At 49.2% G+C, this 71,710-nt stretch overlaps 2 protein-coding genes across 2 annotated transcripts in view; both read left to right on the top strand.

Annotated features, from left to right (window-relative positions):
* Positions 1-7,710, top strand: part of LOC144499488 (vitamin K-dependent protein S-like) — a 41,493-nt gene extending 33,783 nt beyond the window's left edge. Inside the window, exons 12-15 of the mRNA XM_078221479.1 lie at positions 1,465-1,633; positions 2,664-2,824; positions 4,161-4,392; positions 7,326-7,710. Of these exons, the coding sequence (XP_078077605.1) occupies positions 1,465-1,633; positions 2,664-2,824; positions 4,161-4,392; positions 7,326-7,477 (714 nt within the window). The 3' untranslated portion in view covers positions 7,478-7,710. The remainder of the gene's footprint in view (positions 1-1,464; positions 1,634-2,663; positions 2,825-4,160; positions 4,393-7,325) is intronic.
* A 14,571-nt stretch (positions 7,711-22,281) lies between these two features.
* LOC144499487 (growth arrest-specific protein 6-like) lies at positions 22,282-70,887 on the top strand. Its single transcript, XM_078221478.1, has 15 exons — positions 22,282-22,402; positions 23,258-23,415; positions 27,598-27,622; positions 36,125-36,187; positions 40,453-40,575; positions 45,999-46,121; positions 47,456-47,581; positions 51,925-52,046; positions 53,719-53,837; positions 56,910-57,105; positions 57,571-57,732; positions 58,645-58,813; positions 64,154-64,305; positions 66,391-66,622; positions 69,999-70,887. The coding sequence occupies exons 1-15, from the start codon at positions 22,351-22,353 to the stop codon at positions 70,148-70,150; spliced, it is 1,974 nt and encodes a 657-aa protein (XP_078077604.1). The 5' UTR covers positions 22,282-22,350; the 3' UTR covers positions 70,151-70,887.
* Positions 70,888-71,710: the final 823 nt, after the last annotated feature.

Here is a 71,710-nt window from a genome sequence, read left to right as displayed (position 1 = left end):
CCGAAAACGGGCGCGACGCAATGGTAAAATCGGGCCCCAAGTGTGTTCCACCAAGAGGTTCAGTGTAAAGTTCTGCGCTCTGTTAGATATGAACTTTATTTGAAAATATTTCTCTGAACACTGGCCCCACTCAGTGTGGGAGAGAGATTTCAGATTCTAATTAAACAATGAGTGACTTCAGACACAGTGCCGTCAGTGAATAGAGAACTCAGATTCACATTTTCACAATAAAAATCCAGCCACATGAATTTCAAGAATCCCAGATGTGTAACAAACTCTGAAAGATGGCAGAGAGACAGGAAGCAACTGGTTGAATTCTTCCAGACAGAAATGTGATAAATAGAACGATGTGTCCTATTGATGTTCTTCCTGACAGCGACTGTGGAAGATCAGGCCCGTTAAGCCGCACAGATTGTGGATATGGAGACAAAATCCTGTAGTTGTGAATCTCCCCTCCATTCTGCCCACCAGCAAATCGATCCCGCTGCCTCACTGCTCTCGGGAATGACCTCTTTCATAAAAAGCAATTAGTGCTTCTATTTCCCAACACAATCTTTTCCCTCTGTCAATGTGCTTAGTCAGGATCCGTCACCACGGATACGGTATGACTGAGGCATTTAACGTGAATCTTATGCTCCAGTGCCGTAGCGAGGGAGTGCCGCACTGTCAGAGGGTCAGTACTGAGGGAGTGCCGCACTGTTAGAGGGTCAGTGCTGAGGGAGTGCCGCACTGTCAGAGGGTCAGTACTGAGGGAGTGCCGCACTGTCAGAGGGTCAGTACTGAGGGAGTGCCGCACTGTCAGAGGGTCAGTACTGAGGGAGTGCCGCACTGTCAGAGGGTCAGTACTGAGGGAGTGCCTCACTGTCAGAGGGTCAGTACTGAGGGAGTGCCTCACTGTCAGAGGGTCAGTACTGAGGGAGTGCCGCACTGTCAGAGGGTCAGTACTGAGGGGGTGCTGCACTGTCAGAGGGTCAGTACTGAGGGAGTGCCGCACTGTCAGAGGGTCAGTACTGAGGGAGTGCCGCACTGTCAGAGGATCAGGAGTGAGGATGTCAAGGGTCCTCTAACAGTGAACACTCTGAGAGTAAGGACGATTTTGATTGAAATCTCCTTCTCCAAGATGTTGACATTCCACATTTTTGGAAATTAATTTTGGGTTATTGACCAGTGAAGTATCTGTACACAGCTGCGGTTCATCACCGAGGGAGGTTGTTGAGAAATACTGGAACTTGTGCAAGAAAATAAATTGCTTTGAAATATTTGCTCAGGATCGGGCCCAGTGGGTTCAGAGCATTTTCGGAAATGGTTGTGGAGCTTGTTTAGATGAAGATAAAATCAGCTGGGAAGCTTTATCAGGTCACACCATAAATTGCACCACGTTGTGTGAGAGGAAACTGTGCTTTCTCCCTGTTTTTAACTTTATTAACCCCTGAAACTCTGGACTAAACCTTCCTCTCTCTCTAGATGAACCCTCGGTTAGATGGATGCATGCGGAAATGGAGCTGGATGAATCAAGGTTCTGCTGGAATTGAGGATGTAATTCAGAATATAAAAACCAAACAGTGTTATCAGAACGTGGTGAAGGGCTCCTACTTCCCGGGAAGGGGATACGCCATGTTTCCATTCAATTACAGTAAGTGTTGCGACCTTTTAGACATTTGAATGAGCGGATGATCAAGAAAGAATTCCAATTCTCCAAACTGGGATCCATTGATCGGAATCTCTGAAAATTTGCTACGAAACCATTTTTCTTCAAATTGATTGAATGTTAAAGGAGATAGTTTGATGGGTTAAGCAAGGAGAAACTGTTTCCACTGGCAGGAGGCTTGGTCCGGTGGGTGGGACAACTCTCACCCACCTGACGAAGGGACAGCCTGTTCCGAAAGCTAGTGGCTTTTGCTACCAAATAAACCTGTTGGACTTTAACCTGGTGCTGTGAGACTTCTTACTGTGTTTACCCCAGTCTAACGCTGGTATCTCCACATCAGGAGGCTTGGTAACCAGAGGGACACAGATTGAAAGCCATTGGTAACAGTTCCAGGGGGCGAATGAGGAGAATTATTTTACACAATGAATTCTTTTCATCTGGGTCTGAAAGTGTGGCAGATTGATTGTAATTTTCAAAAGGGAGTTGAATTGGGGTGGCATGGTGGCACAGTGGTTAGCACTGCTGCCTCACAGCGACATGGTGGCACAGTGGTTAGCACTGCTGCCTCACAGCGACATGGTGGCACAGTGGTTGGCACTGCTGCCTCACAGCGACATGGTGGCACAGTGGTTAGCACTGCTGCCTCACAGCGACATGGTGGCACAGTGGTTGGCACTGCTGCCTCTCAGCGCCAGGAACCCGGGTTCAATTCCTGGCTTGGGTCACTGTCTGTGCGGAGTTTGCACATTCTCCCTGTGTCTGCGTGGGTTTCCTCCAGGTGTTCCGGTTTCCTCCCACAATCTGAAAGACGCGCTGGTTAGGATGCATTGACCCGAACAGGCGCTGAACTGTGGCGACTAGGGGAATTTCACAGTAACTTCATTGCAGTGTTAATGTAAGCTTACTCTACTTGTGACTAATAAATAAATTAACGTTAAAGTTTGCAAAAGCCATGATATCAATCCAAATGCGTTCTTGTTTTAAACTCCCGCCTCTTTGTTCCCGACTCTCTCAGATCTGACAGAAGATGCTGTTGGAAGTTGGAAGATTAAATTAAATCTCCATTTTCGTCCATCAAAGGATACGGGTGTGATGTTTGCATTGGTCGCTGGAGTGAAGGTTCCTTTCTCACTTTCCCTGACTGACTCCAATTCAACACCAACAGTCAAGAAGCAGGTAACGTATTTTAGTCAATCCGGGACTGGCTGGTCGCAACCTGATAATCTGAATTTAACTTTTACATATCCAGAAATGAAGCTTTACCAATGTCATTTTACAGAAGTAAATCTGCCATTCGGAACTCGTTCGGGGCCCCGATAGTGATTGAATATTAGGAATTATTAATATGTCGGGATATGGGGTAGGGCCTGGGTGGGATCTTGGTCGGTGCAGACTCGATGGGCCGAATGGCCTCTTTCTGCACTGTAGGGTTTCTATGATTTCTATGAATATTAGTAAAGTGGTGATGAAGGGTTAGGGCAGTGAAGAAGGCATTTGGCATGCTTGGTTTCATGAGTCAGAATATTGAAAAGAGGAGTTGGGACGTCTTGTTGAAGTTGTATAAGACATTGGTAAGGCCACACTTGGAATACTGTGCAATTCTGGTCACCCTATTATAGAAAGAATATTATTAAACTAGAAAGAATGCAGAAAAGATTTACTAGGATGCGACCAGGACTTGATAGTTTGAGTTATAAGGAGAGGCTGGATAGACTGGGACTTTTTTCTCTGGAGCATGGGAGGCTGAGGGGTGATCTTATAGAGGTCTTTAAAATAATGAGGGGCACAGATCAACTAGATAGTCAATATCTTTTCCCAAAGGTAGGGAATCTAAAACTAGAGGGCATAGGTTTAAGGTGAGAGGGGAGAGATACAAAAAGTCCAGAGGGGCAACTTTTTCACTCAGAGAGTGATGAGTGTCTGGAACAAGCTGCCAGAGGTAGTAGTAGAGGCGGGTACAATTTTGTCTTTTAAAAAGCGTTTAGACAGTTACATGGGTAAGATGGGTATAGAGGGATATGGGCCAAATACAGGTAATTGGGACTAGCTTAGAGGTTTGAAAAAAAGGGCGGCATGGACAAGTTGGGCCGAAGGGCCTGTTTCCATGCTGTAAACCTCTATGACTCTAAATCCTGTCATTGGAAAGAGTCTGAATCAGGTCTTTAATCGGGATTATAGATATGGCAGGTTCTAATCCCATAACCATTTACACCCTGTATCCCACTGTCAATCCCAATATAATCCTGCATACAGTAACAACTTTATGGTGTTGGTGCTTTCTGCTTTCATGATCTCCTCGCCCCTCTCTTTACTCTACCCCTCCTCACTCTTTCCTCTAACACTGGGTCACTCCTCACTCTCTAATCGAACCTCTTCTGCTCAATCCCTCATTCTCCAGCCTCTGATTCATGGGCCCCTCATTATCAGTGGAACTCACAAGCTCCCTGTGTAACTTAGACCAAGAGAGGTGACATTTCCTAACCTTTGAATCTGTATTTTTATTCTTGACCAGGATCTAATTCTGGCATTGGGGAATCAGACTGTGTCTCGAACTGACGGGCTATATCTGTGCGATGGAGAGCGTCACTCAGTACATCTCACTGTAACAGCTAAAGACATTGTGTGGAAAGTGGATGGAGTCACTTGTGGGAACCACGTGAACAGCTCGGAATTGAGAAATCAACTGGCCATGTTGGAGCAGGCAATGCAAGAAGCAGTCAACACAACACTGGGAGGGGTGCCAGGTAACAGAGTGGCAGCAAAATGGAACGTGCTCCGAATAGGAGCCAGGGAACACATTTCCCTCATAGCCCCGTTTCCGATGGGGCCTCACATACAATAAAACAGAAACAAGTTTGTTCCTCTGGCAGGGAATCTAGAACACGGGCTCACAGTCTCAGGATAAGGGGTCAGCCATTTTGAAATGAGTTGAGGAGAAATTTCTTCACTCAGAAGGTTGTGAATCTTTGGAATTCTCTACCCTGGAGGTTTAAGGATATTCAATTGTTGAGTATATTCAAAGCTAAGACTGACAGGTGTTTGGGCCCTCAGGGAATCGACGGACAGAGGCAGAAAAGTGATGTTGAGGCGGGAGGTCCAGCATGATTCAACTGAATCGTAGAACAGCTTTGAGGGGCTGGAATTTAGAAGAATGAGAGGTGATCCCATTGAAACATTGAGGATTCTGAAGGGGTTTGACAGGGTAAATGCTGAGAGGATGTTTCCCCTCATGGGAGAGTCTCGGACCAGAGGGCAGAGTCTCAGAATAAAGGGGCACCAATTGAGGAGTTTCTTCTCTCAGAGGGTGAGAGTCTTTGGAACTCCTTGCCACAGAGAGCTGGGGGGGCAGAGTCCTCGTGTATATTTAAGGCTGTGATAGATTTTTGATCAGTTAGGGAATCAAGGGTTACGGGGAAAGGGCAGGAAAGTGGACGTGAGGAATGTCGGATCAGCCATGATCCTATTGACTGGAGGAGCAGGCTCAAGGGGCCGAATGGCCTACTCCTGTTCCTGTTGCTGGACAGGAGGACTGGAACAGAGTGCCACCGACAGTGCGGTGATCCACACAGCTCTGAGCAGAGCCTAACCTTTGACACGAGGTCTAAGTCAATGCTCAGTCCAGGTGTCCCGACACTTAGTGAATTCAGTGCTCTGGGTGATTACCCTTTCATTGGGTGGAACTTGTTTTCTATTCATTCATGGGATGTGGGTGTCGATGACAAGGCCACAAACTGGAGGAACAACACCTCATCTTCCGATTGGGCACCTTACAACCTTCCGGACTGAGCATTGAGTTCAACAACTCCAGACCTGAACTCTCCCCTCCACCTTCATCCCACCTCCATTCATTTTATTTAATTTAATCTCATTCTCCATTTGATCGCTCTCCTTCTCTCCACACGCCACCCCGCCCCCCCCCCCCCCCCACCCCCACTTCTGCCACATTCCTCAGGCAGTCCTTTACCAAAGCTCTATCTTTGCTTTGCCATTCACACATTCTGATCACTGAATGGACCTTTCAGCATCTTCTGCTCATTTACATTCCCTTTGTCCAATTCCACCACCCCTCCCCCACCCTCATAGTGTAAATCTCTGCTGACTCTCTTTCCTCTCAGCTCTGTCCAAGGGTCATCCAGACTCAAAACATTGGCTCTATTCTCTCTGTGAGAAGTCTCACAACACCAGGTTAAAGCCCAACAGGTTTATTTGGTAGCAGATACCATAAGCTTTCGGAGCGCTGCCCCTTCGTCAGATGGAGTGGTTATCTGTTCTCAAACAGTGCACAGAGACACAGCTCCACAGATGCTGTCAGACCTGCTGAGATTTTCCAGCGTTTTTGTGTTTTTGTTTCCGATTCCAGTATCCACAGTATTTTGTGGTTACCCCTGCATTTATATTTCCATTTCTAATTGTCCTTAAGAAGGTGGTGGTGAGCTATTGTGTTGAAGCGTTGCTATCTGTGTGGTGTTGGTACATCAAGAGTGCTGTTAGGGAGGGAATTCCAGGATTTTGACCCAGTGACAGTGAAGGAACAGCGATATATTTCCAAGTCAGGATGGCGGGTGATTTGGAGGGGAACTTACAGGTGATGGTGTTCCCATGCAACTGCTGTTCTTGCCCTTCTAGCTGGTAGAGGTTGCAGGTTTGGAAGGAGCCTTGGTGAGTGACCCTGGCAGAACCCAAACTTAGTGTCAATGAGCAGGTTATTATTGAGTTCACAGCACTGTCATCAACACCTTCCATCATTTTAGTGATGATTGAGAGTAGACTGATGGGGTGGTAATTGTCTGGGTTGGATTTATCCTGTTTCTTATCTATAGGACATACCCGGGCAATTTTCCACATTGTTGGGTAGATGCCAGTGTTGTAACTGTACTGGAAGAGCTTGGCTAGGGGAGCGGCAAGTTCTGGAGCACAAGTCTTCAGTACTATTGCTGGAATGTTATCAGGGCCCATTGCCTTTGCAGTATCCAGTGCCTCCAACCATTTCTTGATATCACGTGGAGTGAATCGAATTGGTTGGAGACTGGCATCTGAGATGCTGGGGACCACTGGAGGAGGCTGAGATGGATCATCCACTCGGCACTTTTGTCTGAAGATTGCTGCGAATACTTCAGCCTTATCTTTTACACTGATGTGGTGGGTTCCTCCAGCACTGGGGATGGGGATATTTGTGGAGCCTCCTTCTAAAATCTCTACAGTGCAGAAGGAAGCCATTTGGCCCATTGAGACTGCACCGACAACAATCCCATCTAGGACCTTAACCCTACATATTTACCCCGCTAATCCCTTGACACTAAGGGGCAATTTAGCATGGTCAGTCAACCCAACCCACATATCTTTGGAGTGTGGGAGGAAACCAGAGCACCCGGAGGAAACCCATACAGACACGGGGAGACCGTGCAGACTCCACACAGGCAGTGACCCAAGCCGGGAATTGAACCCGGGTCCCTGGCGCTGTGAGGCAGCAGTGCTAACCCACTGTGCCACCGTGCCTCCCAGTGAGCTGTTTAATTGTCCACCACCGTGCGAATTCACTGAGGATTTATCACTTTGTGAATGGACGATTGTAACATTCAAAACCCGCACGTGTTTCAACAGATGAATATTGCAGCAAACCGCCTTTATTTAGAAATTATTTGTTGCTAACGACACTGTCACATTTTTGTGTTTGCAGCTGTTCCATTTACATCCACGCCAATCACGGCATCTTTTACCGGCTGCCTGGATCTCAAACTTAACGATGAGGTTATTGACCTGGATGAAGCCAGTCACAAGGACCCCAATATCCAGTCACACTCGTGTCCGTCAGTGAGGAGAGAAGATTAGACTCTGTCAGACACACTGGCAACGTAGTCAATATTTTCATGTTGCTTCTCAGTGTGCGCTGTGGAGATTGTTTTAGAATTCACAGCCAGCAAACTGCACATTGCGAAAGACGTCTGGAAGAATGTAGAATTTAACAATGTTTGTGCTATGCTCAAAGATAACAATTAGTTTAAATTCTGAGACTTTTTAAAAACTGCTTGTCAATATATGTGATTAAACTGAAGGTCGATTGAGCTGTGTGTGATATGTAGTTTGGAAAAGGAACGCCGAAACTATGGTTCAAAACTATGATTCACTACTTGCTAATCATTTGTCTGGATGTCAGCCATTGCGCAGTGAGTAACTCACACAGGCACAAGCTGCAAACCTCCCTCCAAACACTCCAAATCCAGGCTGACCCTCCCAGTGCAGCACTGGGAGTGCTGCAGCGTTGGAGGTGCGGCGTTATCCTGCCTTACCTGATAGATGGCAGTAAGAAGATTCCATGGTCGTTATTTGAAGGCAGCCTTCCATCCTGGCCAATATTCATCCCTCAGTCAAGACCACATCAGAAAATGGAGGAGCTGGCCATTATCCCATCACGGTTTGTGGGATCTTGTTGTGCACAAATTGGCTCCCTACATTACACTGTCCGTTTTGATTTGATTTATTATTGTCACAGGTATTAGCATACAGTGAAAAATATTGTTTCTTGCGCGCTATACAGATAAAGCATACCGTTCATAGAGAAGGAAACGAGAGAGTATAAAATGTAGTGTTACAGTCATAGCGAGGGTGTAGAGAAAGATCAACTTAATGCGAGGTAGGTCTGTTCAAAAGTCTGACAGCAGCAGGGAAGAAGCTGTTCTTGAGTTGGTTGGTACGTGACCTCAGACTTTTGTATCTTTTTCCTGATGGAAGTGGAAGAGAGAATGTCCGGGGTACGTGGGGTCCTTGATTATGCTGGCTGCTTTTCCCGAGGCAGCAGGAAGTGTAGACAGAGTCAATGGATGGGAGGCTGGTTTGTGTGATGGATTGGGCTACATTCATGACCCTTTGTAGTTTTTTTACGGTCTTGGGCAGAGCAGGAGCCACACCAAACTGTGATACAACCAGAAAGAATGCTTTCTATGGTGCATCTGTAAAAGTTGGTGAGAGTCGTGGCTGACATGCCAAATTTCCTTAGCCTTCTGAGAAAGTAGAGGGTAGAAAGTAGAGACTAGTATCCCATGAGGTCATGCCGCACAAATGCAAGGTTTTAATGTCTCCATTTTCCTTCCCATTCTCTCGGATGATCACCTGCACACTGACATCATGAAATCTTCATGAATATTTAAAGATAATTTTTCTAAAAGCTGCCACAAATTGTTTCCACAAATCTCTGGTTATTTTTTAATGTTATTGTGAATGATGTTTGTTTAAAGAATATTGGGACACGGTCACCTTTCTGTCTCCCTTACGGACACATTCCGACTCCTGGTACAACTTGCATTTGTACAGCACGACCTGAGCGAGGGGTTTCTAAAAATAATGTTTAATAATTTAGAAATTGAGTTGTGAAATGGAGATTGTGTGTGTGTGTGTGAGAGAGAGTGTGTGTGTCTGTGTGTGTGTCTGTGTGTGTGTGAGTGTGTGTGAGAGAGTGTGTGTGTGTGTGTGTCTGTGTGTGTGAGTGTGTGTGAGAGAGTGTGTGTGTGTGTCTGTGTGAGTGTGTGTGTCTGTGTGTGTGTGTGTGTGTCTGTGTGTGTGTGTGTGTGAGTGTGTGTGTGTGTCTGTGTATGTGTGTCTGTGTGTGTGTGTGTGAGAGAGTGTGTGTCTGTGTGCGTGTGTGTGTGTGTGTGAGAGAGTGTGTGTGTCTGTGTGTGTGTGTCTGTGTGTGTGTGTGAGAGTGTGTGTGTGTGTCTGTGTGCGTGTGTGTGTGTGAGAGAGTGTGTGAGAGAGTGTGTGTGAGTGTGTGTGTGTGTGACAGAGTGTGTGTGTGTGTCTGTGTGCGTGTGTGTGTGTGAGAGAGAGTGTGTGTGTGTCTGTGTGCGTGTGTGTGTGTGAGAGAGTGTGTGTGTGTCTGTGTGTGAATGTGTGTGAGAGTGTGTGTGTCTGTGTGTGTGTGTGTGAGTGTGTGTGAGAGTGTGTCTGTGTGTGTGTGAATGTGTGAGAGAGTGTGTGTGTGTCTGTGTGTGTGAGTGTGTGTGTGAGGGAGTGTGTGTGTGTCTGTGTGTGTGTGAATGTGTGTGTGTGTGAGAGAGTGTGTGTGAGTGTGTGCGTGAGAGTGTGTGTGTCTGTGTGTGTGAATGTGTGTGTGTGTGTGAGAGTGTGTCTGTGTGTGTGTGAATGTGTGAGAGTGTGTGTGTGTCTGTGTGTGTGAGTGTGTGTGTGAGGGAGTGTGTGTGTGTCTGTGTGTGTGTGAATGTGTGTGTGTGTGTGTGTGCGTGAGAGTGTGTGTGTCTGTGTGTGTGTGTGTGAGAGAGAGAGAGTGTGTGTGTGTGTCTGTGTGTGTGTGAATGTGTGTGAGAGTGTGTGTGCGTGTGTGCTTGTGTGTGTGTGCACGTGTGTCTGTGTGGATGTGTGTGTGCGCGTGTGTGTGTCTGTATGTGTGCAGAGTGGAGCTATCAGAGTGAAGTGTGGGATCAGTGTTCACCCTCTCTGACCTGAGTTTCCCCCTATCGTGATGAAGATTACCAGCTGACTCTGTCTTCTTCAAATCTGTGCCCTGGTTTCCTGCAATGGTGTCAATTGTTCACACACCATCCTTGCTAATCTCAGACATTCCCTTCTGTCAGGCAGACAGTGTGAAACAACGGTTCCATCCACAGCAGCTTGCATTTGTGAAATGGCTTTAATATAGTCACAGATTTTGAAAAATATTCTGCTTTTCTATTCGTGCGACCAAAGTGAATAATGTCACACTTTCCCACATTACACCCCATCTGCCATCTCCTTCCCCACTCAGCAAACTTAGATACGTTACTCCCTATCGCGTCATCTGAGTCATTAATATTGTAAATAGCTGAGGCCCCAGCACTGATCCTTGCGGCATTTCACTGTTTACTCTCTACCAATTTGTAAAGGCCCTGTTTGTGCCCTCTCTCTGTTTTGTATCTGTCAATCAATCCTCTATCCATGCTAATATATTGCCCCAAACTCTCTGAGACCTTATCTTGTCAATTAACCTTTAGTACAACAACTTGTCGAATGCCTTTTGGAAATCTATGTATATTACATCTACTGGTTCCCCTCTATCTACCCAGCCAGTTACATATTCAAAATCATCTTCATAAATTTGTCAAACAGGATTTCCCTTTAGTAAAACGATTGACGAGTTCTAATTGTACTCTGTTTTTCTAAGTGCATTGTTAAGACTTCCTTAAAAATAAATGATTCCAGCATTTTCCCAAAAACTGATGTTCGGATAACCAGCCTGCAATTCAAGGTTTTCTCTCTCCTTCCTTTCTTGAGAAGGGGTTTGACATTAACCAATTTCTAATCCAGTGGAATTGCTCCTGAATCTAAGGATCTTTGGAAAATCGTAGCTATCACTTCTACTGTCTCTGCAGCTGTCTCTTTTAGAACAGTAGGGTGTAACTATCAGGTCCAGAGGATTGTCAGATTTTAATCTCTCAAATTTCTTCAATACTTTTTTTCTGTTGATATTAACCTCCTTAGTTTCCTAGGTTACCGGCTATGGGAATATGGCAGGGCGTGTGGGCTTGGGTAAGATGCTCTTTCTGAGAGTCGGTGTAGACTCGATGGGCCAAATGGCCTTCTTCTGCGCTGTAGGGATTATATGATTACACAATACTAGCTTTATCTCTATTCGATTCCATAATGTATTGTTCCAGAAAACTGTCATGAAATCATTCTACAAACACCTCCTCTAAATTAGTCTTTGCTAATTTGATTGCTTCAGTCTATATGAAGATTTAAGACCCCTCAATTATTACACTGCCTTTCATACAAGCTTCAATAATCTCTTGTTTAATGCTCTATCTAACGGTATAGCTACTATTCGGGAGTCTATAAACCACTCCAGTGTTTTCTGATTCTTGCTATTTCTAATTTCCAACACAAACTGGTCCAGTTCCTGATGCTCCAAGGCCAGACTCTGTATCACTAATGCCCACATCATCCTTTACTGTAAGGACTATCCCTCCTCCATTGTCATTCTGTCTCTGTCTGAAATATTGCTGGAATATTTCCTAACCGAGTCAGTTTGTGAGCATGTTTGTGTAATGGTGATGCATTTACCTCTATTTGTGCTGCTGATTCATTTATCTTACTGCAGGTGCTTTGGGCATCAAATAAAGAACTTTTAATTTATTTTTTTAAACAGCATGTGCCTGTAAAAAGGAAGGATAGGAAAGGTAGGATTCGAGAGCCGTGGATAACCAGGGAAATTGAGGATCTGATCAAAAAGAAAAGAGAGGCGTACGTTAGGTCCAGGTAACTGAAAACAGATGGAGCTCTGGAGGAATACAGAGAGAGTAGGAAAGAACTCAAATGGGGAGTTAGAAAGGCAAAAAGAGGTCATGAAATGTTCTTGGCAGATAGGATTAAGGAGAATCCTAAGGCATTTTATTCATATGTTAGGAACAAAAGAGTTAAGAACATAAGAAATAGGAGCAGGAGTAGGCCATCTAGCCCCTCGAGCCTGCCCCGCCATTCAATAAGATCATGGCTGATCTGAAGTGGATCAGTTCCACTTACCCGCCTGATCCCTATAACCCCTAATTCCCTTACCGATCAGGAATCCATCTATCCGTGATTTAAACATATTCAACGAGACAGCCTCCACCACCTCAGTGGGCAGAGAATTCCAGAGATTCACCACCCTCTGAGAGAAGAAGTTCCTCCTCAACTCTGTCCTAAACTGACCCCCCTTTATTTTGAGGCTGTGCCCTCTAGTTCTAGCTTCCTTTCTAAGTGGAAAGAATCTCTCCACCTCTACCCTATCCAGCCCCTTCATTATCTTATAGGTCTCTATAAGATCCCCCCTCAGCCTTCTAAATTCCAACGAATACAAACCCAATCTGCTCAATCTCTCCTCATAATCAACACCCCTCATCTCTGGTATCAACCTGGTGAACCTTCTCTGCACTCCCTCCAAGGCCAATGTATCCTTCCGCAAATAAGGGGACCAATACTGCACACAGTATTCCAGTTGCGGCCTCACCAATGCCCTGTACAGATGCAGCAAGACATCTCTGCTTTTATATTCTATTCCCCTTGCGAGTCAGGGAAAAAGTGGGACCTCTCAGGGACAAAGGAGGGGAATTATGCTTAGAACCCAAGGGAATAGGGGAGATCCTAAATGAATACTTTGCATCGGTATTCACAAAGGAGAGGGACTTGTTGACTGGGAGTGTCTCAGAGGGAGGTGTTGACCTGTTAGAGAGCATCTCTATTACAAGGGAGGAAATGGTAGGTTTTTTAGGTAACATTAAAACTGACAAATCCCCAGGGCCTGATGGCATCTATCCTAGACTCCTCAGGGAGACGAGAGATGAAATTGCTGGACCTCTGACGGAAATCTTTGTCTCTTCATTGGACACAGGTGAGGTCCCTGAGGATTGGAGGATAGCGAATGTGGTACCGTTATTTAAGAAGGGTAGCAGGGATAACCCGGGTAATTATAGGCCAGTAAGCTTGACGTCCATGGTAGGGAAGTTGTTGGAGAGGATTCTTAGAGACAGGATGTATGTGCATTTAGAACGGAACAATCTCATTAGTGACAGACAGCATGGTTTTGTAAGAGGGTGGTCGTGCCTTACAAATTTGGTGGAGGTTTTTGAGGAAGTGACAAAAACGGTTGATGAAGGAAGGGCCGTGGATGTCGTCTATATGGATTTCAGTAAGGCATTTGACAAAGTCCCTCATGGCAGGTTGGTTAAGAAGGTTAAGGCTCATGGGATACAAGGAGAGGTGGCTAGATGGGTAGAGAACTGGCTTGGCCACAGGCGACAGAGGGTAACAGTCGAAGGGTCTTTTTCCGGCTGGAGGTCTGTGACCAGTGGTGTTCCGCAGGGCTCTGTACTGGGACCTCTGCTATTTGTGATATGTATAAATTATTTGGAAGAAGGTGTAACTGGTGTTATCAGCAAGTTTGCGGATGACATGAAGATGGCTGGACTTGCGGATAGCGATGAACATTGTCGGACAATACAGCAGGATACAGATAGGCTGGAAAATTGGGCGGAGAAATGGCAGATGGAATTTAATCCAGATAAATGCGAAGTGACGCATTTTGGTAGAACTAATGTAGGGGGGAGTTATACAATAAATGGCAGAGCCATCAAGAGTATAGAAACACAGAGGGACCTGGGTGTGCAAGTCCACAAATCCTTGAAGGTGGCAGCACAGGTGGAGAAGGTGGTGAAGAAGGCATATGGTATGCTTGCCTTTATGGGACAGGGTATGGAGTATAAAAGTTGGAGTCTGATGTTGCAGCTGTATAGAACGCTGGTTAGGCCACATTTGGAGTACTGCGTCCAGTTCTGGTCGCCGCACTACCAAAAGGACGTGGAGGCTTTGGAGAGAGTGCAGAGAAGGTTTACCAGGTTGCCTGGTATGGAGGGTCTTAGCTATGAGGAGAGATTGGGTAAACTGGGCTTGTTCTCTCTGGAAAGACGGAGAATGAGGGGAGACATAATAGAGGTGTATAAAATTATGAAGGGTGTAGATAGGGTGAACAGTGGGAAGCTTTTTCCCAGGTTGGAGGTGACGATCACGAGGGGTCACGGGCTCAAGGTGGGAGGGGCGAGGTATAACTCAGATATCAGAGGGACGTTTTTTACACAGAGAGTGGTGGGGGCCTGGAATGCGCTGCCAAGTAGGGTGGTGGAGGCAGACACGCTGACATCGTTTAAGATTTACCTGGATAGTCACATGAGCAGTCTGGGAATGGAGGGATACAAACGAATAATCTAGTTGGACCAATGAGCGGCACAGGCTTGGAGGGCCGAAGGGCCTGTTTCCTGTGCTGTACTGTTCTTTGTTCTTTGTTCTATTCCCAACAATGACCTTCTTTGCTGATCAGCAAGCTTAGATAACTCTCTGACTCATCCTGCCCCACTCTGCTTGTCTTTACCCTGCCGCTATACCTTGACCTTTCTCTGTCCACCCCAGACAGCATCTCCCTGGCCCTGCACTCAACCCTGGAACACCTAGATAACAAGGACACCTATGTCAGACTCCTATTTATTGACTACAGCTCAGCCTTCAACACCATTATTCCCACAAAACTCATCTCCAAACTCCATGGCCTGGGCCTCGGCACCTCCCTCTGCGACTGGATCCTGAACTTCCTAACTCACAGACCACAATCAATAAGGATGGGCAACAACACCTCCTCCACGATCATCCTCAACACCGGTGCCCCACAAGGCTGTGTTCTCAGCCCCCTACTATACTCCTTATACACCTATGACTGTGTGGCCAAATTCCCCTCCAATTCGATTTTCACGTTTGCTGATGACACCACCGTAGTGGGTCAGATCTCAAACAATGACGTACAGGAAACAGATATAGAATCTGGTGAACTGGTGCGGCAACAATAATCTCTCCCTCAATGTCAACAAAACGAAGGAGATTGTCATCGACTTCAGGAAGCGTAAAGGAGAATATGCCCGTGTCTACATCAATAGGGACGAAGTGGAAATGGTCAAGAGGTTCAAGTTTCTAGGTGTCCAGATCACCAACAACCTGTCCTGGTCCCCCCCCATGCTGACACTATAGTTAAGAAAGCTCACCAACGAGGCTAAGTAAATTTGGCATGTCCACTACGACTCTCACCAACTTTTACAGATGTACCATAGAAAGCATTCTTTCTGGTTGTATCACAGCTTGGTATGGGCTCCTGGTCTGCCCAAGACCACAAGAAACTACAAAGGGCCATGAATGAATCCCAGTCCATCACTCAAACCAGCCTCTCATCCATTGACTCTGTCTACACTTCCTGCTGCCTCAGAAAGGCAGCGAGCATAATTAAGGATCCCACGCACCCCGGACATTCTCTCTTCCACCTTCTTCCGTCAGGAAAAATAAACAAAAGCCTGAGGACACGTACCAACCGACTCAAGAACAGCTTCTTCCCTGCTGCCATCAGACTTTTGAATGGACCTACCTCGCATTAAGTTGATCTTTCTCTACATCTTAGCTATGACTGTAACACTACATTCTGCACTCTCTTGTTTCCTTCCCTATGAACGGTATGCTTTGTATAGCGCGCAAGAAACAATACTTTTCACTGTATGTTAATACATGTGACAATAATAAATCAAATCAGTTTAAATCCCTGCCCACAGCCCTGGTTATATACTTGGCCAGGACACTGGCCCCAGCTTAGTTTAAGTGGAGCTCATCCCAGTGGAATAGCTCGCTCTTCCCTGAGTACTGATAGCAATGCCCCAAGAATCGAAACCCCTTCTTCCCACATCACTCCTTGAGCCTCGCATTTAATTCTCTAATCTGCTTGACTCAATCCAATTGTCACTGGCTCAGGCCACAATGCAGAGGTAATTAACTTTGATGTTCTGACTGCAGAGAACTGTATCTATCCCCCTGACTATACTGTCCCCTATCACTACCACACTCTTCTTCACCATTGTGCCATGGCCAGTTTGTGCTTCCACCTTTGTAGTTCTTCTCACCCACACAGGTAGCAAGCACCTTATACCTGCTAGACAAAGTCATGAGTTGAAGTTCCTCCATCACTCCATGCTGATTACTCTTAGCTGCTTGACTCTCGATCACATCCTCCTGTCCCTGACCATTAACCAACTCTGAAGACTTGCCGAACCTAAGGGGAGTGATGTCGCATGGAACAAAATGTCCAGGTGCAAAAACAGAAAATGCTGGAAAATCTCAGCAGGTCTGACAGCATCTGTGGGGAGAGAATAGAGCCGATGTTTCGAGTCTGGATGACCCTCTGTTAGAGCTCTGACTATTCACTGGAGGCTGAAAAAGGTAGAAAAAGGAACATGTCTTTGCCCCTTGACAAATTCCTAATGGCATCTTGCAGGAATTTTACCGCCTCGCCCGCCCGAGGCTCGTAAGATCCTGCCCGAGGCCAATGGAAAATGTTGTTCTATGAGCCTCGCCTGCCCCGATTCTGGGACGGGCAAGACGATAAAATTGTGGCCTCTCTGTCTATGTCTCACTCCAGTTGGCCTCTATCCGAGCGTCCCTTTACTCTGTCAACAACATTTACCTTTGGCACAGTCACATTGGCGATAAGGATTAAAAAGTCGAAAGAACCCTGGATGGCACGGATATACAGGATTGGATAAGAGAAAAAGGGAGGTTTATGATAAATTCAGGGGGCTGTAAACAGTGGATGCCTGAGAGGAGAATAGAAAGTGCTGGAAGGTACTTCAAAAATAACTCAGGAGAGCAAAGAGGGGGCACGAAAAAACACTGGTGGTAAAGTCAAGGAAAATCCCAAGGTGTTTCTGAAGGGTAACCAGGAAAAGAGTCGGACCTATTAGGTACCAAAGTGGCAAATCTATGTGTGAAGCTAGAAGACATGGGTGAGGTTTTAAATGAATACTTTGCATCAGTTCACGATGGAGAAGGATGATCGAGGTACAGAGAGCAGTGGGGGGACTGTGATCTAAGTGAACACATTAGCATTGAGAGGACAGAGGTGTTAGCGGCTTTAGTGGACATAACCCCCCAGGACCAGATGTGATGTTTCCCAGGCTGCTGTGGGAGGCAAGGGAGGAGATTGCAGGGGCTCTGACACTAGTGTTTAAATCTTTGGTCACAGGAGAGGTGCCAGAGGACTGGGAAACAGCGAATGTGTTACCATTCTTCAAGAAGGGGAAGGAGGGAAAAAACAGGTAATTACAGGCCAGTGAGTCCAACATCAATGGTAGGGAAATTATTGGAAAAACATTTTGAGGGACAGAATTAATCTCCACTTGGTGAGGTAGGGATTAATCAATGGGGAGATCTGCCTATCAAATCGGATTGTATTTTCTGAGGAGCTGACTGTGTAGATGAGCCACGATGTGGAGATGCCGGCGTTGGACTGGGGTAAACACAGTAGGAAGTCTCACAACACCAAGTTAAAGTCCAACAGGTTTATTTGGCAGCACAAGCCACTAGCTTTTGGAGCGCTGCTCCACTTACCTGATGAAGGAGCAGCGCTCCGAAAGCTAGTGGCTTGTGCTGCCAAATAAACCTGTTGGACTTTAGCCTGTTGGATTTTAACCTGGTGTTGTGAGACTTCTTACTGTGTAGATGAGGGCAGTTGATGTAGAATCATATAATCCTACTGTGCAGAAGGAGGCCATTCAGCCCATCGAGCCTGCATTGACAACAATCCCACCCAGGTCCTATCCCCACAACCCCATGCATTTACCCTGCTAATCCCCTTGACACTAAGGGGCAATTTAGCACGGCCAATCCACCAAACCTGCACATCTTTGGAGTGTGGGAGGAAACCAGAGCACTCGGAGGAAACCCACGCAGACATGGGGAGAATGTGCAAACTCCACACAGACAGTGACCCAAGGTTGGAATTGAACACGGGACCCTGGTGCTGAGAGGCAGCAGTGCTAACCACCGTGCCACCCATGAAGCCTAAATACAATTCAGCAAGGATTTTAACAAGGTCCTACATGGGAGACTGATCATGAAGGTAAAAGCCCGTGGAGTCAAGGGCAATTTGGCAAATTGGATGCAGAATTGGCTTTGTGGCTGGAGACAGAAGGTGATGGTGGAAGGTTGCTTTGTAATGGGAAGCCTGTGTCCAGTGGTGTTCCGCAGGGATCGGTGCAGGGATCCCTTGCTGTTTGTAGCGTACATTAATAATCTAGATGTGAATGTGAGGGTGTGATCAGTAAGTTCACAGATGGCACAGAAATTGGTGGTGTGGTAAATAGTGAGGAGGAAAGTCTTAGCTTACAGGATGGAATAAACGGGAGGGTCAGACGGGCAGAACAGCGGCAAATGGAATTTAACCCTGAAACGTGTGAGGTGATGCATTTTGGGAGGGAATGGACAATGAACATTAGAAAGTACAGAGGACCAGGGAGGCCTTGGGGTGCATGGACCAGGGAGGCCTTGGGGTTCATGGACCAGGGAGGCCTTGGGGTTCATGGACCAGGGAGGCCTTGGGGTTCATGGACCAGGGAGGCCTTGGGGTTCATGGACCAGGGAGACCTTGGGGTTCATGTCCACAGATCCCTGAAGGCAGCAGGACAGGGGGATGAGGTGGTTAAGAAGGAATATGGGATACTTTCCTTTATTAAACGAGGCAGTGACTATAAGAGCAGGGAGGTTATGATGGAGCTGTATAAAACACTGTTAGGCCACAGCTGGAGCACTGTGTGCAGTTCGAGTCACCACTCTGTGGGAAGGATGTGATTGCAATGGGGAGGGTGTGGAGGAGATTCACCAGGATGCTGCCTGGGCTGGAGCGGTTCAGCTATGAGTAGAGATCGGATAGGCTGGGGCTGTTTTCCTTGGAGCAGAGAAGGCTGAGGGGGACCTGATTGAGGCGTACAAAATGATGGGAAACACAGATAGGGCGGATAGGAAGGAAATTTTACCTTAATAGAACAGCCAAAAACCAGGGGGCAGAGGATTTAGAGGGGATTTGAGGAAAATCTTTTTCACCCAGAGGGTGTTGGGAATCTGGAACTCGCTGCCTGGAAGAGTGGGAGAGGCGGGAACCTGCACAACATTTAAGAAGCGTTTAGATGAGCGCTTGAAAGGCCACAGCACACAAGGCTGGCAAATGGGATTAGACTGGATAGCTATTTGGTGGCTGGCGCTGACACTTTGGGCTGAAGGGCCTTTTTCTGTGCTGTAAAACTCTATGACTCTATGGGTGAGATTTGACGGCCTCGCTTATCCCAAAACCAGCCTGAGGTCAACGGACCTTTCCATGGCAGGCAGGACAGTGGCAGGGGCAGCAACCTGATTGGAACACAGGAAATAGGAGCAGCAAGAGGCCATTCTGCCCCTCTCGCCCAGTCTGCCATTCAACTCAATCATGGCTGACCTTCTACATCAACACTATTTCCCTGCACTATCCCCACATCCTTGGAGTCTTTCAGTCTCTGGATATCTATCAATCTCTCATTCACAATGGCTGAGCTTCCACAGCCATCAGGGGTAGAGAATTCCAAAGATTCACCAACATCTGAGTGAAGAAATTCCTCCTCATCTCAGTCCTAAATGGCCTACCCCTTATTCTGCACTTCAAGCCTGCCCTGCCATTCATTCAATACCATCATAGTTGATCTATATTGGCCTCAATCCCTTTTCTGTGCCATTTCCCCATTGCCCTCTATTCCTCGATCTATCAAATATTTACCCACCTCCACTTTGAATACTTCTGATGATCCAGCCTCCACCACCCTCTGGGCAGAAAACTCCAGAGATTCACCGCCCTCTCCGAGAAGAAATTTCTACGCATCCCAGTTTTAAATGACCCACTCTTTATCTTGTATCCATGTCCCCTTGTTCAAGACTCTCCCGCGAGTGAAAACATCCCACCATCTACCCTGTCAATCTCCCTCAGGATCATATGTGTTTAAATAAGATCACCCCTCACTCTTCTAAACTCCAAGGAATACAGACACAGACTATTTAGCTCTCTTGATAGGACAACCCTCTCATCCCAGGAATTAGCCTGATGAATCTCCATTGGACTGCCTCCAATGTTACGATATTCTTTTTTTAGGTAAGGGGATCAAAACTATATGTAGTATTCCAGGTGTGGCCTCACCAACAGCCTGTACGTTTGCAACAAAACCTCCCTATTTTTAAACTCCAACCCCTCTGCAATAAAGACCAAAATACCATTTGCCTTCTTAACTACTTGTTGGACCTGCCTGCTAGCTTTCTGTGATTCATGCACTAGAACACCCAGATCCCTCTGCACTTCACTCACCTGCAGTTTCTCTCCATCCAGATAATCTGCCATTTGATTCCTCCTCCCAAAGTGCATGACCTCACACTTCCCCACGTTAAACTCCATTTGCCAGGTTTTCGCCCAGTCACCCAATCTATCCGTATCCCATTGCAGAATCACAATATCCTCATCACAGCCAGCCCTTCCACCGAACTTCATATCATCGGCAAATTTGGAAACCTTTCATTCTGTTCCTTCCTCCAGGTCATTAATGTAAATCGTGAACAATTATGGACAAGAACTGATCCCTGCGGTACTCCACTCATTACATCTTTCCACTCTGACACATCAGAAACAAATGTACCGATTCCAGATACTGGAGCACAGAATCCCAACAGACACACGCAGTGCAGTACTGAGGGAGTGCCGCACTGTCAGAGGGTCAGTACTGAGGGAGTGCCGCACTGTCAGAGGGTCAGTACTGAGGGAGTGCCGCACTGTCAGAGGGTCAGTGCTGAGGGAGTGCCGCACTGTCAGAGGGTCAGTACTGAGGGAGTGCTGCACTGTCAGAGGGTCAGTACTGAGGGAGTGCCGCACTGTCAGAGGGTCAGTGCTGAGGGAGTGCCGCACTGTCAGAGGGTCAGTGCTGAGGGAGTGCCGCACTGTCAGAGGGTCAGTACTGAGGGAGTGCCGCACTGTCAGAGGGTCAGTGCTGAGGGAGTGCCGCACTGTCAGAGGGTCAGTACTGAGGGAGTGCCGCACTGTCAGAGGGTCGGTACTGAGGGAGTGCCGCACTGTCAGAGGGTCAGTACTGAGGGAGTGCCGCACTGTCAGAGGGTCAGTGCTGAGGGAGTGCCGCACTGTCAGAGGGTCAGTACTGAGGGAGTGCCGCACTGTCAGAGGGTCAGTGCTGAGGGAGTGCCGCACTGTCAAAGGGTCAGTACTGAGGGAGTGCCGCACTGTCAGAGGGTCAGTACTGAGGGAGTGCCGCGCTGTCAGAGGGTCAGTACTGAGGGAGTGCCGCACTGTCAGAGGGTCAGTACTGAGGGAGTGCTGCACTGTCAGAGAGTCAGTACTGAGGGAGGGCTGCACTGTCAGAGGGTCAGTACTGAGGGAGTGCTGCACTGTCAGAGGGTCAGTACTGAGGGAGTGCCGCACTGTCAGAGGGTCAGTGCTGAGGGAGTGCCGCACTGTCAGAGGGTCAGTACTGAGGTAGTGCTGCACTGTCAGAGGGTCAGTGCTGAGGGAGTGCCGCACTGTCAGAGGGTCAGTACTGAGGGAGTGCCGCGCTGTCAGAGGGTCAGTTCTGAGGGAGTGCTGCACTGCCCGAGGGTCAGTACTGTGGGAGTGCTGCACTGTCAGAGGGTCAGTACTGAGGGAGTGCTGCACTGTCAGAGGGTCAGTACTGAGGGAGTGCCGCACTGTCAGAGAGTCAGTACTGAGGGAGTGCCGCACTGTCAGAGGGTCAGTACTGAGGGAGTGCCGCACTGTCAGAGGGTCAGTACTGAGGGAGTGCCGCACTGTCAGAGGGTCAGTACTGAGGGAGTGCTGCACTGTCAGAGGGTCAGTACTGAGGGAGTGCCGCACTGTCAGAGGGTCAGTACTGAGGGAGTGCCGCACTGTCAGAGGGTCAGTACTGAGGGAGTGCCATGCTATTGATGGAGAAGGTGGGGGTGTTGGGGTGGGCTGTGTGTGTGGGACGGTGGGGAGGGGGCTGGGTGGCCTGGCTGTGCCCAGGTTGAAGAATGCTGTGTATTTGAGGACACCGGGAGCAGTGCTGGGGCCTGCAGGAAAGGCAGAACAATCTGCTCCCTAATCTCCTGATCTCTATCTCACAGACTGATTGTCCCAGAGATGCTGCCAGTTGGTGTAAACACTGGCTCAGCCGGTTGCTGGAATCTCCCAGTGGGGGAAGAGTTAAGGAGGAGATGGATTTGAATGTTGTAATGTTTATTCTGCTCTCACTCTTTCTGCTAATTGGTGCAGACTGAGAGAGAGCAAAGCCTGAACTGGCTGGGAATCTGAGCAACACAAGATGCTGCGCTCCCTGTTCCTGCTGCTGCTCGTTAGCCCACAGTCCTGGCAGTGTAAGCGAGATCTTAGACTGAGACTGTCTGTCCCTCTCCCTCACTGACTGTCCGTCCCTCTCTCTCTGTCTCTCACTGTCTGTCCGTCCCTCTCTCACTCTCTCTCTCACTGACTGTGTCTCTTTATCTCTCTCTCTCTCTCTTACTCTGTTTCTCTCTCACTCTCTCTCTCACTGACTGTGTCTCTTTATCTCTCTCTCTCTCTCTTACTCTGTTTCTCTCTCTCTCTCTCTCTCTCTCTCACTGACTGTGTCTCTTTATCACTCTCTCACTGACTCTGTCTCTCACTCTCTCTCTCACACTGACTCTGTCTCTCTCTCTCTCTCACTGACTGTGTCTCTTTATCTCTCTCTCACTGACTCTGTGTCTCACTCTCTCTCACTGACTCTGTCTCTCTCTCTCACTGACTCTGTCTCTCACTGACTCTCTCTCCGACTCTGTCTCTCTCTCTCTCTCACACTGACTCTGTCTCTCTCTCTCTCTCTATCTATCTCTCTCTCACTATCTCTCTCTCTCTCACTATCTCTCTCACTGACTCTGTCTCTCTCTCTTTCACTGACTGTCTCTCTCTCTTTCACTGACTCTGTCTCTCTCTCTCTCTATCTCTCTCACTATCTCTCTCTCTCTCTCACTGACTCTGTCTCTCTCTCTCTCTCTCTCACTGACTCTGTCTCTCTCTCTCTCTATCTATCTCTCTCTCTCTATCTCTCTTTCTCTCTCTCACTATCTCTCTCTCACTGACTCTGTCTATCTCTCTTTCACTGACTCTGTCTCTGTCTCTCTCTCTCTCTATCTCTCTCTCTCACTATCTCTCTCTCTGTCTCTCTCTCTCACTCACTTCTTCTTTGTCTACAGTTGTGTCTCACAGAACTGCTTCCAGTTTCCTCAGCCGGATCAGACGGGCTAACCATGTCTTTGAGGAGACCAAACAGGGGCACTTGGAGCGAGAATGTGTGGAGGAATCCTGCAGCAGGGAAGAGGCCAGAGAGGTTTTTGAAAACGACCCAGAAACGGTAAAGAATCTCCCCACCCCCGATTCCTAAAGCCAAGGGGTGGAGTTTCTCTCAAACTGATGTCCCTAACCCTGTGATGTGTGTGTAAGAGTGTGTCGGTGTATGTGTGTAAGAGTGTGTCTGTGTGTGTAAAAGTGTGTGTCTGTGTGTGTGTCTGCGTGTGTGTGTCTCTGTGTGTGTGTGTGTCTCTCTATGTATGAGAGAGTGTGATGTGTGTGTTTGATGTGTGTGTAAGAGAGTGTGTCTCTGTGTGTGTGTGTGTGAGAGTGTGTGTGTCTGTGTCTGTGAGAGTGTGTGTCTGTGTGTGTGTGTGTGAGAGTGTGTGTGTCTGTGTGTGTGAGAGTGTGTGTCTGTGTGTGTGTGAGAGTGTGTGTGTCTGTGTGTGTGAGAGTGTGTGTCTGTGTGTGTGTGAGAGTGTGTGTGATGTGTGTATATTTATAAAGTGATGTTCTCCCAGAGATGTGAGACACTCACTAACAGTCCAGCCTTTCAGCCTGGTTTACATAATCTGGGAAAGTTAAAACAACACAAATTCTTTACTTTCACATTTAAACTAAGAGCAAACTGCTGGGTTTGTGCCCAGGAGAATATTAGTAACTCTCCGGCCCCTGTGAGGCTGGGCTCCTGTGTGGGACATAAGGCTTCTTTATTTCCAATCTTGCCTTATATTCCAGGCTGTCTGTGGATTTGTAATTTTTTTGTTGTATAAAATGACCACCTTGGTGATCATTGTGAAATTCACTGAAGGCTGTTACCTTTCAGCGTTTAGTGCGATAGGAGTCACTGTTCCCAGAGACAAGGCCACAAAATAAAGCATCCTTTAAATAAATACCAAGGATAAGTTGACAGGGCGATTTCCCAGAAATTTCATTATTTTATCTGAATGTTTTTGCTTCTTGTTTGTGGTTGTGTCAGCACTTTCAGTGGAAGAATGTCTGATTAAATCCCAGCTAAATCTCTGCCTCTTTATAGCAAATTGTAGCTATCTGTGTTAGACAAACTATAATTTACACAGAGAATAAGGTCACTGAGAGGGAAAGGGCATAGAATTCACTCACTAACATCAGCTCTCAACTCCAAGAGACAACTTTTGAACTTGTTTTCTTTTTAATTCAAATTCTTGATGCTGTTTCATTAACCCAAAGCAGATTTAGCAGAGATGTTGGAAGGGAAGGACAGGAGGAGGCCATTCAGCCCTTTTAGTCTGTTCTGCTCTTCTTCACTGAGATCATGGTTGTATCTCAAACTCCATCGAGCTATAATGCTCTACTGTGGTCTCTTCAGAATCTTATATAAAAGAATTCTCCTGTATAACTCACACCATTCCTATGTGGCTTTCTTCTTCATCCTTGGGACATGGACGTCACTGGCTAGGTCAGCATTTATTGCCCATCCCTAGTTGCCCCTTGAGAAGGTGGTGGTGAGCTGCCTTCTTGAACCGCTGCAGTCCATGTGATGTAGGCACACCCACATTGCTGTTAGGGAGGGAATTCCAGTATTTTGACCCAGTGATAGTGAAGGAACAGCAACACAGAGGGTACAGAGGAGGTTCACCAGGATGTTGCCTGGGATGGACACAGTAAGAAGTCTCACAACACCAGGTTAAAGTCCAAAAGGTTTATTTGGCAGCACGAGCTTTTGGAGCGCTGCCCCTTCATTAGGTGAATGAAGAGTTCAATTCACAAACAGGGTATATATAGACACAAACTCAATTACAAGATAATGATTGGAATGCGAGTCTTAACAGGTAATCAATCAAGTCATAGAGTCACAGAGGTTTACAGCATGGAAACAGGCCCTTCGGCCCAACTTGTCCATGCCACCCTTTTTTTTAAACCCCTAAGCTAATCCCAATTGCCCGCATTTGTCCCATATCCCTCTATACCCATCGTACCCATGTAACTATCTAAATGCTTTTTAAAAGATAAAATTGTACCCGCCTCTACTACTAATCCTGGCAGCTTGTTCCAGACACTCACCACCCTCTGTGTGAAAAAATTGCCCCTCTGGACACTTTTGTATCTCTCCCCTCTCACCTTAAACCTGTGCCCTCTAGTTTTAGACTCCCCTACCTTTGGGAAAAGATATTGACTATCTACCTTGTCTATGCCCCTCATTATTTTATAGACCTCCTTAAGATCACCCCTCAGCCTCCTACGTTCCAGAGAGAAAAGTCCCAGTCTATTCAGCCTCGCCTTATAACTCAATCCATCAAGTCCCGGTAGCATCCTAGTAAATCTTTTCTACACTCTTTCTAGTTTAATAATATCCTTTCTATAATAGGGTGACCAGAATTGCACACAGTATTCCAAGTGTGGCCTTTCCAATGTCTTGTATAACTTCAACAAGACGTCCCAACTCCTGTATTCAATGTTCTGACCGATGAAACCAAGCATGCCGAATGCCTTCTTCACCATTCTGTCCACCTGTGACTCCACTTTCAAGGAACTATGAACATGTACCCCTAGATCTCTTTGTTCTGTAACTCTCCCCAGCGCCCTACCATTAATTGAGTAAGTCCTGCCCTGGTTCAATCTACCAAAATGCATCACCTTGCATTTGTCTAAATTAAACTCCATCTGCCATTCATCAGCCCACTGGCCCAATTGATCAAGATTCTGTTGCAATCGGAGATAACTTTCTTCACTGTCCACTATGCCACCAATCTTGGTGTCATCTGCAAACTTACTAACCATGCCTCCTATATTCTCATCCAAATCATTGATATAAATGACAAATAACAGTGGGCCCAGCACTGATCCCTGAGGCACACCGCTGGTCACAGGCCTCCAGTTTGAAAAACAACCCTCTACAACCACCCTCTGGCTTCTGTCAAGAAGCCAATTTTGTATCCATTTAGATACCTCACTCTGGATCCCGTGAGATTTGACTTTATGCAACAACCTACCATGCGGTACCTTGTCAAAGGCCTTGCTAAAGTCCATGAAGACAACATCAACTGCACTGCCCTCATCTACCTTCTTGGTTACCCCTTCAAAAAATTCAATTAAATTTGTGAGACATGATCTTTACAGGTGCAGACAATGTGAGTGGAGAGAGGGTTAAGCACAGGTTAAAGAGATGTGAATTGTCTCCAGCCAGGACAGTTAGTGAGAGTTTGCAAGCCCAGGCAAGTTGTGGGGGTTACAGATAGTGTGACATGAACCCAAGATCCCGGTTGAGGCCGTCCTCATGTGTGTGGAACTTGGTGCAGACTCGATGGGCTGAATGGCCTTTTCTGCACTGTATGACTATGACTCCATATTTCCAAGTCAGGATGGTGAGTGACTTGGAGGGGAATCTCCAGGTGGAGGTGTTCCCAGGTATCTGCACTTGCCCTTAGGTGTTGGTGAGTTTGGAAGGTGCTGTTGAAACAGGATTAGCGGGTTATTTATTGACCTATCGTTTCTATAATTTATAATTATTATCCTAGCCATATCCTTGCATTATCTGTCTATACCTGGGTGTCCCATCGGAATATTTGACATTGTTTGACTCTATCAATTCTCTGGCAGAATCTATTTTGATTCAAGCTTTCAAACCACAAGGATCTCTAAAGCATTGTGAGACGGTATTAGATGAGAAAAGATTCGTCTCATGTCGGCTATTTAGAAACCTTGATGCCCGTCACTGCTAACAGCACTGTGGGTGGACCTACACCACACAGGGACTGCAGCGGGTTCAAGAAGGCAGCTCACCACCGCCTTCTCAAGGGGCAATTAGGGACGGGCAATAAATACTGCTCTAGCCAATGACACCCACATCCATTGAAATATAAAAGCCCACTTTAGAAGTAATTGCTTAATTGGAAAGTGCCTTGGGAGGTTGTGTAAGGCACTACATAAATGCAGGTTATTTTTGTTTTTTGTACATGGTGAGCTGTGAATGAGAGTGAATGAATCTGTAGAAGGTTGTAGCGTGAGTAATCTCACTGGTTATCCATTATGTGCTGCCCACCACGGGAATCGTCGCGGGTGGGACACCGCGTGCACAGGTCCATTCATCTCGGGTGAGGTTTTCTGGTCTTGAGGCGAGTGTGGTGAGAAAATCCCATTCAGTGTCTTGTGATTCCGGGAATGGATTTATTGGAAAGATCTCATTCTCTTATTGAACTGTTCACATTGTCGAATATTTGATCATCATCCTCGCCACATTTAATGTGATGCCTTTTCTCTCCCACAGAATTACTTTTATCCAAAATACATGGGTAAGTTTACTCTCTATATCAAATAAAGTCTTTGAGAATGTTTCATAAACCCAGTGATTTTTAAGCTGCTGTCAGAGTCTCAAATATTCTCGGAATAACTTCCCACTTTACCTTTACTGAGATTAGTGTTGTGTCTTTCCTATAATCAGCGATCCACATCACTCAGTGTGGAGAGTTACAACTCCTGACCCAAAATTGGAAACATTACCCCATAACAAATGATCAGATCAACTGTAACAGAGTTCGTACAGCACAGAACAGGCCATTCAACCCAACTGCTCTGTGTTAGTGTTCCATACGAGCTTCCTGCCAGCCCTCTCCATCTCACCCTATCAGCATCTCCTTCAATTCCTGCCTCACTCATGTGTTTATCCAGCTTCACCCAAAACGTCTCAATACTATTCACCTCAACCACTCCCTGTGGGAGTCAGTCCCACATTCTCCCCACTCCCTGTGGGAGCGAGTCCCACATTCTCCCCACTCACTGTGGGAGCGAGTCCCACATTCTGCCCACTCTCTGTGGGAGCGAGTTCCACATTCTCCCCACTCCCTGTGGGAGCGAGTTCCACATTCTCCCCACTCCCTGTGGGAATGAGTTCCACATTCTCCCCACTCCCTGTGGGAGCGAGTTCCACATTCTCCCCACTCCCTGTGGGAGCGAGTTCCACATTCTCCCCACTCCCTGTGGGAGCAAGTCCCACATTCTCCCCATTCTCTGGGTAAAGAAATTTCCCTGGATTATTGAGGATTGCGAAGTGATCTGACTGAAAGATGTCAAACCTTGGGGGGACTTGACAGGGTGAACTCTGAGAGCAAGTTTCCCCTGTTGGAGAGACTAGAACCAGGGGACACAGTTCAGAATAATCTAATTTAAGACAGACACCATAAGACACAGGAACAGAAGTAGGCCATTCGGCCCAGCAAGTCTGCTCCACTATTCAATGAGACCGTGACTGATCTGATATAATCCTCAACTCCACTTTCCCGCCTTATCCCCATAACCTCGATTCCCTTACTGAATAAAAATCTGTCTATCTCAGCCTTGAACATACTTAATGACCCAGCCTCTACAGCCCTCTGGGATAAAGATTTCCACCGGTTCACTAACCTCTGAGAGAAGAAATTCCTCCTCACCTGTCTCCAATGGGGAACCCCTTTCTCTGAGAATATGCCCTCTGGTTCTAGACTCTCTCACAAGGGGAAACATCCTCTCAGCGTCGACCCTGTCAATCCCCCTGAGGGGATTTATTGACGTCTCAATAAAGTCACTTCTCATTCTTCTAAACTCCAGATGAGAAGAGGTTTTTTTCTCTCAGAGGGTCATGAGTCTTTGTATCTCTCTTCCCCAGAGAGCGGTGGAGGCAGACTCATTGAATATTTTTAAGGCAGCGATAGATAGATTCTCAACTAACAAGGGGGTTAAAGGTTAACGGGGAGGATGAAATGTGGAGTTGAGGCCACAATCAGATCAGCCATGATCTTATTCAATGGCAGAACAGGCTTGAGGGGCTGAATGGCCTACCCTGCTCCTAAACCCTTTGCTCAAATGTTCATGTCACTAGCTTTGGATTCCCACAAGTTTGAACATCATCTCCACATTGACCCCATCAAACCGGTTTATAAAGATCTCGATCGGGTCCCTCACTCTGATTTCTAAAGAGTCTCAGTCTCTTCAGCCTTTCCCAATTGACAATTCCTTTGGCTCCATTGAGATTTTTCCGTTTACCATTTGGTGTAAAAGCGAAATGAGCCGTAAGGATTGGGAATTTGACGAGTGTGCAGACCGGGTGTCACGTCTCAAACAGAGCTTCATCCAGGGGGTCATTATAGAGCGGTGAGGAAGGATCAGATTCACAATGGAATGTGACCGTGTGGAGGCCGCCACTCGACAGCAATTCACAATATTAATCATTGATTTCCTCAAACATTCCCACACTCTGTGTGGGAGAAAGTGTGGAAAACACTTGTATCATTTCCATATTGAAGAGTTCACAGGTCATTCAGTCAGAACGAGCCAGTTTTAACAGGAATGGAACTGAGTTGGTCAAAACTCAGAGCGCACAGATTTCAAATAATCTGCAGCAGAACCGGGAGAGGGGGACGAGAGGAATGTTTTACACGGAGCGTTGTTGTGATCTGGAAGGAGCTGTTTGAAAGGGCGGTGGAAGCAGATTCGCTGTCCCAAAGTGCGGTGGATGCTGGGACAGTGAGTAAATTTAAGGAGGAGTTGGACAGATTTTTAATTGGTAATGGGTTGCAGGGTTTTGGGGAGAAGAGAGGAAAATGGGGATGAGGAGCATATCAGCCATGATCGAATGGCGGAGCGAACTCGATGGGCCGAATGGCCTAATCCTGTTTCTGTATCTGATGAACTTATGAAGATTCAATGATAACTTTCAAAAAGGAACTGGACAAATACTTGAGAAGGAAAAGCAAATCTCAGAGGGAGTGGGTCTAATTGGATAGATCTTTCAAAGAGCTAACACGGGAACAATGGGCTAAACAGCCTCCTCCAGTGCAGTCAGATTCCATTTCTATCGAGAAACAAATGATGAAAGTGTCAGAATGCTTGTGCCCTTGTGCGTTAGCTCAGAAAAGGCGACTTGACTGGGTAGGGTGATTGGAAATGAGTGGTGAAATGGTGACGACCTTTTTGTGAGACTGCACCTGGAATTGTGTGCGGAGTTTTGGTCTCTTTCCCGAAGGAAGGATATATTTCCCTTGGAAGGAGAGCAGTTTCCCTGGATTGATACTGGGATGATGTGGAGATGGATACTGGGATGTTTGGGTTGTTCTCGGAGTAGAGTTTGAGTAGAGTGATCACTACATAGAACATAGAACATAGGACAGTACAGCACAGAACAGGCCCTTCGGCCCACGATGTTGTGCCGAGCTTTATCTGAAACCAAGATCAAGCTATCCCACTCCCTATCATCCTGGTGTGCTCCATGTGCCTATCCAATAACCGCTTAAATGTTCCTAAAGTGTCTGACTCCACTATCACTGCAGGCAGTCCATTCCACACCCCAACCACTCTATGCGTAAAGAACCTACCTCTGATATCCTTCCTATATCTCCCACCATGAACCCTATAGTTATGCCCCCTTGTAATAGCTCCATCCACCCGAGGAAATAGTATTTGAACGTTCATTCTATCTATCCCCTTCATCATTTTATAAACCTCTATTAAGTCTCCCTTCAGCCTCCTCCGCTCCAGAGAGAACAGCCCTAGCTCCCTCAACCTTTCCTCATAAGACCGACACTCCAAACCAGGCAGCATCCTGGTAAATCTCCTCTGCACTCTTTCCAGCGCTTCCACATCCTTCTTATAGTGAGGTGACCAGAACTGCACACAATATTTCAAATGTGGTCTCACCAAGGTCCTGTACAGTTGCAGCATAACCCCACGGCTCTTAAACTCCAACCCCCTGTTAATAAAAGCTAACACACTATAGGCCTTCTTCACAGCTCTATCCACTTGAGTGGCAACCTTTAGAGATCTGTGGATATGGACCCCAAGATCTCTCTGTTCCTCCACAGTCTTCAGAACCCTACCTTTGACCCTGTAATCCACATTTAAATTAGTCCTACCAAAATGAACCACCTCACATTTATCAGGGTTAAACTCCATTTGCCATTTTTCAGCCCAGCTTTGCATCCTATCTATGTCTCTTTGCAGCCTACAACAGCCCTCCACCTCATCCACTACTCCACCAATCTTGGTGTCATCAGCAAATTTACTGATCCACCCTTCAGCCCCCTCCTCCAAGTCATTTATAAAAATCACTGTTCTCTAAAGTTGAGAAGGATGAGAGGTGATCTCATTGGACTGATGGGAATTCGAAGAGGAGTTGACAGGATAGATGCAGAGAAGTCTGTTTCCTCTGACTGGGGAATTCTAGCACATGGGGACACAATCCCAGGATAAGGGATCAATCATTCCGGACAGAGATGAGGGGAAATTTCATTTCGGAGAGGGTTGTGAATCTTTGACATTCTCTACACCTCAAAGTCTGGATGTTTGGTCACTGAAGCAGAGATTGCAAGTTATTTTGGCACTGAAGGAATCGAAGGATGTGGGAACAGAGCAGGAAAGTGGAGTTCAGGAAGAAGTTCAGGTGTGCCGCAGGGATCAGTGCTTGGTCCTCTGCTCTTTGTGATTTTTATTAATGACTTAGAGGAGGGGGCTGAAGGGTGGATCAGTAAATTTGCTGATGACACCAAGATTGGTGGAGTAGTGGATGAGGTGGAGGGCTGTTGTAGGCTGCAAAGAGACATAGATAGGATGCAAAGCTGGGCTGAAAAATGGCAAATGGAGTTTAACCCTGATAAATGTGAGGTGATTCATTTTGGTAGGACTAATTTAAATGTGGATTACAGGGTCAAAGGTAGGGTTCTGAAGACTGTGGAGGAACAGAGAGATCTTGGGGTCCATATCCACAGATCTCTAAAGGTTGCCACTCAAGTGGATAGAGCTGTGAAGAAGGCCTATAGTGTGTTAGCTTTTATTAACAGGGGGTTGGAGTTTAAGAGCCGTGGGGTTATGCTGCAACTGTACAGGACCTTGGTGAGACCACATTTGGAATATTGTGTGCAGTTCTGGTCACCTCACTATAAGAAGGATGTGGAAGCGCTGGAAAGAGTGCAGAGGAGATTTACCAGGATGCTGCCTGGTTTGGAGGGTAGGTCATATGAGGAAAGGTTGAGGGAGCTAGGGCTGTTCTCTCTGGAGCGGAGGAGGCTGAGGGGAGACTTAATAGAGGTGTATAAAATGATGAAGGGGATAGATAGAGTGAACGTTCAAAGACTATTTCCTCGGGTGGATGGAGCTATTACAAGGGGGCATAACTATAGGGTTCGTGGTGGGAGATACAGGACGGATATCAGAGGTAGGTTCTTTACGCAGAGAGTGGTTGGGGTGTGGAATGGACTGCCTGCAGTGATAGTGGAGTCAGACACTTTAGAAACATTTAAGCGGTTATTGGATAGGCACATGGAGCACAGGATGATAGGGAGTGGGATAGCTTGATCTTGGTTTCAGATAAAGCTCGGCACAACATCGTGGGCCGAAGGGCTTGTTCTGTGCTGTACTGTTCTATATCTATAAGAGGAGCCAATGATCCAATTGAATGATGCACGAGATACACACAGACAAAGAGATCTAGGGGTACAGGTTCATAACTCCTTGAAAGTGGAGTCACAGGTGGGCAGAGTGGTGAAGAAAGCATTCGGCATGCTTGGTTTCATTGGTCAGAACATTGAATACAGGAGTTGGGATGTCTTGTTAAAGTTGTACAAGACATTGGTACGGCCACACTTGGAATACTGTGTACAGTTCTGGTCACCCTATTATAGAAAGGATATTATTAAACTAGAAAGAGTGCAGAAAAGATTTACTAGGATGCTACTGGGACTTGATGGTTTGAGTTATGAGGAGAGGCTGGATAGACTGGGACTTTTGTCTCTGGAGCATAGGAGGCTGAGGGGTGATCTTATAGAGGTCTATAAAATAATGAGGGGCATAGATCAGCGAGATAGTCAATATCTTTTCCCAAAGGCAGGGGAGTCTAAAACTAGAGGGCATAGGTTTAAGGTGAGAGGGGAGAGATACAAAAGGGTCCAGAGGGGCAATTTTTTCACACAGAGGGTGGTGAGTGTCTGGAACAAGTTGCCAGAGGTAGTAGTAGAGGCGGGTACAATCTTATCTTTTAAAAAGTGTTTAGACAGTTACATGGGTACGATGGGTATAGAGGGATAGAACATAGAACATAGAACATAGAAAGCCACAGCACAAACAGGCCCTTCGGCCCACAAGTTGCGCCGATCACATCCCCACCTCTAGGCCTATCTATAGCCCTCAATCCCATTAAATCCCATGTACTCATCCAGAAGTCTCTTAAAAGACCCCAACGAGTTTGCCTCCACCACCACCGACGTCAGCCGATTCCACTCACCCACCACCCTCTGAGTGAAAAACTTACCCCTGACATCTCCTCTGTACCTACCCCCCAGCACCTTAAACCTGTGTCCTCTCGTAGCAACCATTTCAGCCCTTGGAAATAGCCTCTGAGAGTCTACCCTATCCAGACCTCTCAACATCTTGTAAACCTCTATCAGGTCACCTCTCATCCTTCGTCTCTCCAGGGAGAAGAGACCAAGCTCCCTCAACCTATCCTCATAAGGCATGCCCCCCAATCCAGGCAACATCCTTGTAAATCTCCTCTGCACCCTTTCAATGGCTTCAACATCTTTCCTGTAATGAGGTGACCAGAACTGCGCGCAGTGCTCCAAGTGGGGTCTAACCAGGCTCCAATAAAGCTGCAGCATTATCTCCCGACTCCTAAACTCAATCCCTCGATTAATGAAGGCCAGTACGCCGTACGCCTTCTTGACCGCATCCTCCACCTGCGAGGCCGATTTAAGAGTCCTATGGACCCGGACCCCAAGGTCCTTCTGATCCTCTACACTGCTAAGAATGGTACCCTTCATATTATACTGCTGCTTCATCCCATTGGATCTGCCAAAATGGATCACCACACACTTATCCGGGTTGAAGTCCATCTGCCACTTCTCCGCCCAGTCTTGCATTCTATCTATGTCTCGCTGCAACTTCTGACATCCCTCCAAACTATCCACAACACCACCTACCTTGGTGTCGTCAGCAAACTTACCAACCCATCCCTCCACTTCCTCATCCAGGTCATTTATGAAAATGACAAACAGCAAGGGTCCCAGAACAGATCCCTGGGGCACTCCACTGGTCACTGACCTCCATGCAGAGAAAGACCCCTCCACAGCCACTCTCTGCCTTCTGCAGGCAAGCCAGTTCTGGATCCACAAGGCAACAGCCCCTTGGATCCCATGCCCTCTCACTTTCTCAAGAAGTCTTGCATGGGGGACCTTATCGAATGCCTTGCTGAAGTCCATATAGACCACATCCACCGCTCTTCCTTCGTCAATGTGTTTGGTCACATTTTCAAAGAACTCAACCAGGCTCGTAAGGCACGACCTGCCCTTGACAAAGCCGTGCTGACTACTTTTGATCATACTAAACTTCTCTAGATGATCATAAATCCTGTCTCTCAGGATCCTCTCCATCAACTTACCAACCACTGAGGTTAGACTCACCGGTCGGTAATTTCCCGGGCTGTCCCTGTTCCCTTTCTTGAATATAGGGACCACATCTGCAATCCTCCAATCCTCCGGAACCTCTCCCGTCTCCATCGACGATGCAAAGATCATCGCCAAAGGCTCCGCAATCTCCTCCCTCGTCTCCCACAGTAACCTGGGGTACATCCCATCCGGTCCCGGCGACTTACCAACCTTGATGCCATTCAATAGTTCCAACACATCCTCTTTCTTTATGTCCACATGCTCGATCCTTTCTGTCCACTGCAAACCAGCAGTACAACCACCCAGATCCCTTTCCACCGTGAATACCGAGGTAAAGTATTCATTAAGCAGCTCCGCCATTTCTAACGGTTCCGCACAAACTTTTCCCCCTTCACCTTTTAAGGGTCCTATGCCTTCACATCTCATCCTTTTACTCTTGACATATTTGTAGAAAGCCTTGGGATTCTCCTTAATCTTACCCGCCAAGGCCTTCTCATGACCCCTTCTCGCTCTCCTAATTTCCTTCTTAAGCTCCTTCCTACATCCCGTATACTCCTCTAAATCCTTAACACCTCCTAGCTCTCTGAACCTTCTGTACGCCTCTCTTTTCTTATTCACCAGGTTCATCACAACCTTCGTGCACCACGGTTCCCGTACCCTACCAACACCCCCCTGTCTCATCGGAACGTTGTCATGCAGAGCTCCAGACAAACATTCCTTGAAAATCCTCCACTTTCCTCCGGTACTTTTCCCCAAGAATGCCTCCTTCCAATTTACCCGTCTAATTTCCTCCCTGATGACACTGTATTTCCCTTTACTCCAGAGAAACACTTTCCTAGTCTGCCTGATCCTATCTCTTTCCAATGCTATCGTGAAGGAGATAGAATTATGATCGCTATCCCCAAGATGCTATCCCCAATATGGGCCAAGTGAGGGCAATTGGGATTAGCTTAGGGGTAAGAAAAAAAGGGTGGCATGGACAAGTTGGGCCGAAGGGCCTGTTTCCATGCTGTAAACCTCAATCTAAGCGGAGCTGCTAAAACACGGCATGATTTCCTGAAGTGTGACTCTGCACTGAGTGTGAACATGCTTTGACAATCAGCATAGGAATGAAATGTTATCCAAGTAAAACCACTCAATCTCATGATTTGGACTCCGATTGGACTAAATCCTGAGGGTGAGGATTCCCTCGACAGTCCCAGTATTTAACTGAGGAATATTTAGTATTGGAGCGAGGTATTGTTAGAGGCTGTGTAATGATTCAGTGTGGAGAGTTTTAAACATAGTTCTCATCTGAGTGGAGAAAGTGACAGAGCAAAGGGAAAATGATTCATTGTGATTAGCATTGTGTTATTCTGTTTATTCAGATGTTCGATGTTTTTTACACAGATTGTCTGAGGAAATATGGACCTGTCGGTAGGAACAAGCCTGACCTTGTGACATGTATTCACAGTAAGTTACCGAACGTAACGAAGCTCCACAAAATCGCAGGGCGGGGATTTCAGTTACTCTCAGCGTCGGAGCGGCAAAGATTCATAAGATAAACGTCTGAGTCATTGCAGCACTCCCTCAGTACTGACCCGCTGACAGTGCGGCACTCCCTCAGTACTGACCCTCTGACAGTGCGGCACTCCCTCAGTACTGACCCTCTGACAGTGCGGCACTCCCTCAGTACTGACCCCCTGACAGTGCGGCGCTCCCTCAGCACTGACTCTCTGACAGTGCGGCACTCCCTCAGTACTGACCCTCTGACAGTGCGGCACTCCCTCAGTACTGACCCTCTGACAGTGCGGCGCTCCCTCAGCACTGACTCTCTGACAGTGCGGCACTCCCTCAGTACTGACCCTCTGACAGTGCGGCGCTCCCTCAGCACTGACTCTCTGACAGTGCGGCACTCCCTCAGTACTGACCCTCTGACAGTGCGGCACTCCCTCAGTACTGACCCTCTGACAGTGCGGCACTCCCTCAGCACTGACCCTCTGACAGTGCGGCACTCCCTCAGTACTGACCCTCTGACAGTGCGGCACTCCCTCAGTACTGACCCTCTGACAGTGCGGCACTCCCTCAGTACTGACCCTCTGACAGTGCGGCACTCCCTCAGTACTGACCCTCTGACAGTGCGGCACTCCCTCAGTACTGACCCTCTGACAATGCGGCACTCCCTCAGCACTGACCCTCTGACAGTGCGGCACTCCCTCAGCACTGACCCTCTGACAGTGCGGCACTCCCTCAGCACTGACCCTCTGACAGTGCGGCACTCCCTCAGTACTGACCCTCTGACAGTGCGGCACTCCCTCAGTACTGACCCTCTGACAGTGCGGCGCTCCCTCAGCACTGACTCTCTGACAGTGCGGCACTCCCTCAGTACTGACCCTCTGACAGTGCGGCGCTCCCTCAGCACTGACTCTCTGACAGTGCGGCACTCCCTCAGTACTGACCCTCTGACAGTGCGGCACTCCCTCAGTACTGACCCTCTGACAGTGCGGCACTCCCTCAGCACTGACCCTCTGACAGTGCGGCACTCCCTCAGTACTGACCCTCTGACAGTGCGGCACTCCCTCAGTACTGACCCTCTGACAGTGCGGCACTCCCTCAGTACTGACCCTCTGACAGTGCGGCACTCCCTCAGTACTGACCCTCTGACAGTGCGGCACTCCCTCAGTACTGACCCTCTGACAATGCGGCACTCCCTCAGCACTGACCCTCTGACAGTGCGGCACTCCCTCAGCACTGACCCTCTGACAGTGCGGCACTCCCTCAGCACTGACCCTCTGACAGTGCGGCACTCCCTCAGCACTGACCCTCTGACATTGCAGCACTCCCTCAGTATTGACCCTCTGACAGTGCAGCACTCCCTCAGTACTGACCCTCTGACAGTGCGGCACTCCCTCAGCACTGACCCTCTGACAGTGCGGCACTCCCTCAGTACTGACCCTCTGACAGTGCGGCACTCCCTCAGCACTGACCCTCTGACAGTGCGGCACTCCCTCAGTACTGACCCTCTGACAGTGCAGCTCTCCCTCAGTACTGACCCTCTGACAGTGCGGCACTCCCTCAGCACTGACCCTCTGACAGTGCGGCACTCCCTCAGCACTGACCCTCTGACAGTGCAGCACTCCCTCAGTACTGACCCTCTGACAGTGCAGCACTCCCTCAGTACTGACCCTCTGACAGTGCGGCACTCCCTCAGCACTGACCCTCTGACAGTGCAGCACTCCCTCAGTACTGACCCTCTGACAGTGCAGCACTCCCTCAGTACTGACCCTCTGACGGTGCGGCACTCCCTCAGTACTGACCCTCTGACAGTGCGGCACTCCCTCAGTACTGACCCTCTGACAGTGCGGCACTCCCTCAGTACTGACCCTCTGACAGTGCAGCACTCCCTCAGCACTGACCCTCTGACAGTGCGGCACTCCCTCAGTACTGACCCTCTGACAGTGCGGCACTCCCTCAGCACTGACCCTCTGACAGTGCGGCACTCCCTCAGTACTGACCCTCTGACAGTGCGGCACTCCCTCAGCACTGACCCTCTGACAGTGCAGCACTCCCTCAGTACTGACCTTCTGACAGTGCGGCACTCCCTCAGTACTGACCCTCTGACAGTGCAGCACTCCCTCAGTACTGACCCTCTGACAGTGCGGCACTCCCTCAGTACTGACCCTCTGACAGTGCAGCACTCCCTCAGTACTGACCCTCTGACAGTGCGGCACTCCCTCAGCACTGACCCTCTGACAGTGCGGCACTCCCTCAGCACTGACCCTCTGACAGTGCAGCACTCCCTCAGTACTGACCCTCTGACAGTGCGGCACTCCCTCAGTACTGACCCTCTGACAGTGCAGCACTCCCTCAGTACTGACTCTCTGACAGTGCGGCACTCCCTCAGTACTGACCCTCTGACAGTGTGGCAGTCCCTCAGTACTGACCCTCTGACAGTGCGGCACTCCCTCAGTACTGACCCTCTGACAGTGCGGCACTCCCTCAGTACTGACCCTCTGACAGTGCGGCACTCCCTCAGTACTGACCCTGTGACAGTGCGGCACTCCCTCAGTACTGACCCTCTGACAGTGCAGCACTCCCTCAGTACTGACCCTCTGACAGTGCGGCACTCCCTCAGCACTGACCCTCTGACAGTGCGGCACTCCCTCAGCACTGACCCTCTGACAGTGCAGCACTCCCTCAGTACTGACCCTCTGACAGTGCAGCACTCCCTCAGTACTGACTCTCTGACAGTGCGGCACTCCCTCAGTACTGACCCTCTGACAGTGCGGCACTCCCTCAGTACTGACCCTCTGACAGTGCGGCACTCCCTCAGCACTGACCCTCTGACAGTGCGGCACTCCCTCAGTACTGACCCTCTGACAGTGCGGCACTCCCTCACTACTGACCCTCTGACAGTGTGGCACTCCCTCAGTACTGACCCTCTGACAGTGTGGCACTCCCTCAGTACTGACCCTCTGACAGTGTGGCACTCCCTCAGTACTGACCCTCTGACAGTGCGGCACTCCCTCAGTACTGACCCTCTGACAGTGCGGCACTCCCTCAGTACTGACTCTCTGACAGTGCGGCACTCCCTCAGTACTGACCCTCTGACAGTGCGGCACTCCCTCAGTACTGACCCTCTGACAGTGCGGCACTCCCTCAGTACTGACCCTCTGACAGTGCGGCACTCCCTCAGTACTGACCCTCTGACAGTGCGGCACTCCCTCAGTACTGACCCTCTGACAGTGCGGCACTCCCTCAGTACTGACCCTCTGACAGTGCGGCACTCCCTCAGTACTGACCCTCTGACAGTGCGGCACTCCCTCAGTACTGACCCTCTGACAGTGCGGCACTCCCTCAGTACTGACCCTCTGACAATGCAGCACTCCCTCAGCACTGACCCTCTGACAGTGCGGCACTCCCTCAGTACTGACCCTCTGACAATGCAGCACTCCCTCAGCACTGACCCTCTGACAGTGCGGCACTCCTTCAGTACTGACCCTCTGACAATGCAGCACTCCCTCAGCACTGACCCTCTGACAGTGCCGCACTCCCTCAGTACTGACCCTCTGACAGTGCGGCACTCACTCAGTACTGACCCTCTGACAGTGCGGCACTCCCTCAGCACTGACCCTCTGACAGTGCGGCACTCCCTCAGCACTGACCCTCTGACAGTGCGGCACTCCCTCAGTACTGACCCTCTGACAGTGCGGCACTCCCTCAGTACTGACCCTCTGACAGTGCGGCACTCCCTCAGTACTGACCCTCTGACAGTGCGGCACTCCCTCAGTACTGACCCTCTGACAGTGCGGCACTCCCTCAGTACTGACCCTCTGACAGTGCGGCACTCCCTCAGTACTGACCCTCTGACAGTGCGGCACTCCCTCAGTACTGACCCTCTGACAGTGCGGCACTCCCTCAGCACTGTGTTCTGTCCAGTGATCTGGGTGAGGCGCGATGGGCTCGTGGTAAATGCTGCATTTTTTATGTCTTTTCATCATCAGTTCCCAGAACCCATGTCCTTTGACATCACCCTGCCTCCCATGTTTTCCAATCCTGTGATTGTTTTCCAAAATGTAATTGGGAAGTGCAGAGGAAGCAATAGAAAATGTGAAGTTTAACACTGACTGAAGCTGCTTTGATCGGGAAACGGGTTGTGACTGAATTCTCCAGCACTGTAATCATCCCATCGCAAACACGGTACATCCTCTCTTTCTCACTCTCTGCTTGGGTTACAGATATCCCGAATCAGTGTTCCCCGCTGCCGTGTAATCTCGCCGGATACAGAACATGTGAGGATGGGCAGGGAGCTTTCCAATGTATCTGTAAATCAGGCTGGAAAGGCACTATCTGCGAGCGAGGTAGAGTATTTGTGGTATTCTGACAGAGGATTGTGAATCTATTACTGAACAGTACGACTCTACCTGGGCAAGGCCCATGTGGATGGAGCAGGGGGAGTGAATCGCTCTTCCAAAGAGCCAGCACAGGCACAGATGGACTGAATGGCCTCCTTCTGTGTTTTGAATTTCTTAGATTCTCTAAGTACCCTGACTGGGTAGCGAAAGATTCACTTCACCCAGGGGTAACCTTTCTGCCTGTTACCCCCCCCCACATCTGGGTTTATAAACTGAGAATATAATGCATTGTATCTTGAGGAGGCCATTCAGCCCATCAAGCCCTTTCCTCCATTCCTTTACCCAACCAACATCACATGCACAGCCTCAGTTGACGTGTTGTCCACCTCACCATCGCTCAGTTGGCTGCTTTCTGTGCTCCATGGGAAGAAGAATCGGAGTTTTGGGTGAAGGATAGAGTTAAATCACAGACCAATTACAATCTAATGGGAGGACAGCACACACCTGAGGGGTGGAATGGCCTCCCGCTGTCTCAGTGAGCACTGTGGGCTGCTTCACCTATCAGGATGGACTGGAGTGTGGAAGGGTTGGATCCTCTTCTCAGATATTCCCACTCCAGCAGAGGATGTTTGTGTCTCAGCCGGATTCTCACCCCGGGATGAAGTGTAGACAGCTGGGAATTAGGAGTGTCCAGGATGCCACACACCTGTCCAGGTGAGAGGCTGCGGAGTGAGGTCCTCACCTGTGGCTGGGTCTCTGATTTGATTTGATTTGATTTATTATTGTCACATGTATTAACATACAGTGAAAAGTATTGTTCCTTGCGCGCTATACAGACAAAGCATACTGTTCATAAAAAGGAAAGGAGAGAGTGCAGAATATAGTGTTACAGCCATAGCTAGGGTGTAGAGGTGCGAGGTGGGGCTGTTCAAAAGCCTGACGGCAGCAGAGAAGAAGCTGCTCTTGAGTCGGTTGGTACGTGATCTCAGATTTTTGTATCTTTTTCCTGACGGAAGAAGGTGGAAGAGAGAATGTCCGGGGTGCGTGGGGTCCTTAATTATGCTGGTTGCTTTGCCGAAGCAGCGGGAAGTGTAAACAGAGTCAATGGATGGGATGCTGGTTTGCGTGATGGACTGGGCTACATTCACAACGGTTTGTAGTTTCTTGCGGTCTTGGGCAGAGCAGGAGCCAGACCAAACTGTGATACATCCAGAAAGAATGCTTTCTATTGTGCATCTGTAAAAGTTGGTGAGAGTCACAGCTGACATGCCAAATTTCCTGAGTCTCGTTGGTGAGTTTTCTTAACTATAGTGTCAGCGTAGAGGGACCAGGACCATAAAAGCTGTAAAAGTTGGTGAGAGTCGTAGCTGACATGCCAAATTTCCTTAGTCCTCTGAGAAAGTAGAGGCGTTGGTGGGCTTTCTTAACTATAGTGTCGGCATGGGGGGGGGACCAGGACAGGTTGTTGGTGATCTGGACACCTAAAAACCTGAAGCTCTCGACCCTTTCTACTTCATCCGTTGATGTCAGCAGGGGCACCTACGCTTCCTGAAGTCAATGATGGGTCTCCTTTAGTCAGCCACCTGTAGCCAGAGGTCAGCAATCTAACCTGCATTTCTGTAGCACCCACCACAACCTCAGCATATTTCAACACTCTTTCCAGCTAATGATGCATGGTCAAAGTGGCGTCGCTTGTAACACAGAAAACACCAAATTTTCACACAGCAGGACCCCACAAACGGTATTGTGACTGAGATGGGAGAGTATCTGTCTCTGGATCCACTGATCCTCAACATAGATTTAAAAGATTTCTGGCCATCCCTAGTTGCCCTTGGAGGGCAGTTGAGAGTCAACCACATTGCTGATGCTCTGGAGTCACATGCAGGCCAGACCGGGTAAGGACGGCAGATTTCCTTCCCTAAAGGGACATGAGTGAACCAGATGGGTTTTTCCGACAATTGACAATGGTTTCATGGTCACCAGTAGATTCTTAATTCCAGATATTTTTTACTGAATTCCAATTCCACCGTCTGCCCTGGCAGGATTTGAACCCGGGTCCCCAGAACATTAGCTGAGTTTCTTAATTAATAATCTAGCGATAATACCACTTGGCCACTGCCTCCCCTGGCTAGCTATATGGCCAAATGTGTGTGTTACCGGGTTACCCAGCTGGTCACTCAGCCCTGCTCTGCCAAATGGTCAAAGGGTCTGACACTACTTTTCAGGTGGACTGGAGGAATATTTGCAGTCAGTTGATTTCAGAAGCGAGAGTGATTTTGGAGCATCTTCCCTTCACTCTCTGCTTTGGGATGGAATCTGGAGCTTCAGGAGCCCGTGTGGTCTTTACCCAAGCAGTTGATCTTTTTCCTCCTCCAAAGCAAAACCAAACCAGCTTTTAAATCTTTTAAATCCAGCATTGAATGAATACTTTTCTTCAGTGTTCACCAAGGAGAGGGGCCATGTTTTTGAGGAAGAGAAGGTGTTACAGGCTAATAGGCTGGAGGAAATAGTTGTTCGGAGGGAGGATGTCCTGGCAGTTTTGAATAAACTGAAGGTCGATAAGTCCCCTGGGCCTGATGAAATATATCCTAGGATTCTTTGGGAGGCAAGGGATGAGATTGCAGAGCCTTTGGCTTTGATCTTTGGGTCCTCACTGTCCACGGGGATGGTGCCAGAGGACTGGAGAGTGGCGAATGTTGTTCCTCTGTTTAAGAAAGGTAATAGAAATGACCCTGGTAATTATAGACCGGTTAGTCTTACTTCGGTGGTTGGTAGATTGATGGAAAAGGTCCTGAGGGATGGGATTTACGACCATTTAGAAAGATGCGGATTAATCCGGGATAGTCAGCACGGATTTGTGAAGGGCAAGTCGTGCCTCACAAATTTGATTGAATTTTTTGAGGAGGTAACTAAGTGTGTTGATGAAGGTAGGGCAGTTGATGTCATATACATGGATTTTAGTAAGGCGTTTGATAAGGTCCCCCATGGTCGGCTTATGATGAAAGTGAGGAGGTGTGGGATAGAGGGAAAGTTGGCCGATTGGATAGGTAACTGGCTGTCTGATCGAAGACAGAGGGTGGTGGTGGATGGAAAATTTTCGGATTGGAGGCAGGTTGCTAGCGGAGTGTCACAGGGATCAGTGCTTGGTCCTCTGCTCTTTGTGATTTTTATTAATGACTTAGAGGAGGGGGCTGAAGGGTGGATCAGTAAATTTGCTGATGACACCAAGATTGGTGGAGTAGTGGATGAGGTGGAGGGTTGTTGTAGGCTGCAAAGAGACATAGATAGGATGCAAAGCTGGGCTGAAAAATGGCAAATGGAGTTTAACCCTGATAAATGTGAGGTGATTCATTTTGGTAGGACTAATTTAAATGTGGATTACAGGGTCAAAGGTACGGTTCTGAAGACTGTGGAGGAACAGAGAGATCTTGGGGTCCATATCCACAGATCTCTAAAGGTTGCCAGTCAAGTGGATAGAGCTGTGAAGAAGGCCTATAGTGTGTTAGCTTTTATTAACAGGGGGTTTGAGTTTAAGAGCCGTGGGGTTATGCTGCAACTGTACAGGACCTTGGTGAGACCACATTTGGAATATTGTGTGCAGCTCTGGTCACCTCACTATAAGAAGGATGTGGAAGCGCTGGAAAGAGTGCAGAGGAGATTTACCAGGATGCTGCCTGGTTTGGAGGGTAGGTCTTATGAGGAAAGGTTGAGGGAGCTAGGGCTGTTCTCTCTGGAGCAGAGGAGGCTGAGGGGAGACTTAATAGAGGTTTATAAAATGATGAAGGGGATAGATAGAATGAACGTTCAAAGACTATTTTCTCGGGTGGATGGAGCTATTACAAGGGGGCATAACTATAGGGTTCATGGTGGGAGACAGGAAGGATATCAGAGGTAGGTTCTTTTCGCAGAGAGTGGTTGGGGTGTGGAATGGACTGCCTGCAGTGATAGTGGAGTCAGACACTTTAGGAACATTTAAGCGGTTATTGGATAGACACATGGAGCACACCAGGATGATAGGGAGTGGGATAGCTTGATCTTGGTTTCAGATAAAGCTCGGCACAACATCGTGGGCCGAAGGGCCTGTTCTGTGCTGTACTGTTCTATGTTCTAAATCACAGTTTTTGAGGCTTTTTTTTTAAAGCCACAATCCGTCCTTTTGTAAACAGTCCCCCCGAGTCAAGAAGTTTCCAGCTTCTTTCAAACTGCTTAATTACCTTTTCCAGTAAAATGCTGGGCGGGATTTTACAGCCTCGTTCGACCCGAGACTGGAAAATCCTGCCCGAGGTCAACGGACCTTCCCATTGTCCACCCCTCGCCCGCTGCGATTCCCGTGGCAGACAGGGCAGTAGAATTCCGGCAGCTGTCATTTCCCTGAACACCAGCAACCAGAGTCTTTGCATTAACCCTTTAAGGGACAGTGTCTCTGAAAATACACAAATTCTTCCAGAATGTTCTTAGACCTTGAAGATGAACCATTTTCTGTGATTAAAGCATTTTGACAACACTAATATTCCAACAATTGGATAACCTGTTTGAGTGATGTCAGTGAAGGAACAAGGGCAGCACGGTGACACAGTGGTTAGCGCTGCTGCCTCACAGCGCCAGGGACCCCCGGGGCGACACGGCGGCACAGTGGTTAGCACTGCTGCCTCACAGCGCCAGGGACCCGGGGCGGCACGGTGGCACAGTGGTTAGCACTGCTGCCTCACAGCGCCAGGGACCCGGGGCAGCACGGTGACACAGTGGTTAGGGCTGCTGCCTCACAGCGCCAGGGACCCAGGGCGACATGGTGGCACAGTGGTTAGCACTGCTGCCTCACAGCACCAGGGACCTGGGCTGAATTCCCGGCTTTGGTCACTGTCCGTGTGGAGTTTGCACGTTCTCCCCGTGTCTGCGTGGGTTTCCTTCGGGTACTCCAGTTTCCTCCCACAGCCCAAATAGGAGCTGGTTAGTAGGATTGACCATATGAAATGTGTGAGGTTACGGGGATAGGGTGGGGGAGAGGGCCTGGGTAAAACATTCTGGCAGAGTCGGTGCTGGCTCAGTGGGCTGAATGGTCTCCTTCTGCACTGTATGATTCTATGGTTCGATGATAAATATTGCCCAGGACACTGGGAAGACTTTGCATCCACATAATGCTGTGGGATCTTCCTCATTCACCTGAAAGGACAGACCAGGGGCTTCCGTTTAAGGTCCCATCGAAAGACGGGATCTCTGACAGTGCAGCACTGCTTCAGTACCGCACGGGGATGGTGGGGCAGGGGGGGGTGTCAGCCTGGTCTCTGGAATCCTCTGTCTTGGGGGGTTGTGGATGGTCAGTCACTGACCGTATTACAAACAGACGTCACCTGATCTTTGGATACTAAGGGATTTATCTAACAATGTGATTGGTTCTGATATTGACACCGTGATCTTCCTCTGCCCTCCAGATGTTGATGAGTGCACGGTGAGTAATGGTGGCTGTCAACACATCTGTTCAAACATGGTGGGGAGTTACCAGTGTCTGTGCGAGGAAGGATTCACCAAGGAGTCAGACGGCCGACGGTGTCAAGGTGAGGCTGACAGCCGGGTTTTAAGGAGCGGGGTCTCTGAGTGTGTGCTTTTGGAGAGAAAGAGCGGGGCCGTCACCGCACTTTCAGATGTTCCTCTCTGTGGTTTCCCCAGTCATGAACATTCACTGATGGGGGAAGTGGACAGGGAGCTCAGGAAAAAGAAAATTCACACTCAGAATGGGCCTGAGTTTCCGTCATTTAACCCAGGGTGTGAACGTCACTGGCAAGACCAGCATTTATTGCCCCCCACTAACTGTTCTGAGAGCCACAGTGCTGTTAGAGTTCTCCCCATTGGCCTGGATGCTGCAGCTCCAACAACACTTCAGAAGCTCAACACCATCCAGGACAAAGCAGCCCCGCTTGATTGGCACCACATCCACTCCCTCCACCACCCGACGCTCAGTAGCAGCAGTGTGTACTATCTACAAGACGCACTGCAGCAACTCACCAAAGATCTTTAGGCAGCACCTTCCAAACCCATAACCACTTCCATCTAGAAGGACAAGGGCAGCAGATACATGGGAACACCCCCAGCTGCAACTTCCCCTCCAAGCCACTCAACATCCTGAATTGGAAATATATCACCGTTCCTTCACTGTCGCTGGGTCAAAATCCTGGAATTCCCTCCCTAACAGCACTGTGGGTGTACCTACACCACGTGGACTGCAGTGGGTTCAAGAAGGCAGCTCACCACCACCTTCTCAAGGGGCAGTTAGGGAAGGGTAATAAATATCAGCCTAGCCCATGACTGAGTTAATTTAAAATAACTAAACTGTCCGAGTTGGAGGATTTTACTCCGGTGGTGATCAGGAATTTGATGGGGTTTGTGCGTGACCTCGTGAGGAAGCTAACCCCTGTGACCTCTGACCTTGTCTTTCTTGCTGGAGGTGGCAGCTTTGCGAGAGAGGAATGGTAAACATTGGAGAGTTTTCCAGTCACCAGCGTAAAGCGTCACTGGGATGTGGAATAATGAGACATTCGGACAGATGATCAAAATCGGATTTTCCTGCCCCCCCCGCACCCCCGGGTGTTTTCCAAAGCCCCACTATTGGTCGCTGATGGGATCTTCCTGCCGGTGTCTATGGCATTTTGTGTGGCTCACTGTCCCGTCACCAGGGAGCCTGCCGCGGGCGGTGGGGGGAGGAGGGGGGGGAAATGGGGAGTTGCCGTTGACAGGATTGGAAGATCCTGCCAGTGGAAAGGGCTGGAAAATCTTGCCCTCTGTTGTATTCCAGAGATAATTATTTGTTATCGTTCTGAGTTCCATGTGTTTGAAATGATTAGATCAATCCAACTGATAATATAATAAATTGTAAAAATAATTTTAATTGCAGACATCGATGAATGTTCGAGGGAAGCAGGGATTTGCGGATTTGCCGACTGTAAAAACACACTGGGTTCTTACGAATGTACCTGTGTTCACGGATACAGATACGAGCCTTTGACAAAGACCTGTGAAGGTAAACTCTCCCGAACTCTGCACTGGAGCCAGAGAACCAGAACTGAGCCATCCTCACAGGACGGTGATCCTGAATATTCTCAATCTCCACAATTCCTTCACTGTGGACAATAGAGGAGCAACAGAATTCAACAACACTGACCTGCATTGATATAGCACCCTTAACTTGGTAAAACGACCCAGGGAGTTTCATAACGGAAATCATCAATCAAAGTTTAACCATGAGTCAGATTCAGAGATATTGGGATCAGTGATCAAGAGCTCGGTCAAAGTTTTTACAAAATGTCTGAGAGATATAGAGAGGGAATTGCAGAGCTTAGGGACCAGAAAACGGAAGTTACAGCTGCCTGGGGGTGGGGTGGTTAAAACTGGGGATGCTCGAGAGGCAGAATCGAAGGAATGGGAGTGTCCTGCGGGTGATTTCCACATGTGACATTCGGAGAAGTATTAAGAAAGTTCAGAACACCAGTCAGTGAGTTTTGATCTTTTAATCATTGCTGGAAAGCATCCCAGCTGCCGAGTGTTTACCAAGTTGTGGAAATTACTCTCAGATGGAGTGTGCATGGAGGGAGGGATAGAATGTATTGATAGAATCTACAGTGCTGAAGGAGGCCATTTGGCCCATCGAGTCTGCACTGACAACAATCCCACCCAGGCCCTGTCTTCATAACCCCACATATTTACCTTCCTAGTCCCCCTGACACTAAGGGGCAATTTAGCACGGCCAATCAACCTGACCCGCACATCTTTGGAGTGTGGGAGGAAACCGGAGCACCCGGAGGAAACCAGGGGAGACACGGGGAGAACGTGCAAACTCCACACAGGCTGTGGCCCGAGGCCGGGATTGAACCCGGATCCCTGGCACCGTGAGGTGGCAGTGCTAACCACCGTGCCACCGTGCCGGCCCCTGATTGATTTGATCAGATTTGGAGGATTTGACTGAGGGGAGGGGTCAGAATCTCAATATGTTTGTGCTGGTTAATGTCCTGACTCTGTTCCCACCATTGGACACAAACTGTGGAACACAGGAACAGACTGAGGCCATTCAGCCCGCTCTGCTGTCCAGTTAGAACATGGCTGATCTGTACCTTACCTTCATCTTCGATCTCCTGACCCATATCCTCTGAACCAAGTGAACTCTATCTCAATCCCATCAAACAGTTAAGCTCCAAATTTCCAGCCCTCTTTGTAAGGAATGTCACATTGAGGTCACAGTGCATCGTGTTGTGTCACACTGTTGGGTATATATGTAACGGCTGGAATCCATGAGGTCCTGTGGGCCTTGGCATCAGTAGAATTATACCTGACCGCAGTCAGCACCTGGCATCTACTATCGACCCAGTGTTTATCATTTGGAGCAGGGAAGACTGAGGGGCGAGCTGATTGAGGCGTTCAAGATTATGAGGGACATGGACAGGATGGATCGGGAGCAGCTGTTCCCCTTAGTTGAAGGGTCAGTTACGAAGGACACAAGTTAAAATTGAGGGGTGGGAGGTTTAGGGGGGATTTGAGGAAAAACTTTTTTACCCAGAGGGTGGTGAGGGTCTGGAATGCGCTGCCTGGGAGGGTGGTGGAGGTGGGATGCCTCACATCCTTTAAAAAGTATCTGGATGAGTACTTGGCGCATCATAACATTCAGGGCTATGGGCCAAGTGCTGGCAGATGGGATTAGGTGGGGAGGTCAGGACCTTTCATGCGTCAGTGCAGACTCGATGGGCCGAAGGGCCTGTTCTGCACTGTAACATTCTGCGATTCTGTGATCCCCTCACCAGCATCAAAGCTGGTGTAAAACCTGATTCAACAACAGCTTATCGATGGAGCTAACCCCACAACAAACAGCTTGTTGGGATTGGGTCAGGGTCTGGTGGAAACCAATCATCTCGGCCACAGGACATCACCGCAGGGGTGACACTCCCAGAGCAGTGACATCCCCAGCACAGTGACACTCCCAGTGCAGTGACATCCCCAGTGCAGTGACACTCCCAGCGCAGTGACACTCCCAGTGCAGTGACACTCCCAGTGCAGTGACACTCCCAGTGCAGTGACATCCCCAGCACAGTGACACTCCCAGTACACTGATACTCCCAGAGCAGTGACATCCCCAGCGCAGTGACACTCCCAGTGCAGTGACATCCCCAGTGCAGTGACACTCCCAGCGCAGTGACACTCCCAGTACAGTGACACCCCCAGTGCAGTGACATCCCCAGCACAGTGACACTCCCAGTACACTGATACTCCCAGAGCAGTGACATCCCCAGCGCAGTGACACTCCTAGTGCAGTGACACTCCCAGCGCAGTGACACTCCCAGTGCAGTGACATTCCCAGTGCAGTGACACTTTCACTGCAGTGAGTGACACCCCCAGTGCAGTGACACTCGCAGCGCAGTGACACCTCCAGTGCAGTGACACTCCCAGTGCAGTGACATTCCCAGTGCAGTGACACTTTCACTGCAGTGAGTGACACCCCCAGTGCACAGATACTCCCAGCACAGTGACACTTCCCGTGCAGTGACATCCCCAGTGCAGTGACACTCCCAGCGCAGTGACATCCCCAGTGCAGTGACACCCCCAGTGCAGTGACACTCCCAGTGCAGTGACATCCCCAGTGCAGTGACACCCCCAGTGCAGTGACACTCCCAGTGCAGTGACACTCCCAGTGCAGTGACACTCCCAGCGCAATGACACCCCCAGTGCAGTGACACCCCCAGTGCAGTGACACTCCCAGTGCAGTGACACTCCCAGTGCAGTGACACTCCCAGCGCAGTGACACTCCCAGTGCAGTGACACTCCCAGTACAGTGACACTCCCAGCGCAGTGACACCCCCAGTGCAGTGACACTCCCAGTGCAGTGACACTCCCAGTGCAGTGACACTCCCAGTGCAGTGACACTCCCAGTGCAGTGACACTCCCAGTGCAGTGACACTCCCAGCGCAGTGACATCCCCAGTGCAGTGACACCCCCAGTGCAGTGACACTCCCAGTGCAGTGACACTCCCAGTGCAGTGACACCCCCAGTGCAGTGACACTCCCAGTGCAGTGACACTCCCAGCGCAGTGACTCTCCAAGTGCAGTGACACCCAGTAGCACAGTGACACTCCCAGTGCAGTGACACTCCCAGTGCAGTGACACTCCCAGTGCAGTGACACCCCCAGTGCAGTGACACCCCCAGTGCAGTGACACTCCCAGTGCAGTGACACCCCCAGTGCAGTGACACTCCCAGTGCAGTGACACTCCCAGCGCAGTGACTCTCCAAGTGCAGTGACACCCAGTAGCACAGTGACACTCCCAGTGCAGTGACACTTCCACTGCAGTGTCACCCCCAGTGCAGTGACACCCCCAGCGCAGTGACACTCCCAGTGTACTGATACTCACAGTGCAGTGACATCCCTAGTGCAGTGACACTCCCAGTGCACTGATACTCCCAGCGCAGTGACACTCCCAGTGCAGTGACACCCAGTAGCACAGTGACACTCCCAGTGCAGTGACACGTCCACTGCAGTGACACCCCAGTGCAGTGACACTCCCAGCGCAGTGACACTCCCAGTGCAGTGACACTTCCACTGCAGTGACACCCCAAGTGCAGTGACACCCCCAGCGCAGTGACACCCCCAGCGCAGTGACACCCCCAGTGCAGTGACACTCCCAGTGCAGTGACACTCCCAGTGTACTGATACTCACAGTGCAGTGACACACCCAGTGCAGTGACACTTCCACTGCAGTGACACCCCAAGTGCAGTGACACCCCCAGCGCAGTGACACTCCCAGTGCAGTGACACTCCCAGTGCACTGATACTCCTAGTGCACTGATACTCCCAGTGCAGTGACACCCCTAGCGCAGTGACACTCCCAGTGCAGTGACACTCGCAGTGCAGTGACATCCCCAGTGCAGTGACATCCCCAGTGCAGTGACACCCCCAGCGCAGTGACACCCCCAGTGCAGTGACATCCCCAGTGCAGTGACATCCCCAGTGCAGTGACACCCCCAGCGCAGTGACATCCCCAGTGCAGTGACACCCCTAGCGCAGTGACACTCCCAGTGCAGCGCTGATGGAGTGTGACACTGTCACAGGCATCATCCTCAAGGTGAAACGTTAAAGCGAGGCTGTGTGTGTTCTCTCAGGTAGACATGAACGATCCTATGGCAATGTTTCGATGCAGTCCCGTAACCATTGATCTCATTGGCTGCTGCGTTTCCTCATTCCAACAGTGGTTACACTTGGGAAGCATTTTATTGGCTGTAAAACACCCTGAGATCGTGAAAGGCATGGCAGAGATGTGAGACTTTTAAATTAAAGAGACACAAGGTTTATTTGTAATAACATGAACTCTTTGTTCTGTTGCTCAGATGTAGATGAGTGTGAACAGAATATCTGTGCGGGATCTTGTGTCAACACTCCTGGTAAATTCACCTGCTACTGCGATGGAAAGCAAGGCTTAAAACTGGCAACAGATTTGCTGACTTGTACAGTAAGACCCTTTGTTTGCTCTTTGTCTCCTTGAGGGTACCAATGGCTGAATAGGAAAACACAGTAAGAAGTTTAACAACACCAGGTTAAAGTCCAAGAGGTTTATTTGGTAGCAAAAGCCACACAAATAAACTACCAAACTACCATTGCTACCAAATAAACCTGTTGGACTTTAACCTGGTGTTGTTAAACTTCTTACTGTGTTTACCCCAGTCCAACGCTGGCATCTCCACATCATGAATAGGAAAACCCAATGCCATCTAATCAATTATTCCGATGATATTTAATAAGTTGAATGTATTGATCTGATCAGATTTCAGTTGGAGATTTGACTTTGGGGAGGGGTCAGAATCTCAATATCTTTGTGCTGGTTAATGTCCTGATTTGGTTCCCACCATTGAACACAAGCTGTGGAACACAGGAACAGACTGAGGCCATTCAGCCCCTTGAACTTGCTCTGCTGTCCAGTTAGAACAATCTTCAGCTTTCAGTCACAGTTCCTCAGGTACTGAAACAGTCCATGTTCAAATGCAGCAAGATCTGGACAATATCCAGGCTCGGGCTGACCAGTGGCAAATAACATTCGCGTCACACAAATGCCAGGCAATGACCATCTCCATATGAACAAACCAATCAGGAGCAGGAGGAGGCCACTCGGCCCCTCAGGCCAGCTCCACCATTCAATAAAATCATGGCTGACCTGATTGTAACCTCAACCCCACATTCCCACGACCTTTCACCCCCTTGCTTATCAAGAACCCATCCATCTCTGCCTTAAAAATATTCACAGTCTCTGCTCCCACTGCCTTTTGAGGAAGAGAGTTCCAGAGACTCCCCACCCTTAGAGAAATAATATCATCTCATCTCTGTCTGAAATGAATGTCCCCTCGGAATTGAAAATCCTCCCCTCGGAAAGAAAACATTTCTCCTCATCCAACAAGAGAAAGTCTAACCTTCTCCCCTTCACTGGCATCACCATCGCTGAATCCCCCTCCATCAACATCCTGGGGTTTCCATTGACCAGAAACTGAACTGGACCCACCACATAAACACAGTGCCTACCAGAGCAGGTCAGAGGCTGGGAATACTGCGGCGAGTAACTCACCTCCTGACTCCCCAAAGCCTCTCCGTAAGCGATAAATCGGGAGTGTGATGGAATACTCTCCACCTGTCTGGATTAGTGCAGCTCCAACAACACTCAAGAAGCTCGGCAATCTGGCAGGGTAGTTTGGGCAGTCGCGAGTGAGCATGAGTTCTTGCGGGGGAGTGCAGGATGGAATTGGTAATCGCTGCTACATCAGGGTTACAGCAGAGTTGTAACTTCAGGAGCTGAATCAGTTGTAACTGATTCTTAATATCTACCCAACAGTAAACAACCTTTAACGATGCAAAGACAAGCTTGTGTCGACAAAACCTGTGAAGAGATCTCCCCCATTGGGAGACAGATTCCGGGATATCTTAACAAAAACAAATGGGCTGGAATTTTACTGTCCTGCCCGCCATGGGGGTCACAGTGGGTCAGGGACGGAGCGTGGAAAGTCCATTGACCTCGGGTGGAATTTTCCGGTTTCGGAAAGAGCGAGGTCGGAAAATCCCGTCCATTATTTCAAATATTTGTGACTTGATAAAATTGACCATGAAGAGATGTTAAGCTCAGTGTCTCCGTGTTTCAGATGATTTCACCTTGTGTTTCCCTGAACCTTGGGAAAAATGAAGGTTCCCTGTATCTGGGAAGATTCTTCAAGGGAACGCCTGTGATGCGATTCAACTTCAAACGAAAACAGCCAACCAAGTGAGAGAGTCTTCGATTCGAGATTTCACTGTGGGAGAGGCCAGAGGGTGGGAGTTTAATCTTCAAATCCCAAAGCCGTTCGGGGGGAGATATCAGGAAGCATTACCTCACACAGATGGGGTGGAAATCTGGAACAGTCTCCCCCCCCCCTCCCCCTTCAAAAATAAATTTTTTATTCATTTGTGGGATACGGGTGTCACTGGCTGGCCAGCCCATCGCTTAGAGGGTAGTTGCTGTGGCTCTGGAGTCACATGTAGGCCAGACTAGGTAAGGACGGCAGATTTCCTTCCCTAAAGGACATTAGTGACCCAGATGGGTTTTCCCCGACAATCGACAATGGTTTCATGGTCATCAGTAGATTCTTAATTCCAGATATTTTTTATTGAATTCAAATTCCACCATCTACCGTGGCGGGATTCGAACCCGGGTCCCCAGAACATTAGCTGAGTTTCTGGATTAATAGTTGAGCAATAATACCACGAGGCCAGTTTTGAAGTGGGGGGGGTGGGGCGTCAATTGACATTTTCCAAACCTGAGATTGATGATTTTTGTAGGGTTATGGTGTGGGGGGGAGTGGATAGTGGAGCAAACTTGGGGGGAAAAGAGGTTGAGGTAAAGATCAACTTGAATAGCAGAACAGATTTGAAGGGCTGAATGGCCTCCTTCTTTTCCCAATGAGTCCTGGGATGGGAGAATTTTGTTGAGAGTAGAATTTGTCCGTGGGAGAAAGAGATTGTGACAGATATTTAGGCAGAGCTTTATTGGCTGGAGAAGAATGCGAGACATCCTGACATCATGAACGGCGCTATGTAAATGCAAGTTCTCGCGTTTTGTTGTTGAGGGTGCGTGCTCCATCACCCATCCCAGCCAGTGAACTCTGTGACAATTTGATTATGTGAGGTTTGAAGGGAACAGACTGTTTCCTATTCCACAATACAAATTTAATTTCCATTGTTTGCTTTGAGATTGAAACTTGCAAATGAGTCCTTTTGAAATAGTTATGAAATAATGTTTTTTTCTCAGTTGGTTTTGGATCCCCGTGTGGGGGCCTCCTGGCACAGCGAGTGAGAATTCTACCCTTTCACCAGGGCGGGTGGGACAGAGTCCAGCACTCACTAATGAGAGATTGTGCAAGTTTCACACAGTCTCTGCTTCATGTGGCCTGCTGCTCTTGAGTCAGATCCTGCCGGGAAGCGGGCCAGAATATCTGGCAGCAGGCTGCTCTTCCAAACCATTACTCTTCTCTAGAAACAACACAATGCAGGCTTTGAACATTGGGACAGGAGGAGGCCATTCAACCCCTTGAGCCTATCCCACTGTTTAATGAGGCCAGGGCTGGTCTGCATCTCAACTCCACTTACTCATCTTTGCTTCACATCTTCCCGTATTCTCGCTGAGCTCCCTGTCAATCTCAGTCTTCAATGAGAAGATTGTCCAAACTCTGGGGCCTGCGTTTGAAATCACACCTCGTACCCTTCCCTCGTCACCCCCTGAAATCGCTGCTTTACCGCCTTCCACTTTGGAAACACCTCAATTGTAAAATTCACATTCCTATTTCCGAATCTCTCCAAGGTCCCATCCCTCCCAATCTCTGTAGTCAACCCCCAATGCCCCTACCCCCCCACGCACTCCCCGCCACCCCCAGCCCCACCTCACCCAGCCGCCAAGATCTTTATACTGATTAATTCAAACAACTTAAGCCAGTGGTTCCCAAAGGGTGCGGCGCGCCACACTGGTGCGGTGAGAGAGGATGGCAAGTGTGGCGGGAAGATTCAAGGACAATCAAAGAAACATTTAAACGTGGATTAGATATTGTTCCAAAGTGAGAGGAAGAGCATCAAGTGATGCTGAGGACGATGTCCCACGATCATATTATAAAGTAGTTGTGTTCGATGTTATGGATCAAGCACTGCTAGGAGTTGTTTTTTGTTTTTGAATGTATTTCTTATCAATAAAAAATCCGGTGTGGCACGAGCAAATTTTTATTCCGAAAGTGCGGCCCAGTGAAAAAAGTTTGGGGACCACTGACGTAAGCATTTGATTGCCATCACTCCATCATTGGCAGCCGTGTCTTCAGATGCCAGGGGTCCTAAGCTCCGGAATTCCTCCCTAAACCTCTCCACTTCGGCCCATCGAGACTGCACTAACCACAATCCCACCCAGGCCCTATTCCCCACATACTTACCCTGCTAATCCCCCTGTCACTAAGGGGCAATTTAGCATGGCCAATCAACCTAACCCGCACATCTTTGGAGTGTGGGAGGAAACCGGAGCACCCGGAGGAAACCCATGCAGACACGGGGAGAATGTGCAAACTCCACACAGACAGTGACCCAAGCCGGGAATTGAACCCAGGTCCCTGGCGCTGTGAGGCAGCAATGCTTCTCCATCTCATTAAGAGACTCCTTCAAACCAATGTCTTTGACTGAGTTATTGCTCACTTGGCCTGATGGGGGCTGGGTGTGCTGGACACTGGGCTGTGGTGGCTGGGAGGGGCTGGCGATTGGTGTTGGTGGGTACTGGAGGGTAGGGGCACTGGGGGAGGGCATTGCGGGGGGCTGGGCACAGGGGGGTGGGGAGGGGGGCTGGGCACAGGAGGTGGAGAGAGGGCTGGGGAGGGGGACTGGGCACAGGCGGTGGGGAGAGGGGTGGGGAGGAAGAGTGGGGAGGGGGGCTGGGCACAGGGGGTGGTGGGGAGGGGGGCTGGGTGCATGGGGTGGGGAGGGGGGCTGGGCACAGCATGTGGGGAGAGATGTGGGGAAGTGGGCTGGGTGCAGGGGGGGTGGGAGGGGGGCTGGGCGCAGCAGGTGGGGAGGGGGGCTGGGCACAGGAGGTGAGGAGGGATGGGGAGGGGGGCATGGGGAGGAGGGATGGGGAGGGGGGCTGGGCGCAGAGGGGGTGGGGAGGGGGTGGAATCGCCAGGTGACCAATAACCGCAGCCTGGGGCTGTGAATTGTGAGGTAGATGGTCATGTGATGCGGGTAACTGTCCAATCAGAGTTGGTGGTGTCAGCTGTAGCCATATTCCGCAGCAATCCGTGTGAAATGATTGGTTGTGTTCTTTCCCGCTCAGTCTCGCAGTGGAGTTTGATTTCCGGACATTTGACGCTGAGGGAACAATATTCCAAGCGGGACATCAGCATAACAGCACCTGGATCATGCTCGGTCTCCACAACGGGAAACTCCAGGTTCAATACAGCAACAACAACAAGGCCACAACCGGAGTTACCCGCGGGGGTCCATTCTTAAACAACGGCCAATGGCACACGGTTCGTTCTCTCACACTCACCATCTCCCTCTCTCCTGATCAGGAGACCGGCCTCTTGTGTTCAATTCTTTTCAATAGAAGCTGATAGTTTTAAATAAACTCATTTAAACATTGCTGCTGGAAACGGGACAATTGTGCTCATGAACCCTGTCACATGTCCGCTGCCTCAGGGTGCGCAGGCCCTTCCCTGCTTTACATGTGCCAAGCCCTCATTACGCAGGCCCTGTCTGTGTTGCACAGACCCTGCCTGTATTACGCAGGCCCTGCCTGTGTTGCACAGGCCCCACCTGTATTACGCAGGCCCTGCCTGTATTACGCAGGCCCTGCTTGTGTTGCACAGGGCCTGCCTGTGTTGCACAGGCCCTACCTGTATTATGCAGGCCTGTATTACGCAGGCCCTACCTGAGTTGCGTTGGCTGTGTCTATTTTGGGCCAGCATTGAATTTGAAAATATTTCCCGTTTCAGATTTCTGTCGAAGAATCGAGGAACAGTCTAATTGTGAAAGTGGCTCGAGAGGCGGTGATGAAGATTAACATTCCCACTGGGCTCTTCCAGGAGATGCTGGGATTGTTTCAGCTGAACATTACCGTGGGAGGCCTGTTTAATGATGGACAACTGGTTAAATCGGTAAGTTACTTTGTCAAATGGCATTCTCCAATTAGCAGGCTAGCTTTCGGGATCAGTTACAGAGTCACCTGACCTATGGGGAGTCACATGGTCAATGGGAGTGTCACATGGTCTATGGGGACATCACATGACCTTTGTGGGTGTTGTTTGCTGCTTCCCATCAGGTTGAACCGTCCCCCAGAATGTTTCCTCTTCCTGATTAGATTTGATTTATTATTGTCACGTATATTAGCATACAGTGAAAAGTATTGTTTCTTGCGCGCTATACAGACAAAGCATACCGTTCATAGAGAAGGAAAGGAGAGAGTGCAGAATGTAGTGTTACAGTCATAGCGAGGGTGTAGAGAAAGATTAACTTAATGCGAGGTAGGTCCATTCAAAAGTCTGACAGCAGCAGGGAAGAAGCTGTTCTTGAGTCGGTTGGTACGTGACCTCAGACTTTTATATCTTTTTCCCAACGGAAGAAGGTGGAAGAGAGAATATCTGGGGTGCGTGGGGTCCTTAATTATGCTGGCTGCTTTGCCAAGGCAGCAGGAAGTGTAGACAGAGTCAATGGATGGGAGGCCGGTTTGCGTGATGGATTGGGCTACATTCATGATCTTTTGTAGTTCCTTGCGGTCTTGGGCAGAGCAGGAGCCCATACCAAGCTGTGATACAACCAGAAAGAATGCTTCCTATGGTGCATCTGTAAAAGTTGGTGAGAGTCATAGCTGAGATGCCAAATTTACTTAGTCTTCTGAGAAAGTAGAGGCGTTGGTGGGCTTTCTTAACTATAGTGTCGGCATGGGGGGACCAGGATAGGTTGTTGGTGATCTGGACACCTAAAAACCTGATGCTCCCGACTTCTCGATCCTGGGAGTGTCAGGAATGGGAACCCCACTGATTCTCACCGTCTGATTGGTGCTGCTGCAGATTAACCCCCGATTGGATGCCTGTATGCGTGGCTGGAACTGGATGAATGGTGAAGACACAATAACAGCAGAAACTATCAAGCACGATGCGAGGATGCAATGTTTCTCTGACATCGAGAGGGGATCCTATTACCCAGGATATGGCTCTGCCTCATTTGGCATCAAATACGGTAAGAGGAGATTTCTGTCTCCGCTTCACCAGACAGAACTGTCTCTTCACACAGTACCAGCCTCACTGGAACTCTGCAAACTGCTTTCCAGGATACTGCTCGGATACGAGCTCAGGTCCATGAGTCTCTGACAGATCAGAGGCCTGACGGTTGGTGTTAGTCCCTCAGTATCAACCCCTTGGAGAAATCTGACCTGTAAAACCTCTTTGTATTTGCAAATTACTTTAGCATTGAGCTAAAGTAACCTTTCTGGAAGAACGGTGAACATTTTAAAATCCATTTCCAGGATCTGGGCGTTTGCTGGCTGGCCAGTATTTATTCCCACCCCGAATTGCCCCTTGAGAAGGGACTGGTGAGCCGCTACCTTGAACCGGCTGCAGAACCGTAGATGGTACACACAGCTGTCACTAGGTGCTGGTGATGGAGGGAGTGGATGTTTGCGGAGAGGGTAGCAATCACGCAGGCTGCTTCATCCTGGATGGTGTGGAGCTTCTTGAGTGTTGTTGGAGCCGCACTCATCCGGGCGAGTGGGGAGTGTTCCATCACACTCCTGACTTGTGTCCTTGTAGATGGTGGACAGGCTTTGGGGGATTCAGGAGGTGAGTTACTCACCGCAGGATTCCCAGCCTCTGACCTGCTCTGGGAGCCGCAGTATTTATATGGCTGGTCCCAGTTCTGGTTAATGGTAACCCCCAGAATGTTAGTATCCTTCTTCAAATCATGAATTGATTAGAATTTTAGTTTTAGCTCAGATAAAACTGGAATGGTTTCTGCTTCTCCCTCGTTCTATATCCTGATGCTTACACCGTTTTGGATGTTCTTCAGTCTTGGATTCACTTCCCCAGTCTCTCCAGTTCCGGTTATAATCATCCTCTTCAGCCTTTACAATGCAATTTACTGATTCTTAATGACTGTGTACCCTACTGGTAACCTGCCCCAAATCGATAATGCACAACCGGGGGAGGGGGGGTTAGTGACTGAACCCTCAAGTAGGGAGTGAGGGGGGTGGGGAGGGATGGGAAGCTGGGGGGGGGGGGGAGCAAGGGGGTTGGGTAAGGAGGGGAGCGAGAGGGTTGGGGTGGAGAGGGAGGGGGTGGGGGGGAGTGAGAGGGTGAGGGGGAGTGAGGGGGGTGGGGAACAGCAGGAGTGGGTAGTGGGAGGGGGTAGGGAGTGGGTGGGGAACGGGAGTCGGTGGGAGTGGGAAAGGCTATTCCAAAATGGTGCCAGTTGAATCACGTGATGCTAGGTCAGCCCTGGGGTGAAACGCACACACGTGTTAAATGAGCTTAACGATCCCATTATAGAAACATAGAAAAACTACAGCACAAAACAGGCCCTTCAGCCCCACAAGTTGTGCCGAACATATCCCTACCTTTTAGGCCTACCTATAACCCTCCATCCTATTAAGTCCCATGTACTCATCCAAGAGTCTCTTAAAAGTCCCTATTGAGTTTGCCTCCACCACCACTGTCGGCAGCCGATTCCACTCACCCACCACCCTCTGTGTGAAAAACTTCCCCCTAACATTTCCCCTGTACCTACCCCCCAGCACCTTAAACCTGTGTCCTCTCGTAGCAGCCATTTCCACCCTGGGAAAAAGCCTCTGAGAGTCCACCCGATCTATGCCTCTCAACATCTTATATACCTCTATTAGGTCTCCTCTCATCCTACGTCTCTCCAAGGAGAAAAGACCGAGCTCCCTCAGCCTATCCTCATAAGGCATGCTACTCAATCCAGGCAACATCCTTGTAAATCTCCTCTGCACCCTTTCAATCTTTTCCACATCCTTCCTGTAATGAGGCGACCAGAACTGAGCACAGTACTCCAAGTGGGGTCTGACGAGGGTCTTATAAAGCTGCATCATTATCCCGGGACTCCTAAACTCAATCCCTCGATTGATAAAGGTCAGCACACCATACGCCTTCTTAACCACCTCCTCCACCTGCGGGGCCGATTTTAGAGTCCTATGGACCCGGACCCCAAGGTCCTTCTGATCGTCTACAGTACTAAGAGTCTTTCCCTTTATATTGTACTCCTTCAGTATTACAGTTGATAAGGAGGATGTGCAGGATATTCTGGAGGGTCTGAAAATAGATAAATCCCCTGGTCCGGATGGGATTTATCCAAGGATTCTCTGGGAGGCAAGAGAAGTGATTGCAGCGCCTCTGGCTCTGATCTTCAGGTCGTCGTTGGCCTCTGGTATAGTACCAGAAGATTGGAGGTTAGCGAATGTTGTCCCATTGTTTAAGAAGGGGAACAGAGACTTCCCCGGGAATTATAGACTGGTGAGTCTCACTTCTGCTGTCGGCAAGATGTTGGAAAAAATTATAAGGGATAGGATTTATAGTTATTTGGAGAGTAATGAATTGATAGGTGATAGTCAGCATGGTTTTGTGGCAGGTAGGTCGTGCCTTACTAACCTTATTGAGTTTTTTGAGAAAGTGACCAAGGAGGTGGATGGGGGCAAGGCAGTGGACGTGGTATATATGGATTTTAGTAAGGCGTTTGATAAGGTTCACCATGGTAGGCTTCTGCAGAAAATGCAGATGTATGGGATTGGGGGTGATCTAGGAAATTGGATCAGGAATTGGCTAGCGGATAGGAAACAGAGGGTGGTGGTTGATAGTAAATATTCATCATGGAGTGCGGTTACAAGTGGTGTACCTCAGGGATCTGTTTTGGGGCCACTGCTGTTTGTAATATTTATTAATGATCTGGATGAGGGTATAGTTGGGTGGATTAGCAAATTTGCTGATGACACCAAAGTCGGTGGTGTGGTAGACAGTGAGGAAGGGTGTCGTAGTCTGCAGGAAGACTTAGACAGGTTGCAAAGTTGGGCCGAGAGGTGGCGGATGGAGTTTAATGCGGAGAAGTGTGAGGTAATTCACTTTGGTAGGAATAACAGTTGTGTTGAGTATAGGGCTAACGGGAGGACTTTGCATAGTGTGGAGGAGCAGAGGGATCTAGGTGTATGTGTGCATAGATCCCTGAAAGTTGGGAATCAAGTAGATAAGGTTGTTAAGAAGGCATATGGTGTCTTGGCGTTTATTGGTAGGGGGATTGAATTTAGGAGTCGTAGCGTTATGTTGCAACTGTACACAACTCTGGTGCGGCCGCACTTGGAGTACTGTGTGCAGTTCTGGTCCCCACATTACAGGAAGGATGTGGAGGCTTTGGAGAGGGTGCAGAGGAGGTTTACCAGGATGTTGCCTGGTATGGAGGGGAGATCCTATGAGGAGAGGCTGAGGGATTTGGGATTGTTTTCGCTGGAAAGGCGGCGGCTAAGAGGGGATCTTATTGAAACATATAAGATGATTAGAGGTTTAGATAGGGTGGATAGTGATAGCCTTTTTCCTCTGATGGAGAAATCCAGCACGAGGGGGCATGGCTTTAAATTGAGGGGGGGTAGTTATAGAACCGATGTCAGGGGTAGGTTCTTTACCCAGAGGGTGGTGAGGGATTGGAATGCCCTGCCAGCATCAGTAGTAAATGCGCCTAGTTTGGGGGCGTTTAAGAGATCTGTAGATAGGTTCATGGACGAAAAGAAATTGGTTTAGGTTGGAGGGTCACAGTTTTTTTTTTAACTGGTCGGTGCAACATCGTGGGCCGAAGGGCCTGTTCTGCGCTGTAATGTTCTATGTTCTATGTTCTATGTTCATCCCATTTGACCTGCCAAAATGGACCACTACGCATTTATCTGGGTTGAAGTCCATCTGCCACTTCTCCGCCCAGTCTTGCATCCTATCTATGTCCCTCTGTAACTTCTGACATCCCTCCAGACTATCCACAACCCCACCAACCTTCGTGTCATTGGCAAACTTACCAACCCATCCCTCCACTTCCTCATCCAGGTCATTTATGAAAATGACAAACAGCAAGAGTCCCAGAACAGATCTCTGGGGCACACCACTGGTGACCGACCTCCAATTAGAAAAAGACCCATCTATACCCACTCTCTGCCTCCTTGGGGCAAGTCAGTTCTGGATCCACAGGGCAGCAGCCCCTTGGATCCCATGCCCTCTCACTTTTTCTAGAAGCCTTGCATGGGGGACCTTATCGAACGCCTTGCTAAAATCCATACAAACCACATCTACCGCTTTCCCTTCGCCAATGTGTTTAGTCACATTTTCAAAGAACTCCACCAGGCTCGTAAGGCACGATCTGCCTTTGACAAAGCCGTGCTGAGTATTCTTGAGCATACTAAACCTCTCTAAACGCTCATAAATCTTGTCCCTCAGGATCTTCTCCATCAGCTTACCAACCACTGAGGTTAGACTCACCGGTCGGTAATTTCCTGGGCTATCCCTATTCTCCTTCTTGAAAATAGGAACCACATCCGCAATCCTCCAATCCTCCGGCACCTCTCCCGTCTCCATCGACGACGCAAAGATCATCGCCAGAGGCTCTGCAATCTCTTCCCTCGCCTCCCACAGTAACCTGGGGTACATCCCATCCGGACCCGGCGACTTATCTATCTTGATGCCATTCAAAGATTCCAGCACAACCTCTTTGTTAAAGTCCACATACTCAATCTTTTCAGTCCACCGCAAGCCCACAGTACAACCACCCAGGTCCTTCTCTTCTGTGAAAACCCAGGCAAAATACTCATTAAGCACCTGTGCCATTTGTACTGGTTCCGTACAGATTTTCCCGCCTTCACCTTTTATAGGCACTACTCCTTCACGTCTCATCCTTTTACTCTTCACATATTTATAGAATGCCTTAGGGTTCTCCTTAATCCTACCTGCCAAGGCCTTCTCGTGACCCAAACTGGCTCTCCTAATTTCCTTCTTTAGTCCCTTCCTACAAGCTGTATACTCATCTAGATCCCTATCTTTGCCAAGCTCTCTGAGCCTTTTGTACGCTTTCCTTTTCTTCTCAACTAGGTCCCGCACAGCTTTCGTGCACCACGGTTCCTTTAACCTACCAACTCCTCCCTGTCTGCTCGTGTCATTTACATGTCTTATCTCCAAGACACGTAAATGACACACAAATGTATTCATAATATGTGCAATTGTCTGCAAATCCTGAGCGGGACAATGGAATGGATAAATTACTGTCATATTTCATTTATCAAAAGAAGGGTTTGTTGCTGAAACATAAAGAGGCCATTCAGCCCATCTTCAGCTTGTTCTAGATCACAACAACTGGCTGTGTGAATGATTCCCCACGCCTCGCCCGGGTTCTGTTACTGATTATTTTAAATCTGTGTCTCTGGTTCGGATCAGCTGAGTTCCATTACTGTTAAATCTGGCTCGTCCTGACGTAACCGTGGTAACTACATCACCTTTACAAAATGATTCGGAAATCTGTGTTTAATAAATATTTTTCCAAACACAGTGACGGGATTGGGTGATGCTGACGAGAGCTGGGCAGTGAATGTGGACCTTTCAATTCTCCCCTCCACCGACACTGGCACCTTATTCGCTGTAGTCCACGGCAACAACGTCTCTCTGTCATTGGCCATCACGGACTCGGGCTCAGCTACACAGGTAATTAACCACAAAATCCTGGAATTGGACATAGAGGTCAGAGAGCAGGGGTCAGAGAGCAGGGGGTCAGAGAGCAGGGGGTCAGAGAGCAGGGGGTCAGAGAGCAGCGGGTCAGAGAGCGGGGGGGGTCAGAGAACGGGGGGGTCAGAGAGCAGGGGTCAGAGAGCAGGGGTCAGAGAGCAGGGGGTCAGAGAACGGGGGGGTCAGAGAGCAGGGGGTCAGAGAGCGGGGGGGTCAGAGAGCAGGGGTCAGAGAGCAGGGGGTCAGAGAGCGGGGGGTCAGAGAGCAGGGGGTCAGAGAGCGGGGGGGTCAGAGAGCAGGGGGTCAGAGAGCGGCAGGGTCAGATAGCGGGGGGATCAGAGAGCGGGGGGGGGTCAGAGCAGGGGGGGTCAGAGAGCGGGGGGGGTTCAGAGAGCAGGGGTCAGAGAGTGGGTGTCAGAGAGCGGTGGGGTGTCAGAGAGTGGGAGGGGTTGGAGAGCAGAGGGTCGGAGAGCAGGGGGTCAGAGAGCAGGGGGGGTCAGAGAGCGGGGGGGGGTCAGAGAGTGGGGGAGGTCAGAAAGCGGGGCTGTCAGAGAGCGGGTGGGGTCAGAGAGCGGGTGGGGTCAGAGAGCGGGGTGGGGGGGTCAGAGGGCGGGTGGGGTCAGAGAGCGGGGGGGGACAGAGAGCGGGGGGGTCAGAGAGGGCGGGGTCAGAGAGTGGGGAGGGGTCAGAGAGTGGGGGGGTCAGAGAGCCGGGGAGGTCAGAGAGCCGGTGGGGGGTCAGAGAGCGGAGGGCAGGGTGGATTCAGTGAGCAGTGGGCGGGGGGAGGGTTGTGGCGGGTTCAGAGAGCAGAGGGCGGGGCGGTGGCGGGTTCAGAGAGCAGAGGGCAGGGGGGGTGGCGTGTTCAGAGGGCAGAGGGCGGGGGGGGCAGGGCGGGTCAGAGAGCAGAGGGCGGGGGGGGTGAGGGGTTCAGAGAGCAGAGGGCGGGGGGGCAGGGCGGGTTCAGAGAGCAGAGGGCAGGGGTGTGGCGGGTTCAGAGGGCAGAGGGCGGGGGGGCAGGGCGGGTTCAGAGAGCAGAGGGCAGGGGGGGTGGCGGGTTCAGAGGGCAGGGGTGGTGGGTTCAGAGAGCAGAGGGCGGGGGGGGGGTGTGGTGGGTTCAAAGGGCAGAGGTGAAAGAGCAGGTGGGAGCGGGGCCGGATTTTCTGAGAGTGGTGATCACCTCACCGATTGGGCGATGCTTCGAACCTCTGGACTCCTGGTCATTGTTTTTGAGGTTTGGGTGTTTCTAGGGCAGTTCCCAGCTCGGTCACGGATTCACACTGGGCTGAACTCCATTCTGAAGCAGATGGATAACAGAGAACGCTGGGGCAAAGGGTCAAAGGGCTTTTCATGGGAGAATGGTCAAGAAAATGGCTCAGAAGTGGGAGAGGGCCCAGACCGTGTGAAAGCTCATCCCAGTGACACTGTTCCTCTCAATGGGGTGGAGAATCTACCCTTGTCCTGTCACTCTGCTCCTGCGCTAAAGATATTTGGGGTGTGACACCGACAGCTAAAGAACTCCATCCTGGGTCTTGCTCGGCACAAGTTGGCGTTTTCATTCTGAAGGGACTGGTTTGCAGATGGAGAGGGGTTTTTGGTGGGAGGGAGGAATTTTCCTGAGTTGGGGGGCAGTGCAGAGGATTCCCGAACTCCGTATCTAACACAAACTGCTCTGACCCGACAACACCTGATGTAAGTACAACTTGTCCTGATTGGAGTGAGTCCTGTATTCCCAGCTGGAAGAACACCGGGATAATCAGGAATGAAAAGCAGGAGCAAGGTCAAAAATTGGATCTTGGCATCATGCACCAACCACCTGCAAAGTTCACCAAAAGCTGCACCATTCTCTTAACTGAGCCCGGAGCTGGGAATTAGCCTCATCCCAGCCGGTTGTGAACTGCTCCCAACCCAGGACCCGAGTATATAACACAGGCTGACAATTCAATGCAGGCCTGTGGGACGGCTACACTGTCGGACCATTTGACCGTGTCCCTGTGAAGCAGTATGGGCTATTTTGCAATGTTAAAGATGATTATATAATTGCAAATTGCTGTTGTGTTTTATTAGGACATCATCCTTGCGATTGAGAGTGTGATTGTTGAGAAGCTGGAGGGACTGTCCCTGTGTGCTGGGGGCAGTGTGTCCATACAGCTCATTGTGACTAAAAGCCGCGTTGTTTTGGAGTCGGCGGGTGTGGTTGGCAGCAGCCCTTTGACGCAGTTGGAGAAGGCAGACCGTCTCTCCAAACTCAACCAGTACATGCAGGGACCAGGATTGACCTACCTGGGTGGAGTTCCAGGTAAATCCCACTTTGTGGTTTGTCATACCCGTGGTATATTCGCAGCCCTGAGTATACTTACTGTCCACGCCATCTTTAACTCCTAGCCTCATGACCTTTCCTGGACTGATTACGTCAATATTCACATTGGGGAAAATCCATGTCAACGTTTTGTCTGTCACGCTGTAATTGGAAGCCTCACGCCACTCTGTGATGCTATTCGCTCAGCTCTCTGAGCAATGCCACCGGACGTCAGCTAGTAAGCTTTTAGAAATTTGCATTTTGACGCTTTGTTGGAAAACTGTTATCAGTTGATGTGACAGGAAGCAAGTATCCTCCGCCCACCCCAGCGCCTGTCACCCCAGCAACCGTCACTACAGCAACCAGAATCTGGGGAACAACAGGTGACACAAATTGCTGTCCGGATCAGAGAGCAGATGCACTGGTTACAGTGCTACAGGCGGCAGGCACACTGGTTACAGTGCTACAGGCGGCAGGCACACTGGTTACAGTGCTACAGGCGGCAGGCGCACTGGTTACAGTGCTACAGGCAGCAGGCGCACTGGTTACAGTGCTACAGGCAGCAGGCGCACTGGTTACAGTGCTACAGGCAGCAGGCGCACTGGTTACAGTGCTACAGGCAGCAGGCGCACTGGTTACAGTGTCACAGGCAGCAGGCACACTGGTTACAGTGCTACAGGCAGCAGACACACTGGTTACAGTGTCACAGGCAGCAGGCGCACTGGTTACAGTGTCACAGGCAGCAGGCGCACTGGTTACAGTGTCACAGGCAGCAGGCACACTGGTTACAGTGTCACAGGCAGCAGGCACACTGGTTACAGTGTCACAGGCAGCAGGCACACTGGTTACAGTGTCACAGGCAGCAGGCGCACTGGTTACAGTGCTACAGGCAGCAGGCACACTGGTTACAGTGCTACAGGCAGCAGGCGCACTGGTTACAGTGCTACAGGCAGCAGGCACACTGGTTACAGTGCTACAGGCAGCAGGCGCACTGGTTACAGTGCTACAGGCAGCAGACACACTGGTTACAGTGCTACAGGCAGCAGGCGCACTGGTTACAGTGCTACAGGCAGCAGACACACTGGTTACAGTGCTACAGGCAGCAGGCGCACTGGTTACAGGGCTCCAGGCAGCAGACACACTGGTTACAGTGCTCCAGGCAGCAGACACACTGGTTACAGTGCTCCAGGCAGCAGGCGCACTGGTTACAGTGCTACAGGCAGCAGACACACTGGTTACAGTGCTCCAGGCAGCAGACACACTGGTTACAGTGCTCCAGGCAGCAGGCGCACTGGTTACAGTGCTACAGGCAGCAGACACACAGGTTACAGTGCTCCAGGCAGCAGGCACACTGGTTACAGTGCTACAGGCAGCAGACACACAGGTTACAGTGTCACAGGCAGCAGACACACTGGTTACAGGGCTACAGGCAGCAGGCGCACTGGTTACAGTGCTACAGGCAGCAGACACACTGGTTACAGTGCTCCAGGCAGCAGGCACACTGGTTACAGTGCTACAGGCAGCAGACACACAGGTTACAGTGCTCCAGGCAGCAGGCACACTGGTTACAGTGCTACAGGCAGCAGACACACAGGTTACAGTGTCACAGGCAGCAGACACACTGGTTACAGGGCTACAGGCAGCAGGCGCACTGGTTACAGTGCTACAGGCAGCAGACACACTGGTTACAGTGCTCCAGGCAGCAGGCACACTGGTTACAGTGCTACAGGCAGCAGACACACTGGTTACAGTGTCACAGGCAGCAGACCCACTCATTACAGTGTTACAGGCAGCAGACACACTGGTTACAGTGCTCCAGGCAGCAGGCACACTGGTTACAGTGCTACAGGCAGCAGACACACTGGTTACAGTGTCACAGGCAGCAGACCCACTCATTACAGTGTTACAGGCAGCAGACACACTGGTTACAGTGTCACAGGCAGCAGACACACTCATTACAGTGTTACAGGCAGCAGACACACTGGTTACAGTGTCACAGGCAGCAGACACACTCATTACAGTGTCACAGGCAGCAGACACACTCATTACAGTGTCACAGGCAGCAGACACACTCATTACAGTGTCACAGGCAGCAGACACACAGGTTACAGTGCTACAGGCAGCAGACACACTCATTACAGTGTCACAGGCAGCAGACACACTCATTACAGTGTTTCAGGCAGCAGACACACTGGTTACAGTGTCACAGGCAGCAGACACACTCATTACAGTGTTACAGGCAGCAGACACACTGGTTACAGTGTCACAGGCAGCAGACACACTCATTACAGTGTCACAGGCAGCAGACACACTCATTACAGTGTCACAGGCAGCAGACCCACTCATTACAGTGTTACAGGCAGCAGACACACTGGTTACAGTGTCACAGGCAGCAGACACACTCATTACAGTGTTACAGGCAGCAGACACACTGGTTACAGTGTCACAGGCAGCAGACACACTCATTACAGTGCTACAGGCAGCAGACACACTCATTACAGTGTCACAGGCAGCAGACACACTGGTTACAGTGTCACAGGCAGCAGACACACTGGTTACAGTGTCACAGGCAGCAGACACACTCATTACAGTGTCACAGGCAGCAGACACACAGGTTACAGTGCTACAGGCAGCAGACACACTCATTACAGTGTCACAGGCAGCAGACACACTCATTACAGTGTTTCAGGCAGCAGACACACTCATTACAGTGTCACAGGCAGCAGACACACTGGTTACAGTGTCACAGGCAGCAGACACACTGGTTACAGTGTTTCAGGCAGCAGACACACTCATTACAGTGTCACAGGCAGCAGACACACTGGTTACAGTGTCACAGGCAGCAGACACACTGGTTACAGTGTTTCAGGCAGCAGACACACTCATTACAGTGTCACAGGCAGCAGACACACTCATTACAGTGTCACAGGCAGCAGACACACAGGTTACAGTGTCACAGGCAGCAGACACACTGGTTACAGTGTCACAGGCAGCAGACACACTGGTTACAGTGTCACAGGCAGCAGACACACTGGTTACAGTGTCACAGGCAGCAGACACACTGGTTACAGTGTTTCAGGCAGCAGACACACTCATTACAGTGTCACAGGCAGCAGACACACTCATTACAGTGTTTCAGGCAGCAGACACACTGGTTACAGGCAATGGGCTATTTTCAGGTGACATTAATTGATTAAGGGCTGGGTTTAGTTGTGTAAACAGTGAGTGCTGAATTGTGAGGAAAGTCCATTGGACCCAATGCTGCTGTATCCACCTCACAGCGTTCCATAAACCTGAATTATAATCATTACTGTGCCTAGTCAGGCTGTCATTGTTAATGCTGAGATAGCTCAGGTTCTGAATGCTTTTTTCACAGACGTTCCAATAACCTCCATGCCAGTGACAGCATTCTACAAGGGCTGTATGCAGACCAGTATCAATAACCATTACATCGATCTGGATGAAGCTCTTTACAAACACTTTGACATCAGGTCACACTCCTGCCCGGTACCCAACGAGGGACATTAGCGATGGACCGTCAGCCGTCACTCTGTGTGCTTGTTTGGCCAAAGCCATTTCCTGTTCATTCCAAGAGCAGACTGATTTCCTGTAGCTTTAATGGTTAAGTTCTCTCTCCCTGCCTTTGAGCAGGAGGCTGTGGGAGTGAGATGGAAGAAGGTAGTTCAGCTGTGATGGTTTGTGAGACATTGCGACACGAAGGATGTGTGACAATTTGTTTTGTAATGGGGCACTGGGCACATAGCTCCTCTGTTCAAATACAGTCAGCAGAGAAATAGATTGCGATTAACTGGGATCAGACAGGGCGGATCACTCTCCATAAACAGCAAGCCTTTCAGAGGTTTATCCTACTGTGTCCTATAGGCTGATCACAGTATCATGTACTGACGCTTATATTCAATACAATGCATATACTTTGTTATATTCAAACTGTACGCCTGCAAACACTGGCAGCATTTTGAGATTGATGGAAATATATTTCATACAATGAAAGCATCTAAACAAAAGTCATAATACATTGTTTCTGAGACTCTCTAAATGTGAGTTTACACAATGATTCTTTTTGTTTAACGTTGCGTGAGGTTTTCACTGTATAATGAAACATCTGTATTCAATAATCCACTGATCGCTACAAAGTAGGTCCAGATCCAGTAGATCACTGCACAGCAGATCACAATCTAGTAAATCACTATGCAATAGATCCCCACACAATATATTCTTGCTGAATAAAGCTGCCTTAAGCTTTTAATCTTCTATTCACCATTGAACGTGCTCAGAATAACATTGAAAACTGATTGAAGGTGATCAGTCAGATTCACAGCGTGACTCACATTGACATTCAATGGTGTTCCCATCACTGAATCCCCCACTGTCAACATCCTTGGGGTTACCATTGACCAGAAACTCAACTGGACTCACCACATAAACACAATGGCTACAAGAACAGGTCAGAGGCTGGGAATACTGCGGCGAGTAACTCACCTCCTGACTCCCCAAAGCCTGGCCTATATCTATAAGGCACAAGTCAGGAGTGTGATGGAATACTCCCCACTTGCCTGGATGGGTGCAGCTCCAACAACACTCAAGGGGCTTGACACCATCCAGGACAAAGCCGCCCGCTTGATTGGCACCACATCGACAAAAATGCACCTCCTCCGCCACCGATGCTCAGTAGCAGCAGTGTGTTCTATCTACAAGATGCACTGCAGCAACTCACCAAAGGTCCTTAGACAGCACCTTCCAAACCCACGACCACTTCTATCTAGAAGGACAAGAGCAGCAGATACTTGGGAACACCACCACTTGCAGGTTCCCCTCTAAGCCACACACCATCCTGACTTGGAAAAATATCACCGTTCCTTCACAGTCGCTGGGTCAAAATCCTGGAATTCCCTCCCTAACGGCATTGTGGGTCAACCCACAGAACATGGATTGCAGCGATTCAAGAAGGCAGCTCACCATCATCTTCTCAAGGGCAACTAGGGATGGGCAATAAATGCTGGTCTAGCCAGCGACGCACATGTCCCACGAATGAATTAAAAAACTTACTTACAAATGCTGAAAGCTCCC

Source organism: Mustelus asterias, chromosome 10 (genome assembly GCF_964213995.1).
Source record: "Mustelus asterias chromosome 10, sMusAst1.hap1.1, whole genome shotgun sequence".
NCBI lineage: Eukaryota > Metazoa > Chordata > Chondrichthyes > Carcharhiniformes > Triakidae > Mustelus > Mustelus asterias.
Note: the sequence above shows the minus strand (reverse complement) of the source record. Positions and strands in the feature narration are given on the sequence as shown.

Bases quoted from the DNA above. Each gene is read 5' to 3' on its own strand.
- LOC144499487 (XM_078221478.1), top strand. From the start codon at position 22,351: ATGCTGCGCTCCCTGTTCCTGCTGCTGCTCGTTAGCCCACAGTCCTGG. The intron at 23,416-27,597 runs GTAAAGAATCTC...TCTCTCCCACAG, and splicing joins TTGAAAACGACCCAGAAACG to AATTACTTTTATCCAAAATA. The intron at 53,838-56,909 runs GTGAGAGAGTCT...TTTCCCGCTCAG, and splicing joins AAACGAAAACAGCCAACCAA to TCTCGCAGTGGAGTTTGATT.